Source organism: Mesocricetus auratus, unplaced genomic scaffold, assembly GCF_017639785.1.
Source record: "Mesocricetus auratus isolate SY011 unplaced genomic scaffold, BCM_Maur_2.0 Super-Scaffold_100026, whole genome shotgun sequence".
Taxonomy (NCBI): domain Eukaryota; kingdom Metazoa; phylum Chordata; class Mammalia; order Rodentia; family Cricetidae; genus Mesocricetus; species Mesocricetus auratus.
The window spans coordinates 2,240,913-2,313,001 of record NW_024429207.1 but is presented as its reverse complement, the minus strand read 5'-3'; positions in this window follow the sequence as shown (position 1 = coordinate 2,313,001).

The window sequence follows — 72,089 nt, the reverse complement described above, 5'->3', positions numbered from 1 at the left end:
GCTGGGTCTAGTGGTAGATTAATTCCCATTTTCCTGAGGAATCTCCATACTGATTTCCAAAGAGGCTGTATGAGTTGGCATTCCCACCAGCAGTGGAGGAGTGTTCCTCTCTCTCCACATCCCCTCCAGCATAAATTGTCTTCGGTGTTTTTGATTCTAGCCATTCTGACAGGAGTAAGATGGTATCTCAGAGTTGTTTTGATTTGCATTTCCCTGATGGCTAAGGATGTTGAGCACTTTCTTAAGTGTCTCTTGGCCATTTTAGCCTCCTCTACTGAGAATTCTCTATTTAGCTCTGTACCCCACCTTTCAAGTGGATCCTTTGGTGTTTTGGAGACTTGTTTCTTGAGTTCTTTGTAAATTTTGGAGATTAGCCCTCTGTCAGATGTAGGGTTAGTGAATATCTTTTCCCATTCTGTGGCCTGCCTTTTTGTCTTTTTGATTGTGTCCTTTGCCTTACAGAAGCTTTTTAGTTTCAGAAGGTCCCATTTGTTAATTGTTGATCTCAGTGCCTGTGCCACTGGTGTTATGTTTAGGAAGTGGTCTCCTGTACCAACTCGTTGATGAGTATCTCCCACTTTCTCTTCTAAAAGTTTCAGTGTGGCTGGATGTATGTTGAGATCTTTGATCCATTTGGACTTAAGTTTTGTACAAGGCGATAAACATGGATCTATCTGCAGTCTTCTGCATACCACTACCCAGTTATGCCAGCACCATTTGTTGAAGATGCTTTCTTTTTTTCCACTGTACAGTTTTAGCTTCTTTGTCAAAAATCAGGTGTTCATAGGTGTGTGGGTTAAAATTAGGGCTTTCGATTCGGTTCCATTGGTCTACATGCCTATTTTTGTGCCAATACCAAGCTGTTTTCAGGACTATAGCTCTATAATAGAGCTTGAAGTCAGGTATGGTGATGCCTCCTGAAGTTCCTTTATTGTATAGGGATGTTTTGGCTATCCTGGGCCTTTTGTTTTTCCATATAAAGTTGATTAATGTTCTTTCCAGGTCCTTGAAGAATTGTGATGGAATTTTGATAGGGATTGCATTGAATCTATAGACTGCTTTTTGGCAAGATTGCCATTTTTATTATGTTGATCCTACCAATCCAAGAGCATGGGAGATCTTTCCATTTTCTGGTATCTTCTTTGATTTCTTTCTTCAAAGACACAAAGTTCTTGATATACAGGTCTTTCACTTCCTTGGTTAACATTATCCCCAGATATTTGATGCTGTTTTTGGCTATTGTAAAAGGTGATGTTTCTCTGATTTCTTTCTCAGTCACTTCATCATCTGTATATAATAGGGCCACTGATTTTTTTGAGTTTACCTTGTATCCTGCCACATTGCTGAAGGTATTTATCAGCTCTAGGAGTAACCTTGCGGAGTTTTTTGGGTCACTTATGTAAACTATCATATCATCTGCAAATAATGAAAGTTTGACTTCTTCTTTTCCTATTTGTATCCCCTTTATCTCCTTTTGTTGTCTTATTGCTGCAGCTAGAACTTCAAGTACAATATTGAAGAGATATGGAGAGAGTGGACAGCCTTGTCTTGTTCCTGATTTTAGAGGAATTGCTTTGAGTTTCTCTCCATTTAGTTTGATGTTAGCTGTTGGTTTACTGTATATTGCTTTTATTATATTCAGGTACGTTCCTGTTATCCCTGATCTCTCTAGGACCTTTATCATGAAGGGGTGCTAGATTTTGTCAAAGGCTTTTTCAGCATCTAGTGAGATGATCATGTGGTTTTTCTTTCGCAGATTGTTAATATGGTGGATTACATTGATAGATTTTCTAATGTTGAACCATCCCTGCATTCCTGGAATGAAGCCTACTTGATCATGGTGGATGATTTTTCTGATGTGTTCTTGAATCCGGTTTGCAAGTATTTTATTGAGTATTTTTGCATCAATGTTCATGAGGGAAATTGGTCTATAGTTCTCTTTCTTAGTTGTGTCTTTGTGTGGCTTGGGTATCAAGGTAATTGTAGCCTCGTAGAAAGAGTTTGGCAGTGAGCCTCCTGCTTCTATAGTGTGGAATACTTTGACGAGTATTAGAATGAGCTCTTCTTTGAATTTCTGGTAGAATTCTGCACTGAAGCCATCTGGGCCTGGGCTTTTTTTGTTTGGGAGACTTTTGATGACTGCTTCTATTTCATTAGGGGTTATAGGTCTGTTTAGATTATTTATCTGTTCTTGATTTAGTTTTGGCAAGTGATATCTATCCAGGAAATTGTCCATTTCCTTTAAATTTTAAAATTTTGTGGAGTACAGATTTTCAAAGTATGCCCTGATGATTCTCTTGATTTCCTCAGAGTCCGTTGTTATGTCCCCTTTCTCATCCCTGATTTTGTTAATTAGCATGTTCTCTCTCTGTCTTTTGGTTAGTTTGGACAGAGGTTTGTCTATTTTGTTGATTTTCTCAAAGAACCAACTCTTTGTTTCATTGATTCTTCTCAGTGTTTTCCTGGTTTCTACTTGATTGATTTCAGCCCTCAATTTGATTATTTCCTGGCGTCTGCTCCTCCTGGGGAGTTTGCTTCTTTTTGTTCTAGAACATTCAGCTGTGCCATTAATTCTCTAGTATGACTGTTCTCCAGTTTTTTCATGTGGGCACTTAGTGCTATAAACTTTCCTCTCAGCACTGCTTTCAAAGTGTCCCATAAGTTTGTGTATGTTGTGTCTTCATTCTCATTGGAATCGAGGAAGTCTTTAATTTCTTTTTTTATTTGTTCCTTTACCCAGGGATGGTGCAATTGTGCATTGTTCAATCTCCATGAGTTTGTAGGGTTTCTGCGATTTGTGTTATTGTTGAATTCTAATGTTAATGCATGGTGGTCTGATAAGATGCAGGGGGTTATACCAATTTTTTTGTATCTGTGGAGATTTGCTATGTTTCCTATTATGTGGTCAAAATGAATATTCGTTGCTTTTATTTATTAATTTATTTTACATGCTGAGGACACCCTCCCTTTCCTTCTCCCCACTGTACCACCCCACTTCCACTCTTCTCCCAGAACAATCCACCCCTCTGCGTCTCAGAAAGGGGCAGGACTCCCGTAGGCATCAGCAGAGTATGGAATAGCAAAGTTGCCATAAGGACAAGCATCACCCCCTGTATTCAGACTGGACAAGGCAATATGGCACAAGAATAGGTCTCCAAGAGCCAGTCAAAGTATGTGGGACAGCACCTGCTTCCACTGCCAGGAGTAGCACAAGAAGATAAAGTTTCACAACTGTAATATACATGCAGAGAACCTAGGTCGGACCTATACAGGCTCCCCGGTTGTTGGTTCAGACATGTTTCTTCAGGTTTTTCATCTGAAGTTCCGAAACCCTCTAGCTGCTACAATCCCTCCTCCCTCTCCTCAGCAGGGTTGAGGAGGTTGGCCCAAGGTTTGGCAACGGATCTCTGAACCTGGTGTATCAGTCAATGGATGAAGCCTCTCTGCTGACCACTGAGATAGTCACCATCACAGGGGATGACACATTCAGGCTATGCATCCACTGTTGTCCTTTCGGTATGATTTAGCTTTCTTTCAGTCATTAAAAGTCTCTGAACTAAGAAAAACACAGGGCCAGAAGGTTTCAGTGCAGAATTCTACCAGACTTTCAAAAAAGAGCAGACATTCTTAAGTCGAGCCCACTTTACATCTTTGTCACTGGTATTCATATTTACTCCAAGCCTCAACGTTTCTGTTTCCCTGTTACAGGAAATATTGTTCAAGCGACTAAATTGCCCAATCTGTCTTAACTATAGGATCTACAACTTTCCAGAGGATAGCTTAAACACAGAAATGCAAATAAGTGGAAGGATGCTTCTCTAATATGCATATAACTATAATAAGTACAATAAACAAAATCCGGCTCAAAACCACGTGACTGTTTATTACAAGTCTCAGAAAAAACAGACAAATGCCAAGGCTAAATATGTACCTTACCCAGCCAACTATAATCAGGTAACCAAGACCACGAGCAATACATAGCTACTAAAGTCCCATCCTCATCATTTGGATGAGGATGTCAGACAATAATAATATTATCCAGAATTTAGAAATGTCTTTCAGCCAACAACATTTCCATTCTATTAAATTATGACTTACAAGTAAAATAAAAAAATTCCTCAAAAAGGAATAAAAATAAATATGAAATTATAATTGAATATAAAATTTCAAGGATGAGGAGAATATTTTTAATTTTGGTTCTTTTTATCATTCATCTGCAAGTTACAAAATCATACATTAATTGCTTATATAAATTAGGGATTTTTTTTGCTTATTTGTTTTATTTTTCTGTAAGTTAGCATCAGTTAATTGGATTTGAAAAAAGTTGAGCATCTCACTATTGTCCTTAAAGATTTAAGTTACTTCTCATCCCTACTCTGCTTCTTAAAACATCAGTGTTCATCCCCTCATTTGAGATTTCTCTTAGACATACCATAATATTTCCATATCTCTCTAAGAATGAAAAAGACACTATCAGAAGTAAACATATACAGGATCCTGTTTTCAAATTTGAAAACTGTCAGGTTACAGTTTAGATACTATTAACATTTTTTCTTTGTTACATGCTTTCACCAAACATATGGAAGACAAACAGGCATTATAAAATAATCCATAATAACATTAATAATTTATTAAATAAAAACACAATGATGAGAATAGATTCGACCTGTTATAATGTGGACTATCTCAAAATTGGCTGTAGTTGAAATCTGACCGAAAAGCACCATCACAGAATCATATTGTGTCACAAAACTAGGAAAACATAGTATGATATCAAGTTTCCTAAAGTCCAAAATAATGGTGAAAGCACAGAACAAGTGAGAGTTTCTGGTGATAAAACTGCTTCTGAATCTATTTTTTGCACAGAGAACCGATTCAACCAAACTAAAATTAAGGAATTTTGCTAAAAATGTTGCAAGACATATGGAATATCATCCACGTTTAATTAGGTAAATAATACAGACTAGAAACAAATTAACTAGTTCAAGTGTTCAAGTCATGAAGGAGAGTAGAATGAGAGGAAGTGTCTTTGCTATGTGTTCAGTATTTCCATTACTGTATATAAAAAACAGTTACTTGAACACTAACTCCCTGACATCTATTATTCTGCTTACTATGGAATTTTAGATAGATCATAAAGTGTTCAATTCTTTAAGTAAAATGATTTATTTGCATTTACAGATTAATATGATTTTTAGACAACATAAATTTAAATAATCATCAATGCCAAAATGTTTATTTTGATGAAGATTTTAAATACAGAAATATGCAACTATTTTCATAGATCAATAAGTTTTAACTACTGTCAAAGATATTTTCTGGGACTTGGTGATTGCAACTTGGTTTGTGCAGATGAAATGTTAAAATTGTAAGTGTGTGGAGTCAATCTGGGTATATGGAAATATCAGGAAAATGAGATAACTAAAAGCAAACAATAAAAGATCCAAGCAAATAGGATTGCATTGAATAATATTAAATATTTCATGCAAAACACCACTTGGGAGAATCTCTAGAAGACAGAGATTGTTCAACTCATTGTCTAAAAGGGGAGCAGAATGCAGGTGCAGTTTACAAAGGTGCCCTAAGAAGGGGAAACTCCTCAGTCATTTATTTGACTCTCCCCCCATTACATGACTATCATCTTTATTACCAATGAATTTGAGACAACAAAACCTGAAATCATTAAAAGTTCTTAAAATCTCTTTGTTGAACAACTTAAATTAATTAGAACCATCACAGAAATTGATCTTTTACTAAACTATTCAATATAATAAAACAATTTTTTAAAAAAGTTTCTTTTTTGAAAGCTGAATTAGTGTGATATATAGTTTTGACTATAAAGCATGCTATCTGTGCCTGCCATGCATTTTTATCTGCATCTTTATCATCTATATTTAAATATAGAGTAGTGTGATCTTTTTAGATTGGTATCACCTTTAGGATCAATACATTTCATTCAGAAGCTCTGGAAAAACTGGAACAAAATTATTTTTAATCATCCTCTAGGTCATTTGCTACTTAAGGTCACCAGATCTAATTTGACTAGAGATCTTCTCAGGAACAGAAACAAACTATCAATATGTTCAGGCAATATCTGCCTAAGGATTCAACTGGGACTTCATGGTAAATCAAGCTGAGATCTCCTTAATAAATATTGTTTATCATATTAGTGGTGTTTGATGTGAACAAATTGGAAGTCCTCAAACCAGACAAGTTACACAGTTCTTTAATTTGAGAATGGCTTTAACTCATTGCTGGGATATACCCCATCATATTCTTTTAGAAATTTTCTCATAATTCAGAGAATATTATATTTTTCTGTTGATTTCTTAGCTTGTTCCTTATATACTTTAAGTTAAGTCATGTATTGCTTATAGCAAACATCCAATCTTCTTAATTCTGAATATAGTCACAAAATAATATTATAAAAGAATAAAGGCAGAATGTTGCAAATTAAACAATTCATCTTCTTTACATACATATTCACACATACATATACATATGTTGTTTCACAATGTATTTTAGCATTACTTCTTTATATGTTCCTTAAGAACAGAAAATGCATTGATTTGTGATTTTATATAAATAAATATTTGGAAATAATGAGAATCTCACAAGTAACTCTTTCTCATTTTGTATTGCTTCAGAATTACATGTGTATAAAAACTGTCTTTTGACCAAACCCTGTCTGTCCACACCCCAATAATTGCTCATGCAATGCTCACCAAGCTCTGCTCCCAACTTCCTGTGCAATCCTTTTGAAAAGCCCCTGACTACACTTAGTTCTGTACTTGTGCGTTGGCTTTAAGATCACCTACCTACTGCGGCATAGGTAGCCATATTTTTCCCCACTTGATTTCTTAGGAAATGTGAAAATTTTAAATTTTTGAAAATATACCTTGATCATAGCAATATTGCTATCTGATGCTACCTACTTGATTGACTATATTTAGGTTATGTGATATGTGTTAACAGTAATTAAATTTTTGCTAATATTTCTTTCTGAATGTTATTCTATGTAATGTTCTTAGACTATGTTCTTTGGAGGCATGGCTTCATAACTGAATGTGATTCAGTATCTTCTGGTCATCAGTATAGGGAAATTATTCATGTTTCAGTACTTCAGTAATGAGATATCATCCCATAATCCTCCCTGTTGAAGGGATTGTCAAAATGATTGAATCCCTAGTGATATGACCTCAATATATTTAAAGAATGCTCTTCTAAGAGAGTTCATCCTATCTCAAAAGTCCTTTTTATTCCTCTTAGCCTTTAAGTGGTTCCTGTATAATATCATCCATGTATGCCATGTGTCTTGATAATTCAAACTGAAAATCATTCCAGAAAGACTCATGAAAACATAGAGCTCCCACTGAAAATGATTATAATGTACAGTTATTATGAAACGTGTGTGTGGAACCATTTTCATCCAATTTATTTACAAATACTAAAATTATTCAGTTTTTTAGGAATCCATTCAAACACTTGCCTAATCCAAAAGTCTATGCATCCTCATAATCTACTATGTAGCTAGCAGGGTCATTTGAAGGAATGGAAATTAGTTTAGAGATTTATGCTGTCATTATGAATTTCATTTTAAATTATTTTTTGTGTTCTTCATACTCCAATACAATAAATGCAAATATTCTACTCATATTTCCATCAAATACCTTTTACTGCTAAATTGGAAGCAAATAATATCTCATCATCTAGTAAAAAATAATTATAAAAAAAATGGAAAATGTGTTGAAAACATGGTTAAATAATTGTTATTATTTGTTTTATTTGATAAAATAATGAGGCAATGCTACACCAGTGACATCATAGTAATTGTATTTGCCTTCCAGTATTCTTTTTGTTTGATAAGTAATAATTTTGCATATCTTGAATAAATTATAATTGGTCATCATTGAATCTACAAACTCACTATAAAATAGTAATAAATTAATGGCAAATATAATTGTTACTGATCTTATTAAGAGTTATACACCAAAAAGCTATTCATATTTGAATAATTTGTTGCAAAAATAGCAAGGCATTAAACTTTAATAAAAATTCATAGATTTTTTTGTTGAATATAATTACACAGCAATATTGGAAGATAAACTATTTGTTTATAATAAAATAATTACTATTTTGAAATATTTGGCTTTTTAAAAATAATTTGCTTATTACAGCACTAATTTTTTGAATAAAAAATAGAAAAAGAGAAAGGCAGCAATATAATACATTAACTCACCAGAAATAGTATCTTTCAAAAGTAAAATTTAACATAGTAGAATAGTAAACTTTGATGACTGATTAAATAGCAAATTTAATAACATATTTAATGATTTGAAATATAAAAGTGGTTGTTATGTTAACCTTGCTTATGTGCAGAGGTGCCTGATATATAATTGTGACATACATACTGATGTGTCATATAACGTGTTCAGAGGTAAGGCACCACACACAGTCTGAGCCCACACCCATCAATCACTAATTAAGAAAATATCCTACAGATAGACCTTAAGGGGACTTTTTTTTTTCAATTGAGGTTCCCCCTTTCAGATGTCCTCAGCTGGCATCAAGTTATTACAAAACTAGTCAGTACAGCACTGTATTCATACATAAGGAAAGATAACATCTTCAGGCATGATTTTGGGAGAGTAAACAACTGAACTCCTCCTGGATTCCTCTTGTTATTCGCACTGGGTTCGCATAGCAGGCCCTGAGAATCACTACTGACATTCTTCCCATTTAATTGCTCTAGGTCGTTGATGGATTCATGGAGGAAAATTACTGTCTTTAATTTGTACAAACTGTTATACCCAACTGGCTCTAAAATAAAACTCAAAACTCATGGTCACATAGATGGCACAGGCTAAACTCAGGAGATCCAAAAAAAATGAGCATACATAAACATGGCAAAAGTTTGTGGAGAGTAGAAGTTGTATGTAGGGGTATCAGGGAGGTAGAGATGACAGTTGTCTGTGTGTATTGTGTACTTGGGAAAATCTCTTAGAACAAATTTAGTTCATAAACAAATATTAAAAGACACAAATGTATCATTTTTCATTAAATCATGAGGTTTTAGTGACCTGCTATCAAATTGTCACTGAAAAGTATTTTAACCTATGTTCACAGGATTTTAAAGAAAATATTTCAATAAAATAAAATTCCCTTTAAGATCCTCTTAATTCAATATTATATAAATAAATATTCTTTTAAAAATAGTACTGAGTTACAAACTAAATATTATTGTAATGACAAAATATATTCTTATAAAGAAAATGAAATTTACAGGCATGATAGCGCATGTCTTTTGTTTGTTTGTTTATTTGTTTTTGTACTCAGGAGATAGAGGTTAGTTGATTTCTGTAGGCCAGCCTGCTCTTTTATTTTTTTCTTAAATATTTTTTCATGTTACATACCAACCGCAGTTCCCTCATCCCTCCCCTATCCACACCAGCCTGTTCTATATAGGGAGTTCCAATCCAATTACGGCTGCATAGTGAGATTATCTCTTCACCACAAAATAGAGACTGGAATAAAACTAAATGGGAAATATTAAGATTGTACACTGATTCTTATGCACAATATAATGTAATTGGAAGGAGAGACTATAATTTAAATAATAAGAAGAATTTTTCTTTCTATGTAGTACATATCAATTTATTCTCTACTGAGAAATTATAGATTACAAAAGCCCCACTAAAGTATATTAAGGCACTACTAAATATTAAAGATATCAAAAGGAACACAAATGTTTATACTAATATTATGAAGTTGAAGAAAACGCATTTGACATTTTACAATAGGATATAAAGCAAAATTCTCATGTAATCCTCACTGAATTCAGGCTTATTTGAGCTTAACAGAGGCTTGACAAACTTAAGAGAGGCAGAAAAGGAATTATAGATAGATTTATGTTGTTATTAACAAGAAAATAGTAAAATAAATATGAATACTCAAATGTCATTCTTTGTAATGTGCCAGTGATTATATTCTTAATTGGATAAATAAATTAAAGTTGAACCAACTACAAGGTGATTTCTGACATAATGTCAATTTTCTGTTTGCTTTCAAGTCTTATTTGTATGCATACTTTTCTACAAAATTTCAGTTTGAACAACTGAGACATTTCTTAGCTCTGACATGCTTGTTAGCAGAGTGCAATTAAATCTACTGTTTATCCTTTGTTTTACTTGCATCAATACTTTAATACAAGGTGATACCAAGGTGTGTTATTGCTAGTGGCTGCCATTTTACACTTGTTAAATAATAAAGGATCCCTAAGCAATGCTTCCAAATATACATTTAATTTGATTCTGTTTTAAATATTTTTTCTGGGTGATAGGGAGTTTGTTTTCACCAGTCAGGAGCTAAACATATTAATAAAATGATAAAGATGTGTATTTGTGTTAGGATAAGAGAGATGCCTGGATTATAGATATAATGAAATATGATGATTACAATGATATCAGCTATCCTTGATTGACATTTATCAGTTTTCCAAGTGGTATGCCCAACAAACAATTTGTAATAACCTATTTGTTACTCTCAACAATTTTATGATACGCATACAATTATACTTCCTGATTTACAATTTTTACTACATTAATAAAATATACAGCATATCCAGGAACATTCTGTTTTAGTAGTTAGCTTATGAAATAATAAAGTGCACTATTTATAATTACTCATTTTAGGATATGTGGAAATCTAAGACAAGTTTGTAAAATAAAGAAAATGTACTTATATAACATCAAGATTGAAGAAGAAATCTTATTCAAGGTATATTATTACAGGGTAATAACCAGAACAGAATAATGTCGCAGTCTGACTGCCTGAGCAGGATTTTCTGGTTTCTCTGGGCATTGGGGGTGATTAAAATGTGAAAAGAGAAGTCTGTTATGTTATATAGATTTGAACCATTGAGGAAATTGCTAAGCAGTGTAAGCTTATGAAAGAAGACTGTCAATGACTTACATCAGTTGCTATTCTATGCTACAGTCAGTATTCATGAGTAAAATTGTATGTGCTACATTTGGTCTATTACTTTAAAAAATACAATTATTACTAGAACATAGAAAACATGGAGACATCAAGAATAGTAGGGACATGTGACAGGAAAACCTAGTGAACAGACGTCCAGTAGAGCCAACATATTTTGCCTCACTCCATACCTTACCAACAAGAAGAAAGGAAATAAACAACATGGCTTTTTATAGATGGGACATGATGTGATCAAAGACATTGTTTCTACAACCATGGTTGGAAAGGATGTGAGAATACCAAAGGTAAGGATTAAGAATATCTAAGAAAAGGGATAAAAGGTCAGAGATGCCAAAGAAGAAAAGCTCACCATAATGTTACCAGAGGCAGTAGAGCCCTTTGATGCTATATCTGACTCCACTGAGTCCATCATGTAAGTCACTTCCTCCAAGATTCAGACATGTTGAAGATATCCTGTCTATTCTTGAATAAATGATTTTCTGATATTGAAGAGTGTTCTAATCCTTTGTAGATCAGATGGCAAGTGCTGGGCACATTTAAGGAGGATACTACTACTAATTTCTTGGACTTGCAAATACTAATACTTCTACAACAGGGCTTTTAAATTTCATCCATTAAAGGATTCATTGAAAGAAAGTAATCTTCTTATATTTCTGTAAAACAATAATTACACAGCAATCACCAGTAGGAGTGCTTGAGTTCTTTCTGGTAAAGAATTGCAGAGGAACTATAAAATGAATGCTTCTTGTGTTAATGTATCATTAATTGCATTTCCATTTCTTTCTCCAAGGGGAGGCTTATGAGAGTGAACGTTAATAACATTGACCTCTACACCTGCTATGCTCATTTACTATATATGACTTAAGCAAGGAAAAAATGCTACTAGTGAAAATAAGCATATATGGTTTATAAGTTTACTAGCTCTTCAGAACTGCTTTGGATGGATAAAGCATTCTGTCTCACTAACAGATTCTTACTATTAACAGATGTTTCAGTGTCAGGGATGACAGTGAGCAATTGCTCTAAAATATTTCATTTTCAGTGATAATTTTATGAAGGAGGATTATTGTGAATCTTGCATAAGATAAAAAGTTGTAGAAATCTAGGATGGCATATAAGGTAGTCATCACTCTCATTATCAAGGAAGGGTATTTAAGGTAGCCTCTCCACTATTGCTTAGATTGTTATTTAGGGTCATCTTTGTAGATTTTGGGACATTTCTCTACATAGGGGGCTGGTGGAGGGCAGGGCTGGAGGGGAAGGAGTGGTAACTGGCATTGACATGTAAAACAAGCTTGTTTCTAATTTAAATAAAAAGAAGAAATTCATAAAATCCATATCTATAAATTTCTTTAGACTAAATAAGAAATTGAACATGAGAAAAAAAAGAAATAGTAGAACTCTTGCAAATCATGTTAGATACAATGGGACAGAGCCATATATATGTGGAATCATTGCTTGAACTTTTCTTTTTTCTGATATTGCTTTAAAAGGTACTTGTTATTAGTAATGCTTTTTGCAGTTTCCATCCTTAGTGAATCTATTAATCTTAACTTTAGAATCTAATTATATCTTTGTATTTCAGACATTGTATTTGTATTGAAACATTACGTCACTTATATCAATAGTATAAAAATGTAGACAAGCTATTTTCAAAATTTCTGGGACATTTTTGCCACTTCTCCAGTTGATAAATTACTATTGTTTTCAAGTTTCTTGTCTTTAACTCTAGTGTATTTGGATTTTTAAATATTTGTTTTCAGATATTTCCTTTCAAAATAAATTTCTTTGAATATAATTTTCTGTCTTTACAAATCATATCCAATGACAAACTTTTCAGGATCCATACCCGTTTTCCTCCACTGAAGAAACAAAGAATTTCAGTCATATGTGTGTCTCATAGTTTCCTGTGGAGACGTTTACTACTATCTACCTTCCACAAGTAGGTAAACTATGTGAGCGACCAGATGACAAAGTCCTACATGGGAATCCAAGAGGTTATAGGAGTTACTTATGTGACTATGGTTGACTCAAAGGCGTTACAGTTAGCACCAACATGAGAGATTATTCATGGAAACTGCAAACCTTGTGGTATCTTGTGAACTCCCAACAGCTCAGGGACTGCCTGTGGACTTAGAAATCACTTACATACATACTGACTCTTAGGAAGCCTGCTGTGCCTAGCATTCTGACTCTTAGAATACTTCTCCCAGAATAGACTACTTCAATAATGAGGGAAATTCTACACATAATATTATAGTTATAAGTAATGTAGACTATTAAATAATGTAGATTTTTACTTTACTGATTGTTTTACAATATGTAAGTAATTAGTTTCCAAATTCATCCAGTGCAACTAATCTCACTTAATCACATAGAGAGAAGCTGAACATCAGGAGAAGTTTGCTTTTAATACAAATTCTATTTATAACGAAAATGAAGTCCAAGCCAAATTCTGTAATCATTCTTTAATCCTCAAATTTCCTTCTTCAGTAAAATAGACATGATCAAAAATATTTGTCACCATATTTTGTGAATAAATTATCTTACTTGAATAATGAAGTAATTATTTATGGGTAGTACTCTCTCAAAAATATGACTGATAATTGTAGGGTGCACATATATATTCTGGTAAGATGTAGAAATCATATCGTTTAATGTACCATAACTTTCATTTTTTTAGCCAAATGACATTAACATTTTAGGTAAAAATATCTTGCTCATTGCTACATTATTCTATTTAAATGTGTATTGATATCAAGTGGATTATTAGGGATTTAAAACTGATGCAACATATTTTAATATTTTGATTTTGGTGTTCTATTATAATTAATACCAATTATCAATATTGAAAATGTGAATATTTATTTCATATTACCATAATTTTACTTTGGAGAAGTTAAATGATTTACTGAAGACAACAGAAACTATTTCATACATCCAAATATACATCTGAATTTCAGATATGTATATTCTTTTGTTAATAAATTGATAAGTTTAAAGTATCTCTCAGTTCTGCTGTTAATTCTCTAGTGTGACTGTTCTCCAGTTTCTTCATGTGGGCACTTAGTGCCATGAACTTTCCTCTCAGCACAGCTTTCAAAGTGTCCCATACATTTGGGTATGTTGTGTCTTCATTCTCATTGAAAGCTCTAGAAAAAAAAAAAGAAGCGAGCCTGGCGTTGGTGGCACATGTCTTTAATCCCAGCACTCGGGAGGCAGAGGCAGGTGGATCTCTGTGAGTTCAAGGCCAGCCTGGTCTACAAAGCAAGTTCCAGGACAGCCTCCAAAACAATACAGAGAAACCCTGTCTTAAAAAACCAAAAAAAAAAAAAAAGAAGCAAACTCAACCAGGAGGAGTAGATGCCAGGAAATAATCAAATTGAGGAATGAAATCAACAAAGTAGAAAACAGGAAATCATTGCAAAAAATCAGTGAAACAAAGAGTTGGTTATTTGAGAAAATCAACAAGATAGATGAACCTTTATACAAACTAACCAAAAGGCAGAGACAGACCATGTAACAAAATCAGAAATATTGGGGGGGGGAAGACACACAAAAACGGACGATGAGGAAATTCAGAGAATCATTAGATCATACTTTGAAAACCTGTACTCCACAAAATTTGAAAATTTAAAGGATATGGACAATTTTCTGCATAGATATTACTTGCCAAAATTAAACTGAGAACACAAAAGCAATCTAAACAGACCTATAACCCCTAATGAAATAGAAGCAGTCATAAAAAGTCTCCCAACCAAAAAGAATCCCAGGCCCAGATGGATTCAGTGCAAATTTCTACCCAAAATTCAAACAAGATTTAATTTCAATACTCCTCAAAGTGTTCCACAGAATAGAAGGATCAAGTTCATTGCCAGCAAACTAAGAAGGAGAACTACAGACTAATTTCCCTCATGAACATTGATGCAAACATTAATAAAATACTAGCAAATCGAATCTAAGAAGACATCAGAAAAATCATCCACCACGATCAAGTAAGCTTCATCCCAGGGATGCAGGGATCGTTCAACATATGAAAATCTATCAACATAATTCACCAAAAAAAAAAAACTGCAAAGGAAAAGCCACATGATCATCTCACTAAATGCTAATGAAGCCTTTCACAAACTCTAACAACCATTCATGATAAAGGTCCTGGAATAACAGGAACATACATTTACATAATAAAAACAACATACAGTGAACCAACAGCTAACATCAAGCTAAATGGAGAGAAACTCAGTGTAATTCCTCTAATATCAGGAACAAGACACGGCTATCCACTCTCTCCATATCTCTTCAGTATTGTATTTGAAGTTCTAGATAGAGCAATAAAATATGAAATGGAGATCAAAGTTAAACAAATTGAAGGAGAATAAGTCAAACTTTCAATATTTGTAGATGATATGATAGCTTACATAAGTGGCCTGAAAAACTCTTCATGGGGACTCCTACAGTTATAAACACCTTCAGCATAGTGGCAGGATACAATATTAACTCAAAAAATTCAGTAGCCCTATTACATACAGTTGATAATGGGCTGAGAATGAAATCAGAGAAACATCACCCTTTACAATAGCCCGAAACAACCCTAATTATCTGGTAATAATATTAACCAAACCAGTGAAAGAAGTGTATAGCAAGAACTTTGAGTCTGTAAAGAAAAACATTAAAGAAAATACAGAAAATGGAAAGATCTCCCTTGCTCTTGGAAAGGTAGGACCAATATAGTAAAAATAGAAATCTTGCCAAAAGCAATCTACATATTCAATGCAATCCCCATCAAAATACCAGCGTGATTCTTCACAGAACTTGCAGGAACAATAATCTAATTTATATGGAAAAACAAAAGACCCAGGCTAGCCACAACAACGCTGTACAATAAAGGGACTTCCAGAGTCATCACCATCCCTGACTTCAAGCTCTATTATAGATCTATAGTCCTGAAAACAGCTTGGTGTTGGCAAAAAAAGACATGTAGACCAACAGAATCTAACTGAAAACCCTGATATTATCGCACATACCTAAGAACACTTGATTTTTGACAAAGAACTAAAATTATACAGTGGAAAAAGAACGTATCTTCAACAAATGGTGGTGGCATAACTGGATATTGGCATGTAGAAGGTTGCAGATGGATTCATGTCTATTGCCATGCACAAAACTTAAGTCCAACTGTATCAAAGACCTCTACATAAATCCAGCCACACTGAAAATCTTAGAAGAGAAAGTGGGAGGTACTCTTGAATGAATTGGTACAGGAGACCACTTCCTGAACATTCCCAGTAGCACAGACACTGAGTTCGACAATTAACAAATGGGGTCCCCTGAAACTGAGAAACTTCTGTAAGGCAAAGCTCACAGTCCACAATACAAAAAGGCAGCCCACATAATGGGAAAAGATTCTCACTAACCCCATATCTGACAGAGGGCTGATCTCCAAAATTTACAAAGAACTCAAGAAGCAAGTCTCCAAAACACCAAAGGACCCAATTAAAAAGTGGGGTACAGAATTAAATTGAGAATTCTCAATACAGAAATCTAAAAAGGTTGAGAGACACTTCAGAAAGTGCTCAATATTTTCACGAAAATGGGAATAAGTCTACCACAAGACCCAGCAATTCCACTCTTAGGCATAAATCCAAAAGATGCACATTCATACTACAAGGACATCTGTTCCACTAAGCTCATAACAACATTATTTGTAATAGTCAGAACATGGAAGCAACCTATATGCCCCTCAACTAAATAGTGTATAGAGAAAATGTGATACATTTCCATAATGGAGTACTATTAAGCAGAAAAATAATTATGGCACCTTGAAATTTGCAGGCAAATGGATGGCACTAGAAAAAAACCATCCTGAGTGAGGTAACCCATTCAGAAAAGGACAAACATAGTATGTACTCACTCATATATAGAGGAGAGTGAGAGGGAGCTGGGATTGGCATGTTAAGCAAGATTGTTGCTAATTTTAATACAAATAAAAAAAGCATCTCTTGGTTATTTTCACTTCACTATCTACCAACTCAAAGATGAAGTCTACAAACTTCACACATTCTGATTGTCAAGCTTTTTTATGAAATCTGGACTTTGTGGTATCCTGTGAATATATTATTTAGTATATGAAGAGTGCAGCCTTCCCACTAGCCTGGTTCCAGGGATGCATCAGTCCCAAATAAACACACAGGAGGCTTCACTAATTATGAAGCTGTTAGCTGTTTGCTTGTTTCTTACTGGCTAGCTCTGACTCAAGTATTTAACTCATAATAGTTAATCTAAGTATTTTTCTTACTGGAGAAAAGGGACCAGATATCTTATTCCTATGGCAGCTACATCATGACTGCCTGTGTCTCTCTTTCCCAGAAATCCTCCTCTGTATAGAGAAGCTTTTTCTTTGAGAGGATTCCTTCCCACCAGCCTGGTTCTAGAGCTGCATCAGTCCCAAATAAATACACAGGAGGCTATATTCATTATGAAGCTGTTGGCCTTGCTTGTTTCTTACTGGCTAGCTCAGACTTAAGTAATTACTCCATAATTGTTAATCTAAGTATTTCTCTTACCGGAGAATAGTTCCAGGCTTCCTACCCCATTGTGGTTACATGTTGACTCTCCGTGTTTTTCCTTCCCAGAGTCCTCCTGGACTCTTAGTCCCTCCTATCTAGATTCCCTATTGGCCAGACAGTGCTTTATTGACAAATGTACAGGACTTTGCCCATCATCTCCTCTTTTCTGTTTAAACAAAAAGAAAGGTCTTAACTTTAACATACTATATGACAGAACAGAGCAGTTATCAAATAAGAACATAGTTACAATATTTTAGCAAGATTTAAAGAAAATGTCATCCATCCCATCATTGTGAGTCCAAAGTTCTATATGTAGCTTATCTTTTATCATAACTAAAGAAAACTATAATTATAACTATCTGTCTTTAACTCCATCAAAGACCACAGAAGGATGATATATAAACACTAGGATTGACAGAGATATCTTACTGCCTGGACAGTCACCCAAAGTTCCTCTGTAACGTTGGGGCATCCATCTTCAGCCCATAGGCCACAATGTGTCTGGAACACTTCTCAGCAAAGCAGAAAATTTCAAACTGTCCATCTGCATTGGCAGTCTGTCAGTCATTTTTCTGTGTCCTGCAGAATGTCCCGTAGGCTCTTCCATGAAGCAGGAACCAGTAAGACTGAGTTCAGCAGTCACTTTCCTGTGGGTCCTGCATATCCAGATTATACAACAACAGTCAAACAGTCTAGGCAAGAGCAGTTTCTTGCCCAAATGGCTAATCTTGCCATGTTGAAAGCAAACTCCATAACGAGTTTCTTCGATGCCCATCTCAGACATAATTGGTGCTGCCAGGAGCAGACATTTCTCATTGTCAAGAAAAACCCTAAACCATTTTAAATGCCATTTTCTGAAGGTGTTTGAAAGGTTTGAAGACTATCTATCTCAAATATATTTCTGTATATCTAGAAAACCTAACTTACCTAACTATAAATTCTATTATAAGGAACTATCTATAGTCTGTATTCAATTATGCATTACATTTTAAAAGATCAGTGTAAGCACAGTACTTAATCAAGAGGAGAAATATACACATCACAAAATTGACCTTGAATTTGTATCAATAAATGAAAACCAATACCCATACCATAATTCCCCTTTTTACCCTTAAAAGGAGATTGGTTGTGATCATTAACCAATTATAAACAATCCCATTTAAATGAAAACAAAGGTTTATAAACAAGATGGGAATTAGGACGTCGCTCATTCCAAACTGCTTCATGCTGGAAGGGGGCGCTGTTCATACCATGGGGATCATGACAAAACTCAGAAACCTGTATAAGTCCTTATTTTCGTGGTCTGTAACACTCCATCATCTTAGCTGTCTCAATTGTTGAAACTCCTGGCCCACTGCTTCCGGGGGTCTTGGTTCATCAAACCACAGTAGCCTGGAAGGAATCCTCAGCTTTTCATTTTCTGTGGAAACATAAATAAAAACTCCTTTTCCAAGTAACATATCCTTATACTTAAATTTTGAAGTCAAGGCATTTTTAAAAGATAGAAGTTGGATTAATTTAGCAGCATTTATAATCAAGTGCACTTCAGTAGCTGTTCCTTCCTTAGCAATCAATAAACTGAAAAACACAATAGCATACAGTATCCAGACTCTCTGTGTATTTTCCATCTTTACATGGCTTATTTATTTATCTATTATTACTTTATTTATTTTACTTTTATTTATTTTTCTCTGGGACAGGATTTCTCTTTGGAAATCTGTCTGACTCTGCCTCTGGAGTAAATCCTACCGGCGTGCATCACCACAACGCCGACTTTTCTATTTATTTACCACTTTGCCGTTTCATTTTCTCTCTCAGTCTCACGTATATTTTTAAACACACTGTAAACCTTTAGAGGTTTTGTTCATCCAAGTCTGACTTTACTGTAAATTTTTATGTTTTTCTGGCCACGTGTCTTATCTGTAAAACCGCAGCTGTTTTAAACTGATTTTTTTTCAAGATGGCGGGCGTAAGCGTGACTCCAGCTCACCGTCACAGTCTAACATCCAGCAACAGCTGCCGGCTTGGAGATGTGGTCACTGCCACTTCCAGCTGTACGTACAACTTTTCAATTGTTCGCAGAGTCTCTTAAAAGAACCTTGCTGGGTTTCTTTTTTCTTTTTATGCTTTTTATGCAGAGTCAGGAAGACTCCAGTAAGTGAGCCGCGTGAATCTCGGCTTGTCCCTAGCAAAACAGAGCCCACCTGAGAAAAATGCTGCTGCCAAAATTCTGTGCTTCTCTCTGTTCTTCTGTTTCTAAAATTCCTTTAAAGCTTTTATTGTTCTACGTGGAAATTCAATCCCACTTCTGACAACCATTTTGTAAAGAGAAGCTTTTGCTTTGAGAGGATTTCTTCCCACCAGCCTGGTTCTAGAGCCGCATCAGTCCCAAATAAACACACAGGAGGCTATATTCATTATGAAGCTGTTGGCCTTGCTTGTTTCTTACTGGCTAGCTCAGACTTAAGTAATTACTAGATTCTCTGTCTCTGTCTCTGTCTCTCTCTCTCAGTTTTGTACTTCTCATTCAAGATATGAATTATCAATTTGCTCAGTCAGCTACCATGCTCTGATCTGCTACCATGCCTACCAGTTATGGAGATGACAGGTTCTTACCTTTCTGGAACTATAAGCCTAAATAAAACCTTCCATATGTAGCTGCATTGTCATGGTGTATTAGCACATTTATAGAAAGGTAACTCACACAGTGTGCAAAGTACATTATTACTTTACCACATTTATTAGTTAAAAAAATAAAGGTCATTGGAGGAAATTTAGAGCCTATAAGAAAGCTTGCCTAATTAAATCTTTACAGATTGAAGTAAGATTCAGATGAGAGGTGAAATTGAGAATAAGACATGCAAATAAACATCTTTCCAGTTATAAAATGAACAAGTGCTAAGGAAAGGAAGAAATTAAGTAACAAGTATGTTTGGGAAGCTGTAATGCTTATTGTGTTCTGTGTAGTGTGGCTGGTTTGCATTGAACATATTGGGAACTGTTACATTCATTTAAATTCTTTTTGATACTGAAGGAAAATCAATCAATTTTGAATTGACCAAAGTCATCTCATGAAGACTACCCTTATTTGAGACAAGGTATCTATACATCTGAAAAATACAAATGAAAGAAATCAAAATGTACATTATGGGTCTTTGAAGGAATCTTAAATCCCTTCATTTGCATAGTGATTAGACAGAGGAATATGAGGAAATCTATTCCAATAATGGTCATGAAGATCCAGTGAGCTTTTCTGTTCATTATCTGGGACATTTTCTTGTTTATAAATCATTTCTTATAATGTGTTTTACTAATTTTGGCATTTTGGAAAAGGAGTTCCTAGAGGAACAGTCATAAAGAATTTTTCAAAGTTAGATATCAGGAGATAGTCACTGTGTATCTGGTAATTAAGTTTTTGATTGTCATGAGATGAATGGAATATGTAGACCCAAAGTAAGAAGGTCAAAAGCATTACACCAGGGAAGAATGGATTGACAATGACCCCCCCATTCAATAAAAAATGCTAGGGAAAAAATGCCCACATGAAAATTGAAAATAGATAGCTAGGGAGTTATGAAAGAATCCTAGTAGAATGGTGTCAATTTGTTATGTTTTTTCAACCTTTGAAACAATTACATTGTTCTTGGTGAGTGAAATCATTAGTCTAATAACTATAATTAGTTATAATTACACAAAATGGGAATGTAATTTAATGTGTTCTCTATTTACAGTTCTCAATAGATCTCATTAATAGTGTTTATGAACAAAGTATTTATCTCTGTCCTTAGAATATCTCTAAGGTCTTTGTAGCTAACCCCCTAGGATATACATGAACTCTTGTTATACTTGAATTCAAAGGCTGACTCCTGAAAATTATAATGATTTGTATCAACTTTATACACAATAGTTGCCTTTAAATTCTAAGTGATGTTTTTATCTATATTCATTCTAAAGAAAAATATGCCCATAGACAATATCTTAACAGTCTAAAGGAATATGTATATCATCCTTAAGAATGGACACAGAGATTAATCTTTTTCCAATCCCATACGATACACATTCCACATTCCCTTATGAAGATAGAACTATTTATAAAATAAATTGTCTTAAATGATCACAATTGAAAAAACTGAGTGAAACATGTCTGCTAATTATATAATTGTTTCACATTACATTAGACACAGAATTTTAGGATTTTCAAATTTACTAATAGTTCATTATAGCATAAGACTAAATTGTTCTAAGCTTTGCAAATCAGTCTCTACATTTAGGAATCAATATTTTATGACCTTTATTAATAATTTTCTTAAGTTTTTAATTTCTAAGGTTCAACTTTAAAAACTATATATGGACACATCATATGTTTACAACTCCTGTTAATGTTATGTACAATTTAGAATTTAATGAATCAGTATATCTTTAACATGAAATTTCTAAAGTCTGCCAGATGGGCATATTCTGGCTTTAGCACTTTATACAAAACAGTAAAGAACAACTATCAATGTATTTAAGTCCTTTCTGTACAAGTAGATTAAAGTACATGTTATGTGTATATCAACTGAAATTATATTTATAAACTTTCATTATTAACTCTGAAGGGCTTCATAAATGTTTGAATGCCTTGCCATCTCTCAAGAATATATGTTTAAAAAAGAAAATATGCATAGCAAATATTATCTGGCATCATTAGGTTGACTTCTTTTCTTCTCTGATTATGTTTGGTTTTATAGTAGGTCTCTATGTCATCCAGTCTCCTAACCCAGTCTCTTCAGGCAATGTCAGGGGTATGCTCACTCTCATGGTATGGGGCTCAAGCTGGACTGGTCATTGGTTGGCCACCACAATTGTCATCATAGAGCCTTCATCCAATAACATATGCAAGCAATGAACATACTCACATCTCAGCATTGGGCCAACCTCATGAATCCTGCTGAAGAGACTGAATAAGTATTGTACAAGCCTGGAGGAAAATTTCATCACAACAGAATCCAGAATAATAACTAACCTGAGCTCATAGAAGATCACAGATTCTGAATCAATAGCTAGAATACCTTCATGGAACCAACCTAGGTCCTCTATATCATGTGACACTTTTGTAGCTTGGTCTACTCGTGTAACTCCCAACAGTTGTATCAGGGGTTTTCCCTAATATTTGACTGGCTTTGGGGAACCTACTCCTTATATGGGGTTTCCTTGTCCAACCTTAATACAAGGGGAAGAGCTTAGTCCTACAGAAACTTGATACGACAGGCCTGCCCCTTTCTGAACATAAACAGAGGAGGAGTGGGTTTGGAGGTGGTGCAGAAAGGATGCGAGGGAATATAATGGGAGAGAAGGAGAGAGAGCAAAATGTGGTTGGTGTGTAAAATAAATGGATGAATTTAATTAATAAAAATGCAATAAAAAATATGTAGTAATAGTTCTCTTAATAATCAGAAGGTTATAATACAGCCAGGCACTTGGAATATACCACACCTTTATACTTCAGTTGTTCTGAATCTAAAAGTCTCTCAGAAAGTTTCCAACTTTCATGAGAACATGTAGTCCTCTATATGGTGAAGAAAATAAGGAAGAATCCTAAGAAACAATATTGTATTTCTGTTAAGTCTAGCAATATTATAATAACATAGTAAATATATGCTAAAATATTTCAGGTTATAAATCAGTTATTCCTTCACCCTGATCATTTAGCAATATTTCAGAGGAAACTACTAAGGAGAAATAATGGAAAAAATTAAAGCTGCTAATAAACAATAAAGAAAATAATATAAAGGGTTTAAGTACACAAAGAATTAGTTGTGCTTTTATTTTCTAATGCTTATTAGTCTTCAAAAAATAGGGCATGCATAATACCTTTGAATGATTGACACCACTTATGTAGGTTTCCCATTGTCTGAATATTTATACTTGTCAGTGTATTATATTTGTAACCATGGAACAATTGTTTCTAGAACTGCTACAGAATAAATTACCCTAAGGAATCATTCCTTAAAAATTCTCCAGTTTCCCTCTGAACTGCTATGATTATTGATGAATTCATATACTGATATATTTTTCAAAGGTAATACTTGCTTGTCTGAAAATATTCACTGAACACAAGATAAATATTTTTTCCATTAACACATGGAAGTTGTTTGAAGGAAAATTACAAGCTATGAGAGAAACTATATTTAGAACAAGTATTTTAGAGTTAGAGTTTGAATTCTATATTTGAAACCTAAGTTATATGATCAGATACTGAGTTGAACAATATGTTCCATTGATACTGCTTAGAGAGACTCTCTGATAACGTATGTCAAGTTCTCACCAATGCTTACTATTTTGTACATGACAGCAAGAGAATGGAAACTTAATATTAACACAACAATTAAAGTACCACAGTACGAGCAGTGTTTCAATGTAGAAATTAACTCATTTTCAAACTACTGAACTATAAGTTTACTTGGTTCTAAGAGAGGATTGCTTTGCCATCAATAGTAACACATTGAACAGCTAACTTCAATGAAATGGTTAATTTCATTTGAGTTGTGAATAATATTTAACCATCTCTTTTCTAGGCTTATAAATATAAGAGATACTTTCATGATGTATAACATTTATAAAGCACAGGTCTAAGTAATGTTTAGAATCAGGCATTTCTATTAGTACTGATAATCATTATGCTAGAGAAAAGATTCGATTGCAATATTTTTCCTCTGAACTCTAACACAAAAAAAATCCCACAGTTTCATATTGGGGTTCAAGCGTCAAGATGAAGATGAGAGAAGCAGAGCAGTCATCCACTAGCTCTTACATCTAACTTAGGCTTAAAGGGCTGTGCTTGTTTCCATCAGTACAGGAGTATAAAATGGCTGATAGACACTTAAGAAAGGACTCAAAATCCTTAGTCAACAGGGAAGTGCAACTCAAAACAACTCTAAGACACCATCTTACTTTCAGAATGGCTAAAATCAAAAACACCTATGAAAGTTCATGCTGAAGAGGGTGTGGAGAAAGGGAAACACTCCTCCACTGCTGGTGGGAGTGCCAACTCGTAAGTCACTTTGGAAATCATTATAGAGATCCCTCAGGAAAATTGGAATCAGTCTAACACAAGATCCAGCAATTAAACTCTTAGACATATCTCCAAAAGATGCATATTCTTACAACAAGAACACTTGTTCAACTATGTACATAATGGCATTATTTATAATAGCCAGAACCTGGAAGCAAACTAAATGTCCCTCAACTGAAGGATGGATAGATCTAGGAGAAAGAGAAGGGGAAAATAGGGAGGGAGAGGAGGACATGAGAGAGCAGGAAGGTTGAGTCTGGGGAAGAATAGATGAGAGCAAGATCAGAGATACCATAATAGAAGGAGCCATTATAGGTTTAAAGAGAAATCTGGTACTAGGGAATTGTTCACAGATCTACAAGGATGACACCAACTAACAATATAAGCAATCGTGGAGAGGCTGCCTTGAATGCCCTTCCCTGATAATGAGATGGATGACTACCTTACATACCATCCTAGAAATGGAAATAGAAGCAGAAACGCACATCTAAACACTGAACTGAATTCCTGGAATCAGGATGCAGAGAGAGGGAGGAGTGATGAGCAAAGGGGTGGAAAAACCCACAGAAACAGCTGACATGAACAAGGGGGAGTTCTTGAACCCCAGACTGATAGCTGGGAAACCAACATAGGACTGAACCAGACCCCCTGAATGTGGGTGTCATCAACAATCTATGGGGCCTCTGGTAGTAGATCAGTATTTATCCCTATCATGCAAATGGTATTTGGGAGCCCATTGCACATAGAGGGATATCCTCTAAGCCTAGACACAAGGGGAGGGCCAAGGTCCTGCTCCAAAGTTATGACAGACTTTGATGGTTCCCCTGGAAAGCTTCACCCTCCCTAGGGTGTAGAAAGGTGATGGGATAGGGAGTTAGTGAGGGGCAAGGGAGGAAGGGTGGTTGAGTGAACCAGGATTGACATGTATAACAAGCTTGTTTCTAATTTAAATACAAAATAGAAAAAATCCTATGTCCATGAATCCTCTGAGGCAAAAGCTCTGAGTCCCTGCCATATCTTGCTTTGTATTCCTTTCTCCACCCAGCCTTATCACTCCTATCTCTACCTCCATAGTGTTGGGATTAAAGACATGTGATCCCAATTACTAAAATCACAGGCATGAGCTCCGTTTCTCTTCTCTCTTGTGCAGGCCAGGGTTACCTTGAACTCGGAGAGATCTATCTGTCTCCTGAGTCCTGGGATTAAAGATGCATACCAACACTGCCTGATGGTTTGATAGAATGGCTGCTGGGATTAAAGTTGTGTATCCCTATTGCCTGACCTCTATGGCTTGTGGCTAACTTTGCTTTCTCAACCATCAGGCAAGTTTTAATAAATCATAAATAATATGTCACCACACTGAACATTACTTGAGCTTATAAGAGAAAAGTTGACTGACCTATTAAATATTACCAATGTATTTTATTTTTACTCTAATAGTAATTTTTATAATGACATAGTAGCCCTACAAACCTATAGCTAACATGATGCAAAAGTAAATTGTTTACAATTTGCATTTTTGAAAGACACACGAATATGTCCATTTCTACCCTCAAAATGTAATCAGGAGTGGGGGTGAGTTTCCAAGGAAATGAGAAATCATGTCATCAACGTTATAATTAATAATAACGAATGAAATAAATAGAAGAAAAGAGGCAGGATTGAATGGTAGAGAGAAGGGAGGAAATCATAATAGGCAACATAGTCAGGGAGAAATCCCAAAATAATAATCAAAAAGAGTTTTGGGAAAGGATCAGTTGCTAAAGGATTTGCCGTGCAAGCTTCAGAGCCTAATTTCCAAGACCCAACACTTGTGAATAAGGTGAGTGATGCAGGGGTATGCCTGAAATCCTAGCACTAGGAGGGTGGCTTCCACATAAACAGAAGGGTATAGGATATTATCATTGCTATGGCATTTCATTTCAGAATTAGAAAAGGAAAGCAATAAATATTATGAACCAAACTCAGACAGAATAAGAGTTTAGTCTTCCCCTGGAGAGAACCCTGATATTTTTCTGTTAGCTTAGCAGCTGCGTGTAAATTTACTGATATTTTCATTATTATTTGTGGGCCCACACCACCAAATTCAGTGCCCTGCCAGCCACTCAGACCCTGGCTTGGCAGTGCTTCTGGTTCTCCAGTCCTGGCTAAATCTTTCTTGTTAGTTTATCAATAAGATTTGGCAGGCAAAGGCTGCTACCTCAGGGAGGTTGAATAGCAACTGGCTGACTTTGGTTCTTGGCCAAAGACACTGCAAGCAACACATCTCTTTCCTCATTCCAGACACCCTACCCCCTGGGAAAAAAAACAAGCTCAATTCCATTCCTTTTCCTTCCTTTGTGTGGTCTCTATCAAAATTTCTGGCCTCTCTATGGCCAATTCCTGGTCATCTAGTTGCTGGCTTTGACTCCTGATTCAAAGTTTAACTTAACTGGTAAGCCTTAGGAGTACAAAGGTATCATCTTATTATCAAGCACAACAGAATCATATTGGCTTTCCAATGCCAAGTGCCAAGCCCTGAAATCACATACATGAAGGCAGTACTGAATGGATTCAGAAAGCAATATTTATATGCTTATTCCTTTTTAATGTCTGTGGAACAACAGTGGTTAAAGAAATGAAAACCGAATTTAGAAAGGAAGAATTAGACATGTAAGTGATAGGAGGGAGGAAAGTAATATAGAAATGATAGAATAAAAACTTTTAAAACTAAAATAACAAGGAACTTCATATGTTTAAATAATCTTTAAAACGGTGTGTGCTTTTTGTTCTTTATTTTCATCTTAGAATGCACTTCCTCCTCAGTTCCAAGTCAAGGAAAATTACTTCTCACATATGCAGAAACTGGAAAAGATGAGCTTGATTTTACTAAGCAAAATATTTTGCAGTTCATCCTAGATAGTCCGATGAAGGAATGAAACATCTAATCATTACTTCTCTTATAATGCCAGTAAACATTAATGATCACACCCTAAACTGACTTCTCCAGAGACTTACCTGGAGGACTTCCAGCATCCTTTCCTAATTCAAGAAAAGAACAATATTTCATAAAGAATTTTCCCAGAAACATTTAAGTTCTTAGAGTGGTTCATTTAACAAATGAGTATAATGTGAATGCTTCTCTTATTTCTAATTTCAAAATGCTAAGCTGGTTCATAAGCAGGAACAACATGGTATTTATGAACTTATGAAATGGTGAGGGAAATGGGTTGGGGGTTAGTATGATTGAGGTAGTTGATTTGCATATATGAAATTTTCACAGTAAGTGAAAATATTATTTATATTACTTAGGAACTTAGATTTTAGTGATAACATTCCATTTATATGAAATATAGAAAACAAATGATATGCTGAAAAAATAAGACTCATGTATTGGCTGTTTCTTTTCTTGACTATCTCATTTTTCACTTCAATAATCTCCCTCATATATAACCATTTTCCAAAAGTAGTTAGGTTGTATTTACTTATGCAGTAAGTTTTCTTTATTCATGGAATCCTTCCTTACAGTTTAAAAGAACAATGGACCTAAATTACTGGGAAAACCGTAAATCTTATAGATACCAAATGTACACCGAGAATTTTCTTGTAATTATTCTGTAAACAATACAATCTCAAATACCCTTATATCACATTGATATTGCATCAAGTATTTTAAGTAGACGTGACTTAAATTTGCACATGTCCATTATCTGCACACACATATTTTGTATTTACTTAAAAGACATAGTATTTGTATACTTATTTTTTGAGGAGACACAGTTCAAGCACTTGAATTTGCCTTTATAAATGCAACTCATTTTTCCCATGTATGCAAAATATATATTATTTTCTCATATACTAAATCCCATTAATAATTTCCTCTCCCTCTGTGCCTCCTAGTTCTTCCCTTCCTCCAATTCAATTCATGTCCACTATCTTTCTGTCTCTTTTTAGAGACAGTGTTGTTTTGGGGAATTTCCAGTGATTCCTTAGATCAACAACTCTATTGTATGTAACCCAGTGCAGGTATGGGAAAATTCCATTGGCGGTATGAGATAGCCAGTTGGGACTTTGTCCTCCTTAATTATTTGGAGAATTTATTAGGATAACCCTCATATATATACAAAACCTGGTAGAGACCTCTACAGGCCCTATGTAAACTGCTTCCATATTTGTGAGTTCATTGGAGCTTTCCTCAGTTGATTTAGAGGGCTAGTTCTCCTGATGTTCTCCAACCTTTGGCTAATCTACTCTTTCTGCCTTGTCTTTCATGGGATTCCCTGAGCTCCAAGGAGAGGGTTATCATGAAGACATCCCATTTAGAATAGCGTGTAATTCCAAGTTCTGTCTTTATTTCTGCATATTGTCTGGTTGTGTGTTTCTGAATTTTTACCAATTGATGAAGGAGAAGCTTCTCTGATGATGGCTGAATAAGGCACTGATCTATGAATGTAACAGAATATCATTAACAGTTATGTTATTGCTCCATTTGTTAGCATTGGCAGTATTGGGTTTTACTCCAGGTCTCTGAGATATCTAGAGTCTGCTTCTTGGTCACTGAAGAAGTATCAGATATGGGTTCCATCTCATGAGGTAGGCATTAAGTCTAATCAGGTGTTGGTTGGTTACTCCCACAAGATTGCACCACCATTTCCCTAACATATATTCAGGAATGTCAGATTGTTTATCAAAGGTTTTGTGACTTGGTTAGTGATTGTGTTTTGATTTTGGTAGACTGCACAGTATCTTCTCTTACCCAAGACACAAGAATGCAGGGATGAAGGTTGTGTGTAGCCACTAGTTCAATTTCTCTATGTTCAATGAATCATGTGAACATTGTATTCAGCAATGAGGCTTTGATATCAGTTCTGGAGAACAATCTATTATCTTTATAGTAGGCAGTGTTGTTTTGGGGAATTTCCAGTGATTCCTTAGATCAACAACTCTATTGTATGTAACCCAGTGCAGGTATGGGAAAATTCCATTGGCGGTATGAGATAGCCAGTTGGGACTTTGTCCTCCTTAATTATTTGGAGAATTTATTAGGATAACCCTCATATATTCTAAGATGTTTTCACTGCACTGGGTTTCTATACCACCACTCAAATGCCCCCTAGACTCTATCTGGCTCTCCCCAAATTTCTTCCCTCAACTCTATATCTCATTATTCTTTCTACTTGATCCTCTCTTTTCCCTTATCCAACACCCAGTCCACCAATATAATCTGTACTATTTCCATCACACAGTAAGATCCATGTGTCCTCCCTAGTCCCTTTACTTATGCATAACCTCTTGGAATCTATGGATTGTAGATTGGTTATCATTTATTAAATGGCTAATTTTCACATATTAGTGAATACATACCAAATTTTTGTTTGTGTGTCTACATTATCTTACCCAGAGTGATTTTTCATTCATTTGCCTGCAATTTTCCTAATGTCATTTTCTAACTACTGAACAATATTCTATTTTGTAACCACAGCATTTTCCTAATCTCTTCTTTGGTTGAGGGACATGTAGGTTGTTTCTAATTTCAGGCTATCATGATTAATGCATCAATGAATATGACTGAGAAAGTGTCCTTGTGGTTGGGTGAAGCTTCTTTTGGGTATATACCTAAATGTAGAATAGTGGATCTTGAAGAAGATGGATCCCCAAATTTCTGAGAGACTACTACATCAATTTCCATAGTAGTTGTGCAAGCTTGCATACCCACTATCATGAATGAGAGTTTCTCTTATTCCAATTCCTTGCCAGCATTAACTGTCACTTGTGTTATTGATCTTCACCATTCTGACAGGTTTAAAATGGAATTTCAAAGTAGTTTTTGTTTCCATTCCCCTGATGCCTAAGGATGGTGAGGATTTCCTTGAGTGTTTTTCAATCATTTCAGTTTCCTCTGTTTAGAATGCTCTGTTGAGATCTATACCCAATTTTTAACGGATTATTTAGTTCTGTGATTTCTAGTTTCTTTAGTTTGCTATATATTTTGGATGTCAGATATTTATCAGATGTGGTGTTGGTGAAAATATTTTCCCATTCTTTAGTTTGTCCCTGTGTCGAAAAGACAGTGTCCGTTCCTTACATAATCTTGTCAGTTTGCATGAAGTCCCCTTTATTAATAGTTGATCACTTTGCTTGTGCTAAAACTGTTCTTTTCAAGTCTTCTACTGTACCAGTGAATTCAAGGATATTCCTCAGTTCCTCTTCTATCAGCTTTAGTGTATTTTGGTTTTATTGAGATCTTTGGTCCATTTGGAATTGAGTTTTGTGCAGAGCAATGAATATGGATTCATTTCTCTTCTTCAACAAGAAACAAGTTTAAGCAGCACAATTTATTGAGTATTCTGTCCTTTTTTTCGACTGTATATTTCTGGCCTCTTTACCAAAAATGATGTATCTGTATATGCATGGATATATGTCCACGTCTTTTATTCAATTACATTGATGAACATGTCTTTTTAAAATACCAATACCATGCTGTTTTTTATTACTTTAGTTTTATAGCAAAAGTTGAGATCAGGAACAATGAGAACTCCAGAATTTCTTTTATTGATCAGGATTGTTTCAGATATCCTGCACTATTTGTTTTTCTGTATGAAGCTGAAAATTCTCCTTTCAATAACTATGAAGACTTGTGTTGGGATATTGATGAGAATTGCATTGAATCTGTAGATTGCTCCCAGTAGGAAGGCCATTTTTTTTACCAATTTTAACAAAAGTTGTTTCTGTCAAGCAGTCACATTTTATTCTAAAATATAAAACAATTACATGAAGTTTAGTTAAGGTCTCAGATCAGAAATAAACAATTTTCTGGAGTCACACAATTTCAATACAAATAAAGTGTGTTTATAGGTTCAGACTTATCAGTATTGTGTTTTAAAAGACTGAATGGGTTTAGCCTGCTCAGAACTAGGGAGGCTAGCTGGGGTTGACTAAATGGTTTGAAATATTATAAATATATTCACTATTTCTTTTGCAATCATTTGAGTCACAAACACTCAAAATACACCATAGGGAGTTAATTTCTAATAATAGTCCTCATGCATTATTTGTTGTAACAAAATAATATTTTAATTACAACTAATATGAATGTTAACTGGAAGTCATTTGCCAGAAAAACAATCATAAAACCATCTAGAAATTATTCAGTAGTGACATTTCAATGGCAAGTTTCAACTTCTGTCATGTTAATATTGTATAAAATAATTTATTTATTTTTTAATTATTCTTTTTTGAGATATTCTGTTTTGAAACTGAAGTTGTATTTTAGGTACAGCATTTCTCTCCTCCATTTCCCCCTCAAGCGCTCCCATATACCCATCTTCTTTCTGCTTTGAACTCAGGGCCTCTTTTTTAAATCAATTATTATTATATGCGTGTGTGCATTTATCAGTGTGTATCACATGTATGTGTGTATGTATATGTTTGTTTGTGCATTTTTATTTGTATATACTAAATCTATTGAGCTTCTAAACCCAGGGTTCCTCAATCCTACACAAAGAAATTGATGCAACTAAGTAATCCTGGAAGCAGAAAAGATTGAGATTTCCTTATCTTCAAGGAAGATTGGTTGTCCAGTCCCATTATTCCCTGAAAACATACATACAAATAGCATTGTAGGAATGCAACAGTTTATATTTATAGATAGCTTTCTTTTAAATAAATAAGATATTATTTTATAGACCGACCAATGTTTATAATAAATATAAGTTCTTTTACAAATACTAAGAACAAAAAGTAAGTTTTGTAAAGCCTTGTTAGTGTAACTAACATTCCAGAAAAACTTCATGTCTTTTGTTTTAATTTTATCTCTTCCAATATTTTATGTATGATGTAAAATTAGTTAGCACTTCAATCCATGTTAATAAATGAACAAACAATTTTTCATATAGCTTCTACTAATCTCAAGAATTTTAATTTTAATTCGTGCATTAGTACTCTGTTTATCTCATGTAAAAAGCTGTTAAATCTATTTTTAAAAACTGATTTCACCAAAACATCCAATCATCTTATTACCAGTTATTTCACAGAATCAGAATAATGTTCATTGAAAGTTACATTTAAGAAAAATATTTATTTGTCAAAGTTTTTATTTAAGTTACCAAAGTAAAGTCCTTCATAACTTGTTAGAAGGAAAGATATATAAGTAGTAAATGATGACTTCATAAAATGCAGTTGTGCACATAAATAAATTGGAACAAGAAAGAGTAGTATCAATTTTAATACACATTACAAATCTGAACGATACAGTAGTACAGTGAGGATAAATTAGTTGACTGTGAATGGGTGATATTAACCTTACTAAAATGTGTCTAGAAATAATGATTAAAGAATGAAAGGCTAACTGCTGCTTCTTGCTTCCATGGTTATGTTTCCCATGTTACTTGACCACAAAAAGAGTTTATAAGTGTGTGGATCCAGCCATCATTTTCAATAGGAGACTATTAATAATCTGAAAAGAGATCTATCTTCCTGTTTTTTATCTTACTTTTTTTTAGAATTACATCACAAACATAATTTAAAATAATGGAAACACCATTTACAATAGAGAATTATGTACAAAAATTAACAAACAGCTAGCCTGTATGTAAGGAGTCTTTCAAGTATGGAAGAGGATTGGAATACTTTTACATATAATGAAGGTTATATAGTAGGATTGCCAGAAAATTATATATTTGGTTATTAAGACTCGTATGCGATGTAATAAATAACCTGATTTCACTTATAAATGTGGCTGACATTTCCTCTTAAAACAGTGTGTAATTAATTATCCTATAGATTCCAATTTTATATATTTGACTTAAATAAGGTGTTAGGTTGAAATGACTGGCTATCAGTGATGCTATAGGGGAAATCTGCAGCAAATATGACTTTCCACGGCCAATACTTTCTTACTTAATTGGGTGAGGCTTCTATTTTACAAATCAATATTTGTAATGAGTGTATATATTAATTACCCTTGTCTTAGACACCACAATAAAAACAGAATGCATGTTTGGCTGCTTTCACTATTCTGCATATTCTTACTTTGTTTAAAATAGTACTTGAAAACAAATGTCTGTATTTTCATATGATTTTTTGTAGTAATTCTTCTGTAAATAAGTCAGTAGTTTCAATCCAGTTTATTCTTTGTTTATTTGTCGGTTTCCTATTGGCTATTTTCCTAAGAAATAACATGCAGATATTACTGGTTTTATTAGATGACACCTCATTTATCAGCATATTTTATGGGGTCAAGCAATATCTGCTTCTACTTGAATAATTATTACTATTTTCCATGTATTTACAATGTAAAAGTTAATAAAAAATTAATGTTTTGGTTATTGTAATCAATTTATAAAAAGATAAAAAGGTTTTATTTTATTTTTTCATTCTGTCACAAAACATTTTTGAAAATACTGTCCTTTATTAATTTGGAGGTATTTTAATATTTCTAGCCTATAGACTTTAAGGAAAGCCTTGTAAATAGATATAAATAGGAAACAGCTCCTTCACTAAATTAGTTTAGAAACACATACCGGCATCATTTGATTCCTTTAGGTGGTTATTACCGGTCCACTTCTTTGCTCGCGAAACACCAAGTTCAGGGCAAATTGTAGTCCAAGACCATATTTCAGTTTCAGACATCAATCTGTTAGGGAGTAACTCCCATGTAGGGTAGATTAGCCACAGCACAGCAGGCCTTTAAAATCATGACCTTTTCAATCCATCCATATGCCCTTCCTCACTAGAGGCAGCAGCTAAGTAGAGATCTCAAAATCCACTCAGAACAAACAAAGCAAAATGTGAGTCCTGTATACTATTTACAATTACTATTTCCTCCATCTAACAGTGCAGGAGTTTTTATTTCCCTTTGCTACATCATAGAACAGATGCATAAATGGACCTGTCCTTGCTGGTGCTTGATTCCCTAAACATCTTTCCCTGCAGATGTGATTGGCTCCCTAGAGAAATAAGTTGAATTAGTATGTGTCACTTGTATAATTTGCCAGGGAATTTTACGATGTGTACTGAAATGAGTGATTTTCTTTATTCATTTAGCCATCATCTGAATATCAGGAATCAGCTCTCCAGAATGTCAGGTGTACGAAGGAGAAATTGCTGTTTCAGTGTCAAGGCATGGACACAGACAGAAAACCCAGTGTTACATGTATGAGAAATTACTGGCTGCCTCCCATAGCTCAGGACTTATTCTTAAGTTGGTTTGTATTGCTCTAGTATACTAATGTTTAGTTGTTTATGCATCTTGTAGCAAACAAGCTTGCTGGGGCAAGATAATATTTATTGTTCATACCTGTATTATAGAGGTTAGCTATTCACCTGTGCCTTTGCAATCAAGATACTTGTTTAAGATTTTTGTTGAGGTCTGTGCTCTTGTATAGGAATGCTAGTGGGCTTTACATATTTTCCTTGTACCAATGGTCTTTCTGTGACACTAATTCTATGTATGGAAAAGTCTTCCTTGGGGTTATCTGCCATTTTAAATAACAGTGTTTTATTTTTTATGCAGTCACGATTTTATTCTTATTCAATTGATTTGATGCCCTGGAGGCTATAGTGAGTATATTATTGATCAGAAATCAGAAGAACTGCGTTTTTGTCTTTATTCTGAACTTACACAGAGTACTTGTAATTTTTCTTACTGCCTCACAATTTACATAGATATTTTTACTAGATTAAAGCAGATTTGCAGCCAGAGCTGGACATCTACTGTTATCAAATCGGTGCCTAGCCCAATTGTCATCAGAGAGGCTTCATCTAGCAATTTATGGAAACAGATGTGGACCCCACAGCCACATATTAGGTAATTTCAGGGGAATCCTGCAGAAGAGGAGGAGAAAAGAATGTAGGAGCCAAGTGTGTCAAGGATTCACATGAAAACACATGGGATCAACCAACCTGGCCTAATGAGGCTCACAGAGACTGAAAGGACAACCAGGGAACCTGCATGGGATTTACCTGGGCACTCTGCATATATGTTACAGTTGTGCAGCTTGGTCCTTTTGTGGAACTCCTTACAGTGGAACCAAGAACTGTCTCTGATTCTTTTACTGACTTTTGGGACGCTATTCCTTGTATTGGGTTGCCTTGCCCATCCTCAATACAAAGGGAAATACTTAGTCTTACTGCAAATTGATATGCCATTTTTTGTTAATATTCATGGGAGACCTGCCTTTTCCTAAACAGAATCTTAGGGTGAGTGGTTTGGTGGTTCCTACCACCAGAACTAGGATGGTGGTGGGTGTTGGACCTAAAAAAACCTTGGATGCTAATTCTAGTGTAACTTCTCAAGCCCGACTTGAGTTTAAGGCTCAGATGTGAGGCCCAGTATAACCTCCTGAGCCTGGCTAGAGTTTGGTGACCTTTGCTTGACCTGTAACCTCCACATGGGGGTGACTCAGCCAGACCTGATGTATAGTGCCCCTGCATAGCTACCTGCCAGCTTGGTGGAATATTATTGACCCTTATTCCTCATGTCACCTTACCCTATCCTATGATTCCCATCACCTACTTCAGCCCTATATAAGTTCATAACTATTAAAATAAATTGAGATCCTGCTTCGACAGTCTCCTGATTCAGTGTGTATCTCCCTTCCCTGTAACTAGTAGGGGGGAGGGTCTCACCATCCAGCTCAGCCCTTTGAAAAGACCAGCTGAATGGACCAGCACTACCTCCTCTCTTCCATAGGAAGAAAGGAAGGGGAAAATTGTGGCCAGAATTTAAAATAAATGAATTTATTTTTTTTTAAATTTCTCTTTTACTAAACACAGAAGACACGGCTGTCATCTTAACTCTTGTGAGGGGATGTTAGACAACCGAGTTAAGTTTCATCCTGAACTACAGAGTTCAACCCAGTCTGGGCCACAGAATTCAAAAACAGTTTTGAATTTGTGAAGCAAGTTATTTAAAAAAAATCAACTACCCTCTGCATAATTGCACTTATGATAAGATGAAAATCATGTGAATCCTTGAATTATGTGTCCATAATGTTTGGTAAGGCCCAAAGATTGAAGAAATGGGGGACTATTACTTCATAGCTGACAACCCTGTCTGAATAGACCCTAGATGTTCAAGTCTCCAATTGAAAGATGGCTCAGGAAGTAATGGAGCTTGTTAAAGACCTAATGACCCAACAACAATCATAGGGACCAACAGAGTAGAAGGAAACCACTAATACCAAGTTGTCCTATGACCTACAGACTGAACATGTTAACAGACATATGCTTATACATATGTATTATACGGGCACGAATGCTCACATAGTTAACAAGAAAAAATGTGATATTTTCAAATGTAGATGCCATTTCAGTCCATCCATGAGGAAATTTATAGCATTCTCAAATGCCAATTTCATAATTTCCTCTTAAGAAACAGCGTGAGGTTCAAAGTAGTTATTCTGGACCTGTCGATTTTAAAGTGTCTTTATGATAAGAAGTCAATATGACAAGATAGCATATCTCACAGATATGTCAAATGTTCAAAGAAAATTTCATAAAAAAGAAAGGAGATAAAGAAACCCTTGTATATTTAGACATGCATATGTAAATAATAACAATGAAAGAAAAAGAGACTGTGATTTCCTGAGGGAACAAGGACTTAGGGTGCATAAGAGAGATGAGAGGGTTAGAAGGAAAATGTGAAATTAGCATTTGAAAGACCCTTCTTGTGTAAGAGTGAACAACATCATTATTATATTCAAGGATGAGAAATGAAAATTAAAAGAAGCTTGTTTATATCTTGGTAAGGTATTCAGATATAAATTTCACTCCTTCACAAACTAAGTATTACTTGTCCAATTCAGAATATAAGTAGCAGCCTACTCCTAGCTTTTGGAGTTTACACTTATTTTGGTGCTCCCTTGTTATATAAATTTACATGAAGGATGAATACTTTTGTCCTAGTATCCTTTTGGCAGTATAATTTTCAAATCCAATGCAAGCCCTGCTGGAATGGAGGTAGAATGTTGCTGCCCTTTTCCCCATTTTCTGAACTTCAATTTAATTTCTCTTAACTCGGTGGAACAAATTGACTATGAGTTATCTTCTCTATAATGCAGTAATATTTACCTTGCTTGGGCAAGGACAGAACTCACTCCAGGTTTCCTTCCTCTGTGTGACTACAAGCCTGTAAAGCAGGAAAACGCATTTATTCTGTCTTCTTCGTTTGTCACATTTTAAAGTTGCCAAATATATTTCATCTTTAATTACCATTCAATTAAACTATGCCCAAAATTAAAATAACCAAAAGTAACTACTTTTGTTTATATAATTTTGCTATAGGTAGAAAATATTTCACCCTCATTAGCATCCATTAAATATATAGATCACATTGAAGTTTTTAAATTAACATTTTATGTAACCAAAGAGAAATTATACAACACCATATTGGGAAAGTCATCCATCACTTGATGAACATTTTGGTTAATTCATTTTCCTAGCTATCGAAAATAGAATGATGATAAATCTGGATGTATAAATATCTCTGTAGTGTAAGTATCTTTGTATTAAGATGGAAGGACTTTTGGGCCTTGATGGGTGAATGGGCTATCTGTGTCAAATGGCAATTATATTTCATGCAAAAAAGGCAATTGCCAGGGCTGTTGGGTACCAAATTTTTCTGTTGAAGATACCAGTCTGTTCAGGTACAAGGCATAGAGAATTTAACCTGGACTGACCACAAGAGAGTCTTTATTTGAAAACATTTTCATGGCACTGGAAGTCCTGGTCAGGAGGTCTGAGAGAGAAAATGCATCATTGGTGTCACCCAGAGGTGTCCTCTTCATGCTACAAGTCCAACTGCACAGGCAAGATGGTACAATAGAGACAAGATTCTATTGGGATAACCAAATACTTTCTGGATTGTGTCTGCAGCCTGACAGGAGGAAGCAGTTCATGCCTGAAACTGTCAACATAGTCAAAACCTATGACCAGGACAGTCAGCCCCAAGGGGTGAAATTTTTATGGTGTTTGTCTAAACAGTCATGCTGCTAAACTGCTTTGTAAATAACCACATTTTTATCCATAAGTTTACATTACTTTCAGTTTTTCTCAGAGAAGTTTTTAGCAGTAGGTAATGATTAATGCAGAGAGTAATAATCATTTAAGTGCTGTGAATAAGCAGTGGTAAGTGCTCCACTACATACATGAATCTGTATTAACCCTCATTCATGTTCCCCTCAGACAAAGGGAGCAGCACAGAAGAGGAGAAACATAGACTGTAAGAACTGAGGAATGGAGAGGAATGCTAAAATTGTTGTGTTTTAGACTTGCACACATGAAATCACAGAAACTCTGGTGGCCTGTAAACACTCAAGTGTAATGCACATTCTTTCTTCCAGCCTGGTCTCTGAGCCACGTCAGTCCCAAATGAACATGCAGGACACTATGTTAGTTATGAGGCTGTTAGCCATTTGTTATGGTTTCTTATTGGTTAGCTCTGACTTAATTATTAACTCATAAATGCTAATCTGAGTATTTCCACATGGTCTTCTCTTAATGGAGAAAGGGTCCGGACCTGTTACTCCTCTGGCTTCCTACATAGTGAGTGCTGTGCCTCTGTTTCCCAGAATCCTCCTCGATTCCTAGTTCCACCAGTGTTGCTTCCCTATTGGCCAACAGTGCTTTATTCATCAACCAATAAGACAAACATATACACTTCCCCCATCAGTCAAGTCACTTAAAATTCCAGCATGGATGACACTCCTGTGACCTTACCTCTTCCTTAAGAGCCATTGGCAGATGATGGCAGCTACAGGAGACAGAATTGCTTTGCTTGAATGGTTATCTCTGAAAGATGATAAAAACACCTGCAGAGAACTACACAGTACACAGCACACAGACCTGTGCATGTGTACAGCACTAACTGAATTCAGAAGTACTAGGGGAAACGGATGTGAGGCTGGATGGGAGATATATTTGGGAAAGAGCTACAGAGATGTAAGATGGAGGGTGTAGAGGGTAAATGCAATTAACATAAATTATGTATATCCATGTAAGAGGTGAGGAATAAATTACTTTAAAAATATGAATATTGCCACAAAATTAAAAAAATACATATTTTTATTAAATTTGAGATGGCCCAGATTCATCAACTCTGCAGTGTTGACTCCTGCCTGAGACTTACTAAAAAATTAATTGATGTAATTCTGTTACTCCTAATATAGCTAGTTTGCTTTAAGTCAATAGAAACTCTCTTTCTACACGTAGATGCAGGAAGAGTATTTATCAAGTGAAGGTGCGATCACTTAGCAGTATTTATCAATACAAAGGGTTCAGTGCAGACCTTTAATTATTATTTATAAAGTTTGTGGTTGGAAAAATCTCTGAATTATTACTTAAGAACAGCCTGCAGGATTGTAGTATCATAGACTGTGGTTTCCAAAGTAGAGTAACATAAAATAGAAGTTTTAAAATATCAGCATGAGCTAGGTGGTTGTGGCACACACCATTAATACCAGCACTTTAGAGAGAGAGACACGCAGATTTCTGTGAGTTCAGTACCAGTTTGGTCTGAAAGAGCTAGTTCCAGGACAGGCTCCAATGCTACACAGGGAAACTCTTTCTTGAAAAAAAAAAGGAAAGAAAAAAATCAACATGATTAACAAGTTTTCAAATATATTCTAATTAAGATGTATGGATGTAGATTTTTTTTTGGTTTTTACGAGACAGGGTTTCTATGTATTGTTTTGGAGGCTATCGGTCCAGCCCAGCCTCGAACTCACAGAGATCCGCCTGCCTCTGCCTCCCGAGTGCTGGGATTAAAGACGTGTGCCACCACCGCCCAGCTCCTGATGTAGATTTTTTGAAGACTCAAATATGGTATATTTATATCTGAGCCAATTAATGTAATCATATCAAAATATTCCTTTTATTTTAGTGATGTAGGAAAATATTGGTGGGATACTTGAAATAATTTTCTTTCTGGAATGTTTACCTTGTTTCCAGATCATAAAGCAGCAATAGTCTAAATTCTTGCATCAGTCCTTCAACCATGTACATAAGAAGCTATTGTGTGAAAATCAGCATTGCTATTTTCCAATGCTGAAAGTAAGAGAAAATATCAGTTTATTTCCAAACCTACATGTTCTACTCTGAAAGGTACTACAAATACTAATGTATTATTTTCCACACATCTTCCTCATTTCCCAATACAGATTTTATATGAAAGCAGTCTAGGAGCTTTCTATTTTACAGTGGTTATTATGAGGTGATAAATTTTTCAATCTAGGGAGAGTTTAGGCATTGTTTATGCCTCATTTCATGCCAGTGAAATAAATAAACAGTGGGTTACAGCACAGGCCTTTCTAACAGCATCTCAACATGACAAACAAAATTATATACTTATGATATTTTCTACATGGATCCTACTGTTATTTTATCAGAAAATAACCTTCACATGGGATAAATACTTCAACAATGTTTATTCTATGATTGCTTATTGATTATCTAAAACTGTTTAAATTTTGTACTTATTAGTCTTACATCATTTGGATTAGGTTCAGTTCTTGTTTGGGAAGAGACATTGGTGAGACTTAATGAGTATATCTTCTGACATTCCTATGAGATACAATCTCACAGCAACCTCCCTAATCATCTGGATCTTATAAAGTCTGTCCCGTTTTCAGCCAGTGATCCCTGAGCCTTTGGTATGGGAAATGTTTTGTGGATCATTCAAACATGGCTCCTCCACTCTGCATTTTGGTTGGGCATATCTGCTGCAGAGAGAAGTTTCTTTGAAGAGGAGTGCGGGCTATTCTCTGTGAGTATTAGGATTAATATGTAGATTGTAGTAAAGTGATAGTTGCACATCTTTTGACAAGGTCCATGACATTTACAGTCATTGTAGTTGACTATGTTTTGAAAGACCCCTACCCAGGACCCCCTAGGAAAAGTAAAGTAAGGCTAGGCCATTGCCTAATGAAAGAAACCCAGACCAGGTGCCTCGCCCAGCTGGCAGGATGTCAAACAGCATCTGTGGTCACCAGAGCAGTCATGCGACCCGGATAATAATTGCTGAAGCGTGCCAGGGTCTCTTATGTGGCAATACCAGGACACCTAGTCCTTGGCAACTACCCTTGCCCCCAGTTGTGTCTATGATCACCATAGTAGTCATGGGACCCGGATAATAATTGCTGAAGCGTGCTGGGGTCTTTCCTGAAGTAATACCAGGAAACTTAGTCCATGGGAACTACCCTTGCCCCCAAGATGAGCCAATGAAATGCCTGTTACTTATGTAACCATTAAAACTCTATAAATATTGTACTCCCTGTAAGCCCAGTATGCTCTGCACCTGAGTTGCTGTAGCATCCGCAGGCGCCTGTGTACTCAATAAATCACCTCTTGCATTTGCAGCCAGTGGTCTGGACCTGGTTCTTGGGCAGAGGGTTTGGTTCAGTGCCCGGCGCTTTGATGCCGAGGTCTTTCAGTTTCTAGTACCAGGTGTAGTTTCTTGCTTTATAGATTTTAGGGCTGTTTCAAAAAGTCTGAAATAAAATAAGAAATTAAAGAGCTGCAGGGACAATAATAGATGTATTTAGAACTGTAGTCACTCATAGAGCACCTGTTGTACATATTTATTGTTTATTTATTATTTATTTTTTATTTTGGCCACATAGTCTATCTTAGTTTCACATAAAACTAAATTAAGTGCTTTCTAATTATAGAAGTGCCTACTCACTATATTTATGTTCTATTTATATTTTTCTGAGTAGTCATTCATAATTTTTCTTTTTTCCAAAATGTTTAATGCAGAATGATGTTGCATTTTCCTAACTAAAAAGTGCAAGAACTTGTGTTTACTATAAAGCTATTTCTCTCAATAAACTACAGAATGGCTCTTTCTTCTCTCTATTGCTTAGTAGGAAGGCCCTTGTAATGCTCGTCTTGTGAATTAAACCCTGAAAGTAATTTTGTTTTGTCTTCCAGTATTTTTTGTCTGCATATTTACTAGAATAATGCAAGAACTTACTCAGAAGTATATTTTCTATATTGTGTCCACTTTATATATCTTAAATAAATTAATGTGTGTGTGCGTGTGTGTGTGTGTGTGTGTGTTTGTGTGTGTGTGTGTGTGTGTGTGTGTGTATGGCACAAGTACATATAGTAATAGCATGAGTTTAACCAATTACAAATACTGCAGTTTAAAATGGTCAATTTTAACTAGGGCAACATCCCCAAATTCAAGATGTATTCTTTAAATGTTTTTAGGCTCTCATTATAATTGTAGAAGTACATAACATGCTCCTTTGTTTTCATCTGAAATTGCCAGTGTTTACAAGTCTAGGGATTCAAAAGTGCCTTAATTATGCAGGATTCTCTTATGACTGGTATCTTAACTATTATCTGTAAATAACAAATATAGTGAAGTCGGAATATTGTGCTGTGACATAAATAAATTTTTAAAATGTTATCATAATTGGACCTTGTTGATGTTTGGAGGTTGAATTTAAAATAGGAACAGAGAATGTTTTATTGATTGGTGTCTCCTTTCCTGCTAAGCATCACAGTTACTTGTCTCCTGAAACCTCACAACACTGCAATAAATATTCAAGGGGAAATCAACAGTGCTTATCTCACAAGCAAGAAGTTAGAGACAAGGCTTGGTGTATACTGCCCATCTTTGCAGGAGTTTTAAAGAACAACACAAATGAATGGGAAGACCTTGCCCAAGGCTACAGGTACAAATTATTGACTACGCAGGGAACTACTTTTTAATCAGTAGATTATCCAACAAGATTGTAAAATTCTTGCTTGCTCAGCAGTTGGACAAAACATGCCTATAAGTTATTCTACTTTCAAATAGTAAGAATGCCGTTTTTGTCTTCTACTTGGCACTTGCTGTATTTCTTTTAAGCCCAGATAAGTCTATGGGAAATGCATTATTTTGCCAAAAAAATTAAATCTCTTAAATGTTGTCTTCTAATACATCATATGAATGGATACAAAGAAAAAATAATTTTAATTTCAGGTTTTATTCTCTGTAATGTGTGGGGACACCAGACCTTGTTCAGAGACCCACTTCCCCATCATCCTGGGAGTAGGCAGCTGTAAGACAATGTTTAAAAACATGTTTACTAAAAACAATACAATGCCCGGGGCAATAAGTTCCTGAAAAGGGCTGGCCCATGGGAACCGCCCTGACCTCGACCTTGTCCAAAGACTAACCGCCTCTTCTGACACACCCAAATCAGTTTCTGGTGCCAGAGCAGAACCAGCCAGGGGTAGAGAGAGACAGAAGCTTTTCTGGAGGGAGGCCTTTCCTGGGAAGTTTTCTTGAGCCTTTTTGGGGCCTGCTTAAAGTTTTCTTTACATCGTTACGAGTCTCTGTGTCATCAATCCCCGACACCCTCTACACATTCTCAGACACAGGCTGTGCAGCGGGCACGGCAGTAATGAATCTTTCAATTCTAAGATTTCAATCTGTGGTGAAAAATCTTTAGAGAAAATATGCGACAAACAATAGATGTTGTATAATTCCAACACTCACAAGAGCTTCAGCTCTAAGATTTTGCTATGTATTAATTTTTGTAGTACACTGTTCATTAACTGTTTCATTTATTTAATAAAGAATTTTAATAATACTTATGTATTTTGTGATACCCATAAGTATCATTCCATTCTTTAGATAGAAATCAGTTTCAATTTCCAAGAAAAAAAGAAAACTATACAACTATATAAATTTATAATAAACAAATACTGCTTTGTAAGCAATATTTAAAATTTCTTCTAGCAAAATATTAGAAAACTCATTACATTTTTGTAGCTTTGTAATTATATTACATTACCCAACATCTTTTAGCAATATCACATAAATTAATATTTATTAATTTATTATTATAAATTATCATTAATTTATTTTATCAACTTCATGAACAGTACAGTTCAGGTGTTAAATTTACAGATGCTTAATATATACACATATGATATATATGTCTTATTTAGGCAGCCATATTGTTGCTATTTCAGAGGTGCAGCTCCCAGTAATAAGTGAAAGACAAAATTGCAGAGACATTCATATATGTGTACACAAATGTGTGTGTATATATGAGTGTGTGTGTGTGTATACATATATTCTTCTGATTTCATTTAGTGTTTCTCATTCACAAATTTGTTTAGGGCTGAATATTTGGAATTGTGTAATCTGTCAGGGCACTCACCTTCAGAAGCCTGGTCTCTCACCTTTTTATGAGTTATATACTTTATTGGTAAGCTGGTTTTCACCTTGTAGACCCATGCTTAGCTCATTTCAATGAGCAGTTCAATGCACTCAAAATTGCTTTTTCTGTAAATGAGTTTTGCTCATCAAATACTGAAACAAACACTGTTCTTGATACTATAAGTGGTCGTTTACTATAACACAGATTATGAAAACTCTTTGCTATTTGGCCTTGACCCAGATATCCTACTTCCAACAAATTCGTAACAGCCATAAATTACTTATAGCTTTTCACCTTGTCGTAGGACCTTATGAGATCCCTTATTCCACTGGTATGTGAACTGGTGTTATCAATGTGTGTGTCTTGCTTAGCTAGTCATAGAGGTGAGATTTCGTGGGTACAGTTTCTGTCCATTAACAAACACAAAATCACATAGAAGACATCCTCAGCCTCTAGCTATGAAAAGTCTGCCTGGCTCTGTACTATGAGTGAGTCTTAGGTATAGGGGTGAGAGTTTCATTTAATAGTCTGTGTATTGTGATAAAAGGACTTGAGGTTTGGAAAATATGTTAGAGATCTTCAGGGAGTTGGGGATAGCAGTAGGGTCAATGAGATACTGTGTATGCATGCATGAAATTTTCAAATAGTAGATAAGTATATTATTAAATGTTAAATAAGTAAAATGAAGAACGATATGAATGGTGTAAACGTTTTAAATATATGTGATTAGATAGAAAATATTCATTACTAATGCAAGGTTTCAGGCATCATTTTAAACAAACCTATTGCCTATTGTCTGTTTTTTCGTTACCATCCCTATGAAATGAGAAATATACATTAGTGAATTCTGAAGCTATTGGTACTTTTCCATATTGGTTATTAACTGTTGGCGATTTAAAAAAATGTTGCAGAAATAGAAGTTTTAAAGTTGTGTACTCATTGTGCATTTTGTTAGGATTCCTTTTATAAAGCTTACCTGTGCATTTGTATATTTTCTTCCTCTACCATCAGTATGACTAGGTACTGTTTGTTTTCTGTAAAATAAAAGGTACTAAAGCAGACAAAGGGGCACAATAGACTCTCACAAGTCACATCCATGCCAAAGGAGAACTATGTACCTAAATAAAGTTTTGATAAGAAAGTTTTTCCATAGGTACTTTACATATCATGGAATAATAGCTACCAGCACAAAGTAAAACAACCATTATGCAATTTGCTTTCCCTTAATTTACAAGCTCAAGCCTGTAACAGTGTTTGTGATGAACTTGGTTTTACTTACTTGATTTCACATGATAATTAAAAACCTTGAATTCGCCGGGCGCTGGTGGCACATGCCTTTAATCCCAGCACTCTGGAGGCAGAGGCAGGCGGATCTCTGTGAGTTCGAGGCCAGCCTGGCCTACAGAACTAGCTCCAGGATACCCTCCAAAACAATACAGAGAAACCCTGTCTGGAAAAACCAAAACACCTTGAATTCATATCCAGTACCATCATTGCTAATGTATTTTCTTCATAGTAATAGCAGATTTTTCATCAGATATACCTTGGTCACCATGGCATGTGCATAAATGACCCAGATTATAGCTTCATGCCCCATAACTTATTTATAAACAGATGCTTTTCTCATCATATGATTTTTTGATAGAACCAATCTCCTATTTGACTATATTGAGAATATCACCAATTATACCATTACATCATCTACATAAAATGGGAGCTCCTAGTTCCTGGAAACAAAGGTATAACATAGATTAGAGAAGCTGTGTATTATACAGTGTTCCTTTAATCAAAAATTCTAGTGGCATTAATTGATGATAGCTATGGAGGATCAACTTGAAAAAAGACCATAGAATGTACTAGATGTAAGAATAACAGCAAGATATAGATCTCATGGAGAGTGAGTCATTCATGTTTGTAGGAGAACTCTTCCTGTGAACTTTCCAGGGGGAGTGAATGTTGGATTGGAATAATGATAAATAAGCTTCACATAGCTATGTACCATGCATGTGGTTTAGGAAGCAATGGTAGGGATGCACCTTAACATTGAAAAGTTCATGGAGATATGGCTCAGTGTTGAATTGCAGAAGTTGCTTATCCAAAGAGTTGGGTTCCATTCTCATCACTCACATAGCATCTCACAATGTAACTACAGTTTCATGGCATCCAGTATCATTTTCTGGACACATTTGGGCACCAGACATGCACATGTAGGTGTTGTACAGGTGTACATGCAGATAAAACATTAAAACAAATTTTATTAATTATAGGAAAATACTAAAATAATTTTTAAATGTATTGTAAGAGGTGACATAATACAAATTTATGAATTTTAGCATGTATTTTGCATTCTGAAAGTACAAAGACATTGCACTAAAAATTAAGAGTTCAGAGAGTAGTCACTAATCTGATTATAGGAGACACCCTCTCCACTATTGCTAGGAGTTTTAGCTGGAGTCATCCTTGTGGATTCTTCAGAAGTTCCCTAGTAGCAGGTTTCTCTCTAACCCCATAATTGTTCCCTCAATCAAGATATCTCTTTCATTGCTCTCTGGCCCCATTCCTCCCCAAAATGTGTTATTGATCCCTCAAGTTCCTATACCCCATCCTCTATTTTCTATCCACCCCCACAGTTTACCAGGAGATCTTAACTATTTTCCCTTCCTGGGGCCCTCCATGATGTTCCTCTTGAAGTGGATGTTTGGAGCACATTCCATATGGAGGGATACCTTGATACCTTGCTCTGTCTTGATACAAGTGGGACGGGGGAGCTTGATCCTGCCTCAACTTGGTAAGCCAAACTTTGTTGACTCCCCAACAGAGGCCTCGGCCCTCTGAAGAGAGGATAGGGGTGGGAACAGAGGGAGAAATGGAGGGAGTGGGAACTGGGGTTGGTATATAAAATGGAAAAAAAATTAAAGGGCAGAGAGTATGTCTTGTATTTGTGCAGGACAAAAGTTGTGTTAGTTTAAAAGATCAGAGTAATAGAAAACAGAATAAAGAAAGGCTATAATGAGGTTCTGAGAAAAAACATGTTATCTTCAACTAGGTCTGAATTGTTTGATGGTTGCAACTTACCTAATGACTCATTTTAATTTCACAGATTAAAATGCAGTACAACAAACAATTTTCACTGTGAAACAATGGCACATGCAGTGTTATAATTTCTGCCTACCTTTTGTCATAATTACAGTCAAACAAATGGAGTCAAGAACTTTAATTGATAAGAAAGTCAGCTCTAAGACAGTTACTCTTACTGTCAAGGAAAAATGGCTACTGACCCTGCCTCACAGTTGAGGAAGAATTTGGATAGAGTTCCTGGGAAGTCCTAGTACCCTGCAAGACTTTGGTAACAGAGCAGACACTATCAAGTGGTTTGATTTCCCTAGAGTGTGCATTTTATTGTCAGGGTAGTGTAGGAGGAAGTCTGATGCCGCCATTAAACATGTGACTTACTAAGTCTATGCCGCCATTAAACATGTGACTTACTAGAGGCGCATACAGATGAGGTAATAAAAGGGCGGTTTACCACACCGCTAACCACACCCACTTTAGGCAGGACTAAAGACGTATACGGCTGGACGTAAAGACGTATACGTACGTAGGCGGAACTACGTCACTAGCCAGGCCCACTTTTGGGCATGGCTAGGGGCGTTACGGGGGAAGGCATAAAAGACAGCGCACAGGAAGTCTCGCTCTCTTTTCCTGGAGTTCGGCTTCCGGTCCAGTCACTAGCTGAGATCTGCTGGGCTTCTCGGGGTTTGGTATCGTGTGAGTAATTTTCTAAATTAAATACTTAGCTTCCCTTTCAGTAACTGTGTGTCGCGTATCGTTACAGCGTCCGTAAAGCCAACAGTTTGGTGTCAGAAGTGGGATTGTAAGGTATACCAGTTACATGTTTTATATTATAATATTTGAAGAATTGTTCCAATTTACTGGAAACATATGCTGGACCATTGTCAGTTTTTATTGTTTTAGGTATACCCATAACAGGGTAGCATTCATTTTTATGTAACTACACACCAAAAAGATACCATATTTTATTTATATTTGATATCTGGGAACCCTGAGCAAGGTAATTAAGCAACAGTTTGATATTTTTGATAATGTCTGTAGTATACCAAAGGTAGAAGTATTTGTAAAACATAATAAAAAGACATTAAATTTTCCTAAAGAAATCTCTAACACTAGCTCAGCAATCTCTTTCAAGTGCAGGAGAGAGGTTTAGTCAATAAAGGCTTTGCTATGTAAGTAGAAGCCCTGAGTTTAGTCTTCAGAATTCAGAAAAAGTCAGGGTAATAACTAGCATGTATAATCCCTAAAATGGGCAGAAAAGACAAGCTGATTCCTGCAGCTACCCACCAGCAAATGTAGCCTATAGGAGAAGCTGTAGGACAATTTGAATCTCTGTGTGTAATATCAGGTAAATGGTACCTGAGGAATGACATCTGAGGTCTACACACACACACACACACACACACACACACACACACACACACACACACACACAAAGAGAGAGAGAGAGGAGAGAGAGAGAGACAGAGACAGAGACAGAGAGAGGCAGACAGGGCTGGAGGGAGGGGAGGAGGAGGAAGAGGAGGAGGAGCAGGAGAAAAGGGAAGAGGGAGGGAGGGAGAGGGAGAGGGAAGTAGGGACAGAATGAGAGAGTGGAGGATAAAGAATCTCTATTAATTCTGTAGAATAATTTAACCAAACAATGCACTTCTATCAGTTTACTTATATAAAAACATTGCTGGTCAGAGTCAATTGTTGCTTCTGTGTCCACATTTCTGCATTTCACATCCATCAGTATAAAATGATAAAGCTTACGTTTAAAATGTAAGTATATACTTAATAATCAATTCCTGTTCACTACTGTGTATTGAAATGTATTGACAAAGAATAAAAGGGACTTGAAATATCAGTGCTCCAAAATAACCATCTGGTATTTGATAATCTTAATGGTTGAACCTATAATTATGTGATTTTTAAGGGAGTTGGATCTTATAATATGTACTAATTTGTACCTTTTTGGATACGGCATTATAATTCTCAACTCTAAGAACTACAAAGTATATGCAAATTATTTAACAGCCCTGCGACATACATGTATTTTTCAACATAGTAAGTTTTATCTTAATTGACCTTGCCATTAACTCTGAGAATGTGTAATATTTTCTCACATAGTCCCCACAAAATATCAAGTTAAGGGAGACATATTCCATCTTGTTTCAAAGAAAAATTGCTAGCAGCACCAACTAACACACCACTCAACACAAATACTCAATACTCAAATTTAATAGCAATAACTAACAAGCCCATAGATTAGCATTTCAAATGCATTTTTGAGTCAGCTTTTGCTATTTGGTGAAGATTTCATTTTCTTCTACTATTTTGTGTACCCCTACACATTCTTCAAGATCATATTGTAAAGTTCTATTTTCAGGATCCCCTTTATGTTTATTCTTGGTGTTGACTCTTTCTCTCATATTGTTAAAATAATAAACACCTCCCATGGCAGCCTATGCCATTCTGCTTCGATAATATCTTCCATCAACCTGTTCATTGACTGTATTTAGGTCTACATTTTACTTACTTTTGTATCATATTAACTTGTTACTATTAGGATGTTATACCTAAATACCCTAAAACATTTGACCTAGTACAAAATGGTTATGAAAGCAAAGGAGGTTTGGGCAAAAACATGATTTCTATTTGGCTATTGAAGTATGATTGTCACAATATTGAAATATATTTATATCCTACAAATTTTCTGTGGGAGCAGGAAGGTTGAGTTGGGTTAAGAATAGAGGATAGCAGGATGAGAGATATCATAATAGATGGAATCATTATAAGTTTGAGGATAGAGCTGACACTAGTGAGATTTCCACCAATCTATAAGGATAATATCAACTGTGGGGACACCAGACCTTGAGCAGAAACCTACTTCCCCTTCAGCCCAGGAGCAGGCAGCTGTGAGATAATGTTTACTGAAAACAATTCAGTGTTATAAAGCTCTTGATAGGGCTCAGATAAGGGCTTGCTCACTGAAACACCATGACTTTGACACCCCCTATGGCTATATGCTTCTTCCTGTTCCCCCTGCTGTGTCTCCCCGATTCTGGGGCCAGAGATTAAACCACCAGCCAGGAGGGTGAGAAGTCTGGGAGAGCTGTTGGAGAGTTGTATGTAGATGGATGGCAGAAGTCCTTAAAAAGGGAAGCGGTTTTTCTTGGGGAGACCTCTCCTCCTAAGTTGACTTGGGAAGCATAAAGTTTTCTTAAAGCAACCGACCAGTCTCTGTGTCATCTATCCCAACCACCTCACTACATTCTCGGATGCAGGCTGAACAGCAGGTGCAACAATCAACTGGAAAACTAAACAATAGTGGAGAGACTACATTAATAGCCCTTACCTGATGATAAGGTTGATGACTACCTTATATGGTATCCTAGAGCCTTCATCCAGTGACTGATGGAAGCAGAGGCAGACACCCACAGCTAAACACTGAACTGAACACCTGGAACCCAGTGACAGAGATGGAGGAGTGATGAGCAAAGGGGTCAAGACCGTGCTGGTGAAACCCACCAAGACAGCTGACAGGAAAAGGGAAGGCTCTTGAACTCCAGAGTGATGGCAGAAGTCCAGCAGGGGACTGATCTAGACTCCCTGAATGTAGTGCCAGTGAGGAGGCCTCAGCAATCTCTGGGGCCTTGGGTAGTAGATAAGTGTTTACCATGGCATACAAATGAACTTTGAGAGCCCATTCCACGTGGAGGGATGCTCTCTCAGCCTGGACACATGGGGTAGGGCCTAGGTTCTGCCCTGGATGAAATGACAAACTCTGGAGATCCACCATGGAGGTCTCACACTCCCTGGGAAATGATGTGGGATTTGGGTGGGGGGCTGTGGGGAGGCTCGTGGAAGTACAAGGGAGGAGGGGTGGGAGAGGGAACTGGGATTGGCATGTGAAGCATGCTTGTTTCTAATTTAAATAAAACATATGTTGAGAAAAAAACTACAACTTTTCTAAGTTTCTGATTATCACCTCCACTTCTCTGTGAACATTCTTGAGCTCCCCCAAAACTTCTGAGAATCTGTATAATGTATACATGATAAAGAGAAAGGACTTTCAGAAGCACTGGGCACGGCATGGTCCACATTCTACTGTGCAGGTTCTATGAGTCTTAAATCTGATTGACTATAAGTTACTGTGTTCACTTTTTTGTCAAAACACATTTCCTGGTAGCTATTGTAGTGCTGACCAGTTACAATATTGCCAATATTAGAGTTTTTGAGAAAGCAGATATACAGAGTGCTTGCTTGATATCTCTGGGAGGCCTTCCTTTTTCTGAAGGGAAGCAGATCACGGGGAGATGAGAAATGGGAGGTGGAACTGTGAGGAAAGGAGGGAAGGGAAACCAGGGGTGTAATATATGAGAGAATAAAAAAGACAATCAAGCAAAGTTTTATTAAGAGGTAGATTAACAGCTTCTTGCATCAGGGAAGGATCTCAAAAATAAATAGTCCATCATTATGATTGAATCACAGTGGGTTTTTTTTAATCTCCTGAGAAGAGGAAATTTGGTTCTGGTTGAATACGAATTAGGCATCTAATTCATATGTCTCTAATTGGTTAATTTTAAGCTATAAAGGGGATCTTCATTGACCCAAGGATATGCTCACCAATATACACTACATAAATGTTGGTATTGAAGCATAGAAAGTATCAGAAACTCTGTCCTCTAAAGGGTTTTTAATTTGAATCTGTAGATGCAACCAAATAATAGACAGATATAAAGAGGGAAGGAATGCAGTTTTGTACATGTCCGCTACACTACAGACGATGACTGTTGGAACTGAATCAGAATAGAAACGCACAAGCTATTTCACTAAGGAGAATGTGTGGGAGCCATATGTAATTTACAGGTAAAGATCTCTGAGGAAGACACACTGAATATAAATCACACTGACTTGAGGCTAGATGTAAGTGCAGAGTCAACATTTTTTCTTTTGTTTCTTTTGACTTAATCTTCCATGCGTGTGTACAAGATAGGGTTACAGCTTGCTCTTGCCAACTTCACTAATGAAGAAGGAACTCCCATTAGAGACAGAGAACAACTTCTCTGAAACTTGGGGGAGCATGGGGAAAGTCAAAGAAAATGGAAGAATTTAGTTGTGGAACTGCTTTGCTAATTGAAATTACTCAGAAAATAAGGGCCCTTTATTTGGCTTTCGTTTTCAAAGTTTTAACAGGAGTTTCTGTTCATTGACAAATAGAGTTTAAGATAATTTTCTTCACTGATTAGAAACTGCAAGTGGACAGAGCCGAGTGTAGGAAAGCTGTATTATTTGAGAAACAAATGAAGTAAATTTATACATAACTAAGAACCACTTGAAAGCTCCAGATGTCCTGAGATGCTTTTCCCATATAGACTCTTATTTGTTATGTTAATAAAAACTGAAAACATTGCATTTTGTTATTCCTGTGAATAAATTATGTGTTGAGATAATATGTTTATTATATTTTAGCCTTACCAAAAACTTGTTTCAGTTGCTTAAGGCTTTTTAAACTCCATGATAGCTAATCTTGTATACTTATTTACTTATTTATATTTGAGACAGAATTTGAATAAGTAGCCCAAGCTCCATGGAATCTGTAGATTCCCTTCCCTTCCCTCCTGAGTGTTGGGATTACAAGCATTAGCCATCCATCTGTCTCTAGTTAGTACCTTCAAAGCAGTTAAACACATGTGAATTTCCATTGTTGTGACAGTATTCATTAACAAATTTGAAATATTAATCATATAAATTGTTTCACTGGCATAAAGAATTTTATTTGAGCTAAAATTCAGAATAAGGCAAGAGTTTAAGACTTTAAAATGCTTATATATTTCCAGTATTTAATTGTTTCATTTTATTTTTATATTTGAGGTGATAATGCAATTACAACATTTCACCTTCCATTTTCTCCATCCAAACACTCCCATATATCCTTCTCTGTTCTACTGAATAAAGGACCTGTTTTTCTGTCACTATATAAGTATGCTATATTTATATTGCCTATATGTTATACTTAAATAATTCTAAATATAATTTGTTTAACCTATATAATGTCCTTCTAAGCATCTTTTTGTCTATTGATCCATAAGTGTATGTTGAATGGTGGTAAAAACTAAACAGTTTTTGTGCTTAAAGAAACCATCCTGAGTGAGGTAACCCAGTCACAAAAAGAGAAACATGGCATGTACTCTCTCATATATGGATTTTAGACATAGATCTGGGGAGTGCCAGCCTACAATCCTATGGCCAGAGAGTCTGGGAAACAGAAACTTCATTGAGTGGCTGATCGAAGAAGAGGCAGACTCCCTTGGTTAAGTACTGAGCTGAACTCAAGAAAGCCAGTAACAGAGAGGGAGGACTGTTGATCAAAGGGATTAAGACTGGGCTGGTTTAACCCCCAGAAACAGCTGACCAGACAGAGGTTAACTCTTGAATCCCAGGCATCAGCCTGGGAATCCATCACGGGACTGATCAAGACCCCCTGAATCTGGGTGTCAGTGAGGAGGCCTAGGGAATCTATTGAGCCTTGGGCAGCAGATCAGTACCCATCCCAAGTATACACACGGACTTTGGACTCCCATAGAACAATGTGAGGTGCACTCTCACCCTGAACTCTTGGGGAAGGGTCTAGGCCCTGCCCTATATGAAATGACAGACTATGGACACCCCCATGGAGGGCCTCACCCTCCCTGGGGGAATGAGGGGATAACGGTGGGGGGGGAGTTGGGGGGAGGACACGGGAGGAGGGGAGGGAATGGGAGAGGGACCTGGAACTGACTTGTGAAGCAACCTCGTTTCTTATCTAAATTTAAACTGGAAAATAAAATATAAAAAAATTTTTTATTTCCCAGATCATGTTTAACCCAGATATTATTTCTAAAGGATTCATATTCTTTTTTGTTAACAGTGTTTATTGAAATTTTACATATACATTATGCAAGATTCCCCTTAAGAGTAATAATAAATAGAATGAGGAAAAGGAGAATAAAAGATAACTTTATAATATTTCAAATTATGTCATGGAAATAACTGCACAGCAGGATGGAAATCCTCTAAAAATTACAGGATCAGTGTGGATATTAATATGTTAACATTATTGATAGAGAATTCTACGAAGTAGAGACTATGGCATTTTATTCATGAAGGAGTTAATATATGTCACACTCCAGCATGTTGTTTATGCAATTAAAGTTACTTAAAAAATAGCAGTTATTGAATCCAGTTGTAGGGAGGATGGAGTGAGCAAAGGGGACAAGGACAGGCTGCGGAAACTCAAAGAAACAGCTGACTTGAACAAGGGTGAGCTCATGGATCCCAGAATGACAGCTCAGAAAGCAGTGTAAGACTGATCCAGACCCCCTTACTGTGGGTGTCATCAAAAGTCTATGGGCCCTCTGGTTGTAGATCAGTATTTATCCCTAGCATACAAATGGACTTTGGTAGCCCATCCCCCATAAAGGGATAATCTCTTAGCCTAGACACAAGCCTAGGCCCTCCGTCAAATGACGTGACAGAATTTGATGATCCCCCCCATGGAAAGTCTCACCCTTTCTATGGAGCAGAAGAGGGATATGTTGGGGGTCAGTGGATGGCATGGGGGAATAGGAGGGAGAGGGAATTGGTATTGATATATAAAATAGGGTTGTTTCAAATTTACATGAAAAAAATGACTCTGACCTTCATTCAATCTTATAATAGCAAAAGATGAGCTTCCAATATGAAATAAATCCTGCAGATGCTACAAACAAGCACCATTTTTGTTTCTAATCCAAGAAGGAAGTTTAAAACCAAGAGATTTCTATACTAATTTTCTTAACCTATCAACTTTTGCTATGCTAATCACATTTCTGCCCAATTAACCACTCTTGCCCAAACCCCTTTACCTCATTACCTTTAGATACACTGTGTATCATTTAGCACATAAGCAACTCACTCTAACTGCTTCTTAAAAGTTTTTATTTTCTCATGAAGGACTCTGTGGTTCATAAAATGTTTGTGTACTTTTCTTCTGCTTACTATTTTACATTGCTTTAATTCTGACACCAGCCCAAGATCTAAAGATATTCAGAATGGTGTTTTGTCACCTCCGCAAAAATGTTTTTTTTTCAGATTTATAGAAAGTACATTTGTCTTGAATATTTTTTACAAAATCTAGCTTGTTCAAAACAGTTATTTCATGTATTTCAAAACAAATAAACATATTTCATCTCCATGAATTTTAAAGCAATTATTTCTGAGAAGCACGATTTCTGGTTGTCTGGTATAGACAAATCTCTTTCAGTGATTCATGAGATTAGTAGCTGTTAATTCTCCTTGTGTAGAAGGAATAAGAAACACATTTGCAATAACAAGATCAGTGACAAGGTATTTTCTATAATTTGTAGCTACTAAGAAAGATGTTGTTTACTTGATTTCTTTCTCAGCCCATTTATCAATTGTATATAGAAGGGCTACCATTTTGTATCCAGCCGCTTCACTACTTGTATTTATCAGCTGTATGTGTACCTTGGTAAAAATTTTTGGGTTGCTTATTTATTCACTGTAAATAATGATACTTTGACTTTTCATCTCCCATCTGAGTCCCCTTGATATCCTTTAGCTGCCTTATTGCTCTAGCTGGAAAGTCAAGTACTGTATTGAGTAGATGTGGAGAGAGTGCAAAGCCTTGTCCTGTTCCTGACTTTTTGTGAAATTGCTATGAGTTTTTCTTCATTTAATGTACTGTTGACTGAGGGCTTGCTGTATATTGCTTTTATTAAGTTAAGTATATTCCTTGTATCTCTGATCTCTGCAAACTTTTATTATGAAGAGGTGTGGTTGGATTTTGTCAAAGCGTTAAGCAGCATCTAATGAGTTAATCGTGCGTTGATTTTTTTTTCTTTCAGTTTGTTTATATGGTGGATTATATTAACAGATTTTCATATGTTAAACCATCACTGCATATCTGCGTTGAAACCTAGTTGATTATGATGAATTATCTTGATGTGTGCTTGGATTCCATGTGCAAAAATTATATTGATAATTTTGAATAAATGTTCATGATGTAAATTGGTTTGAAGTTCTATTTCTTTGTTGAGTCTTTCTGTGGTTTTGAGTATTAGGGTAACTTTGGCCTCATAAAATGAATTTGGCAATATTCTTTCTGTTTCTGTTATGTGGAATACTGTGAGGAGTATTGATATTATCTCTTTTCTGAAGGTCTTCTAGAATTCTAAGATAAAATCTTCTGGCCCTGGGCCTTGTTTTCAGGAGACGTTTAACCACTGCTTTTATTTCCTTAATGATTATAGGTCTATTTATATTTTTTACCTGGTTTTGATATAATGTTGGTAACTTGCATCTATCAAGACATTAGTTTATTTATTTTATATATATTTTTTTTACTTTTGTAAAGATTTTCAAAACATGCCCTAATGATTCTCTGGATTTCCTCAGTATCTTGTTATGTTCCCACCTTTCGTTTCTGGTTTTCTTAATTTAGACAATTTCTCGCTGCCTTTTAATTATGTTGGATAAGGGTTTGTCTGTCTTGCTGATTTTATCAAAACATCAACTGTTTGTTTCACTGATTTATGGTACTGTTCTATTTGTTTCTAATTTACTGATTTCAGCTCTCAGTTTGACTATTTCTTGCTGTCTACTCCTTTCAGGTGTGTTTGTTTCTTCTTGTTCTAGAGCTTTCAGGTGTGCTATTAAGTCACTAGTATGAGATTTCCCCTACTTCTTCATGTGGGCACTTAGTTCTATGAACTTTCCTCTTAGTTCCACTCTCATTGTGTCATATAATTTTGGGGATGCGGTGCATTTACTTTCATTCAATTCTAGGAAGTCTTTAATCTCTTCTTTATATCTTCCTTGACCTATCACCAAATCAGAATAAGAGTTGATCAGTTTCAGAATGTTTATGTGTTTTATGTAGTTTCCGTTATTGAAATACAGACATAATACTTGGAGATCTGAAAAGATAAAGGTGCTATTTCAAACTTTTGTATTTCTTGAGACTTGTTTTGTAACTGAGTATGTGGGCAATTTTGGAGAATGTCCATGAAGTGCTGAGAAGAAGATATATTTCTTTTTGATTGATTAAGTGATCTGTGGTTATCTTTTAGTTCCATTTGAGTCATAACATCTGTTAGTTCCATTATTTCTCTATTTAATTTTTGTTTGGACACCCTCTCCTTTAGTGACATTGGCTTAAACTTTAGTAATGTCTTTTTCAAATATGGGTGCCCTTGAATTTGGTGAATAGGTGTTCAAAATTGAGAAATAATCTTGGTGGATTTATCTTTGATGAGGATGGAATGCCCTTTTTCAAATGTTGGATTAATTTTGGTTTGAAGTCTATTTTGTTAGATATTAGAATAACTTTACTAGCTTGCTTGTTAGGTAACCTTGATTGGAAAAGTTTGTTCCAACCTTTGATGTTGAGGTGTGTTTCTTGTATGAAATAGTAAGATGGATCCTATTTTATTATCCATTGTGTTACTCTGTGCCTTTTTATTGGTATATTAAGTAACTACATAATTGGATATCTCTAACCGACCAAGTGAAAAACCAGTATAACAAGAACTTCAATCATTGCAGAAAGAAATTGAAGAATATATTAGATGATAGAAAAATATCTCATGCTCATGGATTGTTAGAATAACATAGGAAAAATGTCCATATTACCAAAAGCAATATACAAAGTCAATTCAATCTCCATTAAAATCCCATCATAATTCTTTCTAAATCTCTGCCCCATATCACTCCACCATTCTATGTTGAGTCATGTCTGGCTTCAACCAGATTCTCAGGAAATATGTCCATTCTGGTAGTCAATTAGCATCCTACGCAACCAAAAACAAGAACTATTCTTGCTATTTTCAGTCAGATAGACTCCTGATACAGAAGACAGTCTCCTGACACTACAACTACAGTTGCTGACCAGATGTCATGAGCCAATCATAAAATGTTTTCTGTATCAGTAACGGTCTATACTCAACCACTTCAAAATACACTTAACCACAGCTGAAATTCCCCTTAGCAGACTTAAAAGGGGCTGTTTGCCCTCCCCTAGGGGCAAAGTAATTTTTAGCAGGCATTAACATGGATTAAAGCAGCTCTCTGCAATTGTATATCAGGGGTCTTCTGGTCATTTGCAGGAACAAAAATATCTTACAGCTTTTATAAGGCAAAGCACACTGACAATAGAATCAAATTGCATCCTAAAGAATGGGAAAGGATCTTCATCAGCCCCAGATTTGACAAAGGACTGATTTACAAAATATTTAAGTACTCAAGAAACTAGACATAAAAAAAACAAAAAATGCAATTTAAAAAAATGGAGTGCAGATCTAAACAGTATTGTCAGCAAAAGAAATTGAAATGGCCAAGAAATACCTAAATATTCAACATCCTTATCCTCAGGATAATGCGAATCAAAAAGACTGTGAAAGTCTACCTTACGCTTATCAGAATGACCAAGATCATAAGAACAAGTAACAGGTCATGCAGTAAGAATGTGGAGCAAAGGGAACACCACTCAATTGCTCGTGGTAATGCAAACTTGTTTAGCCACTTTGGAAAGCAATATGGTCGTTTCTCATAAAATTGGGAATCTATATACCATTTATACAACTCTTGGTCATAAACCCAAAGAATGTTCAAAATACCACATGGACACTTGTTCAACTATGTTCATAGCAGCATTATTTGTAATAGCCAGAACCTGGAGACAACCTACATGTCCCTGTACTAAAAAAGAATGGATAAAGAAAATGTGATACATTTGCAAAGCAAACTATTACTCAACAATTAAAAACAATGACATCATCAGAGCGTTAGTGGTACACACCTTTAATCCCAGAACTCTCGAGGCAGAGGCAGGAGGATCTCTGTGAGTTCCAAGCCATGCTGCTCTACAGAGTGAGTTCCATGACAGCCTCCAAAACAATACAGAGAAATCCTGTCTCGCCAAACAAAACAAACAAACAAACAACAACACAAAACAAAGTCATCATCATGAAATTTGCAGGCAAATGGTTACATCTAGAAAAACAATATCCTGAATAAGGTAATTCAGACCCTGAAAGACAAATATGGTGTTTGTAGTCACTCATAAGTGGATATAACTGTAAAGTAAAGGATAACCATCCTACAGTCCACAGACACAGAGAGACTATGTACAAAAGAAAGTCCAAGGGGAAATGCATGGATCTCCTTGAGAAGGGGAAATAGAAGGGAGTCCATGGATGGACTTGGAGTAGATGGCATAGGTGACATAAAGGATCAAGTTGGAGATGGTTAAAGGGAAAGTGGTGACTGGAAGAGGTACATTTGGGGTTCAGGCAGAAATCTAGGGTAAAGGAAATTCCCAGGAATCTCAAAGGATGACCCCAGCTAAAACTAGGAGAAGTGAATATGTATTCTGGATTGACCAATCTTTTGTTAGCAGGCAAGATGTCCAATGAAGGGACTGGGACACCCATCCAGTCACAAGACCTTCAACATACAGTCTGTCCTGTTTATGTGATATCCTAGGAGGATGGCATAAACATTGTGGGTATGGACATTACAAGAAAATCCACAAAATCAACTAACCTTGGGTCATAGGAACTCACGGAGTCTGCATTCAGAGCCAGTGAGTCTTCAGGAAATGGGTTTAGGCACACTGCATACATTTGACAGTTGTGTGTCTTTGTCTTATTGCAGGATGCCTCACAGTAAAGGCAGGAGTAGTCTAATTCTTTGACTGACTTTTGGGAACTTAATACTCATGCTGTGTTGCCTTGCTCTGCCTTGATACAAGGGGAGGTGCTTATCTTTACTGAAACTTGATATGCCATCTTTTGTAGATATCCATAGATGCCTGCCCTTGTCTGAATAGAGGAGGAGTGGATTGGGAGGAAAGGTAGAGAATCGTTGGGGGAATTAGGAGGAGAGGAAGGAGAGGATACTAAAGTCTGGTGAAAATATATATGTGCTCACCAACTTTCCATATACTTGCTTGACTTATCAAAGAAAGGTGTGGTGACAATATAACATATATGCATCACTGTAAGTTAAGGTCTTACATAGTTCCTACTTGTGAATTTGTCATTATTTAAATTTCAATTGTCAAACATTCCTAATCCCTAAATGGCAAGGTATCTATTATGCTAATATTATTACAAAATTTCCATGAAGCTTTTATGTACACTATTTTGATTACAGATGGCTAATTTTGAATCAGATTAAATTTGAAATCTCTCTAAACTCTTGCTCACTATACAAAAATAATTTTAAGTGTTGTAATAGATAAATATGAGGAAAAATATAATTCCCATTAGTGACAATACCTGGTAATGTCTACTTGGTATTCAATGCTTTCATGAAAATTGGAATTGAGAAACTGTAGGCCATAAAATCCTAATGTTCTAATACATTTTTAGTAGAAAAAAATCCTATTGATGGTTAAATTTTTCACTGTATATTTTACCTTTAAAGAATTATTACAAATACAGTTCTTGTAGAAACTGTTTTTTATGCTGTTTACTAACATCCCTCTTTTTGAAATATCTTTCTTAGGCTTTTTACAATGAAGTTGAAAACTAAAACTGTTTCAATTACTCATGTAATATGTATTTGTGTATGTATTTTATCTTTTTGATTAACGAAGTATTTTCCTAATCCCTCATTTTTGCTTCCTATTAATGAACAAAAAGCTATCAAACTTCATTCTTAACTTTTTCACAAAATTATTCAAATTAAAATTTGCAGTTTTTTAAAGCTTGGATAAACCCATCAATAGAAACATCAAAAACCACAAGCTTCCTCTTGTTTTAATAAGCTTAAAAAAGCATCTGTTTTACAATAAACAATATACTTCACCAACCATTTAAGAATTTATTTCTGTCATCTTGATTTACTGACTTGAAATTTTGCTTTTAGGAAATAGTAAGTCACTGTCTGTACTCAATACAAAAGGCTTTCTATGTGGAAGCCAATGGACTGAGTTACACACTTGTTTTCTGTACCAGAGACTGTATAGGTAGAACTTCTCCACTATTGCTGAGTGTCCAGTCATCATCAATGTAAAGCCAGTTAAGGAAATGATGCTTTATAAAAACCTTTCTTACATATGCCAAATAAGAAGCAATGAGAACTTGAAATCCAGAAAGGTGAATTTTTGTCACTCTAAAAGTTGGTAAGAATGTATATGTAACTATGCCACATAAAGAGAACAAAAATGCCATTCATTGATACAAAGTATTTGAGGAATGTATATTTTTTATAAGAATGAAATGAGTTTACTCCAAAAAAGTTCCTTAGACTGCTTTTTCAATTACAGAAGTTTTTTGATACTAAGTGAAATATGATGAGTTTGACCAAATGGACAGTCACATACCACCTTTACCAGAAAGAGAAAGACAATTGCACAGATGTTAGGGAGTAATTTAATATTAAGATGAACAAAAACATAAAAGAGGACTTGTCAGAGATGTGACACCAATGTTATCTAGCACAGTCTAATGGCTTATTTGTATAATTGGGCAAGAATATATAAAAAATAATGCTTATGACAATTACCATGAAATAAATGAGCATATATGATATATTCATTGCATTTTGGAGGAGTATTGACAAGAACAAAGAAAAGTTGACCAAAGTAGCAATTTAAATGTAAATTACTATGCACCTGACTTAAGGGCTAAAATCCATAATTAGGTAGGGAAGAATACAATAGTAAATTAACTTCGACAAAAAACTGAATAATTGTTCAAATAAGAAATAAGAAATTTATTGTCCTTTTGAGGTCTGTGAAGATATGTGCTGGGATTTTGAAAGGGATTGCATTGAATCTGTAGATTGTTTTTGGTAAGATTGTCATTCTTACTATGTTGATGCCCTATCCAAGAGCATGGGTGATACTCCCATTTTCTGGTATCTTCTTTAATTTCTTTCTTTAACAACTCAAAGTTCTTGTCATACAGGTCTTTCACCTGTTTGGTTAGAGTTAAACAAAATATTTTATGTTGTTTGTGGCTATTGTAAAGAGTGATGTTTACCTGATTTCTTTATCAGCCCCTTTATTGTATATATATAGTAGGGCTGGCAATACTCAAATTTATATGGGAAAACAAAAAACCCAGGAGAGTCAAAACAACACTGTACAATAAAGGAACTTCTGGAGGCATCACTATCCACAACATCAAGCTCTAATACAGAGCTCTAGTAATGGAAACAGTTTGGTATTGGCTCAAAAATAGACAGGTAGACCAATGGAACTGAATTGAAGAACCAGATATTAACCCACACACCTATGAACACCTCATTTTTGACAAAGAAACTAAATCTATACAATGCAAAAATGAAAGTATCTTCAACAAATGGTGAAGGCATAACTGGATGGGTTCCTGTAGAAGACTGCAGATAGACCCATGTCTATCACCATGAACAAAACTTAAGAACAAATGTATCAAATACCTCAATATAAATCTACCTACACTGAACCTCTTACAAAAGAAATTGAGGGGTATGCTAGAACGAATTGGCACAAGAGATCACTTCCTGAACATAATGTCAGTATTAGAGACACTGAGATTGACAATTAATAAACAAGACCCCCTGAAACTGACAATCTTCTGTAAGGCAAAAGACACAGTCAACAAGACAAAATGGTAGCTCACAGAATGGGAAAAGATCTTCATCCACCCCACCTCTGACAGAGGGATAATCTCCGAATTTACAAAGAACTCAAGAAGCAAGTCTCCAAAACACCAAAGGATCCCATTTAAAAAGTGGGGTATAGAACTAAACAGAGAATTCTCAATAGAGGAATCTAAAATGACTTAGAGACACTTAAGAAATTGTTCAACATCCTTAGCCATCAGGTAAATACAAATCAAAATAACTCTGAGATACTATATTACACCCATCAGAATGACTAAAATAAAAGATACAAGGAAAGTTTATCCTGGAGACGATGTGGAGATGGGGGAAAACTCTTTCACTGCTGGATGGAGTACAAAGTTGTAAAGAAACTTTGGAAATTAGTATGGAGTTTTCTCCAGAAAATGGAAATCAGTCTACAGCAGTTCAACTCTTAGGCTTATACCCAAAGGATGTGCATCCATACAACAAGGACATGTGTCCCACTATGTTTATAGCAACATTATTTGTAATAACCACAACCTGGAAGCAACCTAGTTGCACCTCAACTGAAGAGTGGATAGAGAAAATGTGGTACATTTATACAAAGGAGTACCACTCATCAGAAAAAAATGGAAAGGAAAATAGATGGAACTAGAAGAAATTATCCTGAGCAAGGTAACCCAGTCACAAAAAGATAAAAATAGTATGTAATCATCCATATATTAATTTTAGACATAGAGCAAAGGATTGCCAGCCTACAATCCGTACTGCCAGAAAAGCTAGGAAACAAGGAGGACTGTAACAATGACATAAGTGGTCCCAGGGTGAAGGGGAATGGGAAAATCACTCCTGAACAAATTGGGAACATGTGGAGAGGGGAGGGAGTTATGAGAAAGAGGAGGAGAGAAGAGGAGGAGGGAGGAGAACATGAGGGATCTTGAAGATCCAGTCGAGAGATGAATAGAGGTGAGCAATAAAAGAGACACATCAAAAGAGGGAGCCATTATAGGCTATAAAAGACATCTGACACTAGGGAATTGCACAGAGATCTGCAAGGATGACCTCCACTACTAAGCAGTAGTGGAGAGGCTACCTTACATGTCCTTCCCTTACAATGATAATGATGACTACCTTAAATCCCATCCTAGAGCCTTCATAAAGTACCTGATGTAAGTAGAAGCAGAGATCCACAGCTAAGCACTGAATTGAACTCCAGGAATCCAGTTGCAGAGAGGGAGGGGTGATGAACAAAGGGGTCAAGACCATTCCGGGAAAACCGAGAGTAACTGCTGAGCTGAGCAAGTAGGAACTGATGGACCACAGTCTGACAGCTGGGGAAACAACATAAAACCAAACCAGGCCCCCAACATTGGTGTCAACTAGGAGGACTGAGAAGTCTATGGGACTTCTGGAGTAAAACCAGGATGTATCCCTAGTGCACAAACGTACTTCTTAGCCTAGATACATGGGGGAGGGCCTAGGTCCTGCCCCAAATGACATGACAGATATTGATGATCCCTCATGGAAGGCCTCATCATTCCTGGGGAGTGGATGAGGGATGAAATGATGGGGGATGGGAGTCAGTGTGGAGCATAGGAAGATGGGAGGGAGAGGGAACTGGGATTGATATGTGACCTCGAGTGATCTAAAGGTATAACATCAATTGGCAAGCTAAGCAATAGTGGAGGGACCACCTCGAATGCCCATTCCTGATAATGAACTTGATGTCTATAACCATCCGGAGCCTTCATCCTGTGACTGATGGAAGCAGAGGCAAACACACAACTAATCACTGAACTGAACCCAAGGAACCCAGTGAAAGAGAGAGAGGAGTGATGAGCAAATTGGCAAAGAATGGGCTGGCAAAACCAGCAGAGACAGCTGATCTGAACAGGGGAGTGCTCTTGGACCCCAGACCGACAGTGGGGAGGCCAGCATGGGACTGATCTGGACCCCCAATGTGAGTGTCAATGAGAATGCCTGGGCAACCTATGGGGACCTGAGCTGTGGATCAGTGTCTATCCCTGGTATACAAACTGTCTTCATGTGCCTATAGCACAAAGAGAGATGCTCTCTCAGCCTGGACTCTTAGGGGAGTGCCTTGACCCTACCAAGAGTAAAATGACAGACTCTAGATATCCCCTATGTGGAAGGATTTGGCAATAGGGTGGGAGGGAGGGGGGGAAGGGGAGTGCGGGAAGAGGGGAGGGAGAGGGAACTGGGATTGACATGTAAAACAAGCTATTTAAAATTAAAATAAAAAATGATAAAAAAGATAGTTTCTAATTTAAATAAAATTCATTTTAAAAAAGAGGATAATATGAAAAAAGGAAGTTTATTACAAATATTCTCCAAGGGCCAATCACAGGGGAAATGGGTCTTGGCGTAGCAGGGTTCGTGGACACTTGGAAAGGATTACTAGGGGTGGGTTCCTAAGCCACCATGAAGATATGATTTTTGTAAATAAGTCAAAACTTTGTATGTATAGAGGAGGGGACATGAGGAACAGGCTACATTATAAATTTTGTATCCTTTTTTCGTGTATTTATGTTTCATTTATACAATTTCCATTAAGAAATATTTGAGCCCCTTGCCTTAGTATTTTAATCGGGTCATTAATCATTTATTTAGTTTGATTTTTGAGTGTCCTTAATTTTTTACAAATAGAACCTAGGTTAAAATTTAAACAAAAATCATAGGAGATAAAGATTGTCAGTCTGACTCATAGAAATCAAAAGAAACTGGAAATACACATTTTTTAGAAAGTGTTGAAAAATGGAAAAAAATATATATCATGTGAGTATGAATTTTTAAAATGTTATATATCTTTGTCATTATACATGGTGAAACAAAATTTGCTACAGATTTTAATTAAAGTAGAGATGCTTCACAATGCTAAAGATTTTAATTCAAGAAGAAGATACATTGTACTCTCATAAGTTACTACATATATATACAACTGAGAAAATTTCATGTTTGTATGGAAGCCATGAAATAATTTAAAATGAGTTTTTTAAATTCATTTTTATGTCTCTGTATGTGAGTACTTGTTTGTCTGTATGGACAACAATGCCAGAAGAGGGAATTAGATGCCCTGTACATGGAGTTAGAGGTAGCTGTTGGCCACCAGATAGGGGTTCTTCATGATGAACAGGAGGTACCCTTGAGGCTGGAACCATCTCTCTGGAACCGCCAGAGATATGTTATTGATTTGTTTTTCTATGATTCAGCAACACAAACTGAACTGATCCTTAGATTCTATTTCCTCTTTTCCTTTTTGTTTTGCCTGGATCTCTTATGTGATATCTACATGAGGCAAGATAAGACAAATGCATGACCTGCATCTGAGTTGGTCTCTGCTCACCATGTTCTCCTGCACAAAGTTCACTGAGACTCCCTCAGTGTAACACAGCTTCCCTCAAGCATTCCAAAAGGAAAGCTGCTAAGGAACAGCTTGGGCATCCAAGTGAGCTCGTTCAGTTAAGAATAAAGTCAATTCCCTGAGAAGGACCAAGTTCCTTTTCTCTTCTGTGGCTTCTTAGCTCTTGGTAAGAAACCTTATGGATGTGTGTTGTCCCCAGAGAAGTTTTTCCATACTTATTGAAGACTGTTCTCATTGAAAGCTAAGTAAGTTTACCAGACTGCTACCAACTAGTAAAGGCTTGAAGACTTCTTACATAGAATTTCATTAGTCTCTTTCAGTTCAATCTGTTAAACTACTTAAAGCATGTTGAGGTATCCTGCAGCCTGAAACAAGAGGATAGTTTTGAACTTGATACCAGTCTGGGTTACACAGTCAGCTTTAGGCAGTCTCAGATACAATGAAAGACATCTGGTCGTTAAACCACAGACACAAAATGAAATGACGTGAAACAATGACAAAAAGAAACTATACTAGGGAGTTTTCTATGTCCCAGTTAATGTTAGATCAGCAATTCTCTTGTGGGAAAACATCTCTCAGCTTTTAATATCAGACTGTGTGTTCTGAAAGACACAGAGTATTCCCCAACTCTTTCTCACTAGATGAGGACATCCACTAAGATTTTCTGAGTCATTCACAGATTGTAATCTTTACAGGGAAAAATAAACATCTAAATTGACATTTTCTACAACTTTATTATCTATAAATTAAGTAAGTGTATTTTACACAGTAGCAGATATTACAACTCTCCATAGTTTCTTTCATTTCAGTGGAAAAGCATTATAAAACTTCTCCTTTTAGTTCAGCAGATCTCAACATGTGACTTGTGACTCCTTAGGAATCACATATCAGATATCACACATATCATATATTTAGATTGCAATTCATTACAGTAGCAAAACTTTACTTATGAAGCAGCAATGAAAATAATTTTATGGCTGTGGGTCACCACCATATGAGGAACTGTATTAAACGGTTGTAGTATTAGGAAGATAAGACCCTCTATATTAGAACATAATTCACTCATAATAGTATATAAAAAGTATAAACCCTCATTAATACATTTAATTGTGAACAAAAGCACTTAAGCTAGGTTCTATCTGCTAAGATTCTACTAAAGAAATACAAGCCAAGTGAACACTTCAAAAATATCACACAAACTCCTTCTTCCAGGCTTACATGAGCCCCTCTGCTTGTCTTCACAAATAATTGTCAAAATATTCTAGGTCTGACGATTAGTATCTATCTGGCACCAATTCTAAAGTCAATGCCACAAATCTTTGATATCTACTCTATTTCAATATCTAGATTGAAGGACCAAGTTCTAAATGTATTCATATTTCTAGTAAAATGTATATCAATCATGGTAGCATAAACCATTAACTCTTGTTTTCTCATAATTCCAGAGTGTTAATTTTCCCTGAGTGCTCTTAAGTACTAGTTTGTATGATCTATTGGGAATCATCAGTAGATTTCCTCTGAGATGCTCAGCCACAAGGAGACTGACAGTGACCCACACATGAGATTGATCAAAGCCAACAATGTGGTGTTTCATGAGAGCAAAGGGAGAAACAATAGTCACTCACACAGAATGCATTGAGTTCCTGATTTCAAGCCTTAACAATGAAAAAAATACATAAATAAACAAACAAGCAAACAAACTCAGTCAAGAATTGTAGTGTAGAGTGTAACTTGTACTGCATCATTTTCATTGGCTAAGTCACAGATGTAAGAGTTGGGAAGACGGATGAGTCATTGAGGGAGTGAGGAACTCCAAATCCAAAGGACACAAGGGTGAGGGGACACTTTGCATTTAGAGTGATTTTACATTCAAAACAAGAATCAGCAAGTTATATGGAACTGAAGAAAATGTGGAGAAGTTTTAAGTCAGTATCAATAAATGGAACAATTCACATGAAATATAAACAGATGCTAAATCAAGGTAGTGGGAATTTTAGAGAGAATGACAGCTTGGATGTTGAAAATATGGTAATGAAAACTGACAGTTAATTGACATGATCATGGTAGAATATGACAGGTTTCTGAAACTGAAAATGTTTTGATGCTGATGACAGAAGAAGGAAATTTAATTTTTAAGGAGAAAGAAGTAAAGATTCTGAAATTGATTTATGCCATGGGGAGTTTGAAATGGGTGTTAATTAGAGGAGCATCAGCAACTTCTATCATCTCAGCTCTCTCAGGGAACTGAGAGAACAATCTGAACATAATATGTGAGTGTGCAAAGAATATAGGAATGTAACACTAATGAAAATATTTTATAAGTAAACATGATAGGTGACTATATATATCCACATTCAAGGTTTTATAACATGGATATCTTTGAATGTCAGTGTAGTGTACAGTTTATCAATAAAAGTGGGTTAAATATTTTGCTAATTTTAAGTTGCTAATCATGTACAAAAATGGCATATACAATTCAGTAGACCATAGTATTATGCACTCCAAGTTAAGAAAAAAATATTTATAAATTGTTTGAAAATCTTTGGACTAAGGACATGACTGCATGAAGCACTTATTGTACAGTCATGAGCATTTCACTTCAGATTCTCAGAATTCACATAAAACCAGATGAAAGAGAATAAACATCTAACATCCCAGTTTACACAAACCAGGAGACAGGGACAGTCACCCAAGGCCCACGTGCCCTCTAAGCAGCAAATAAGAAGATAACCTATCTCAGGCAAGGACCAAGTAAATGCTGGCATCCAAGGCTTTTCTCTGGCATACACATACAACATGGTATTGGAATACCTGTAATCACTCACAAAAACACAAAAGTATACACACATCTCATATGCATATACTGATACACAGACATTTGCACACCTGTATTCCTCACAAAACACACAAATATACACACATCTCACAGGCACATACAGATAAAAACATACACACACACAGACACATACACACATACACACCAAAGAGAGCCACTAAGAAATCACTAAACATAAAGAATAATCAAAATTAAGTATGTCTAAAACATAGATTACCATCAAAATTAAATTATGCCTAAACATGTTTATTTAAATGATATGTAATTATATACACAAACATATGTATATGCTATAAATTACATGAGCTGTAGTTCTGGTAAACATATTTCATGTAGGATAAAAATTAAATTCTGCAAATTATTTGAAAAATGTTAATTGTAACTATGTATCCATACTATCTAATTCACTGCTATGATTCTGTGATGTCTCTCATAACCCATATTATCTAACTTCTCATGCAGGATCACATTGTATCAAGATTACAAAGCAGAGAACAATTTGATATGGAGATGAGTCTTGCAGTCAGTTTTTTAAGGTAAATTCAAGTTCAGATATTTTCACCTAAATATATTGTGTCATAAGCAATGAATCACTTTGGCACTGACTCATTTACTGGAACATTGCTACTTCTATAATTGTATAAAATTTTACAAAATAATATAGTAAAATTACATTATTATATTATACTTAATCATCAATATAATTATAGTAACTGGAAATACATTTATGTGTTTATACTTTATAGTTTTAATATTAAATATTAAATAGTAATCAGGTAAGTTGAGGTCCAAATGTAACTTTTTAAAAAAAAATGATTAACTTATAACCACTTTATGTTTATATGTGCATATGTGTGAATATATGTGAATGCATTTTTGTGTTTGGGACCTTGTAGGTCAAAGGGATTTAGCATACCATGGAGTTGTAGCACAAGCAATAGTGAACCATCTCGTGTAGATAATGAGAAGCGAATTCTGGTCCTCTGTATCACATTTCTTAACTGCTGAGTCATCTTTCAGAGTCAGTTATTTATTCTTAATTGTGAAGATTCAAGTCCAAGTTTGAGACCCATGCCCCTCTTCTCCCAAATACTAACATATCTACTGGAAGTAAAGTTTGGGTACCTTTCAAATATTCATTTCCTATGAAGATATATGTAAATAGACTCAGCTTTTCTTTTAGAATTCTTATTACATCAATTAACTGTTTCCCAAAATGCAAACATCAAATGTTGATTAATCCATTAAATTCTGTATTTCTGTCAAATCATTAAAAATATTCATAAGAAATCCAACCAGGATTAGTGGAGCTGAAGTAAATGATACACAGACTAACTTTGATGTGACAAAGAAGTTTTAACACTGGACAAAGACCAGAGGGCAACTTCAGATATTTAATGTATTAAAGGATTAGCATGGGTCCATGCTCAGAAACCCTATTACTTTCAGTTTTCCTAACCTTGTACTCTAGGTTCCTATTATAAAGGGTCATTGTGTTCCATGGGAATGATTGATAGTATAATCTCTCTTTATCAACTTAATTGAAACAAAAACTGTATCGCTGCCTCGCCTCTATCTAAATAATTCAATTCCAACCATTAATTGAGCTGAGATCACAAGCTGTTCAATCAGGTGATTGGCTTCTCTTTATTTCCTTGCCTGGAGAGGTAGCACTCTTTATCTGTAATCAAACTACCAAGCCATTGCTTTGAATAATTACATTTGGGACATATTATTAGAAGCAAGTCCCAGGATATCTCAATGATAATATTTTCATATTGTTTATAGTCAGTGAAATTTTTGCCTATATTTCTGCTATCTTTTATATTATCAAACTTCAATACATTTCATAAAATAAGCTCATCTAAGAAGAGCTTCACTGATAGTCATTAATTATAATGCTAAGTATAATAGAAAGAACAATAATAGCAGTGGTAATACTTTATGTCTTTTGAATTCTTAGGCAAGGTTCTACTATAAACTGTTTCTGTGCAGTGATGTCAGTTAAATAAACTTCAACAAAATTCCATGAATTTCTCATGTTGTCCAGTCTTTATATTGTTTAGTTTGGGGACACATGATGTTTTTGGTTAACTGACTGTAGAATGTACTGATGTGTCTAACTTCTGTTGTGGAAAATTTATGTTCATTTTGTCCTGGCCATCTTTATTTTTCCATTGTGGAGTGTACAATGGATGCTATGTAAACATAGACCTTGTAATGTCCTGGAAGTATAACAGAATAAATGCAGTTTCATTTAATGATGTAAAAACAAATTGAAGACATTCCCAGTTACGGATGCCAGATTTAATGTGATTGAGAAATTAGTATTTCTTCTGCCAAATCACTGTGATGTGTGCTTGTAATGTGGCTGCAGCCTAGTTTTGCCAGAAAAATATGGTGGATCACCTCATACAACACCATAGAAAGCAAAAAGTGT